The 72,089-nt window shown below is 36.6% G+C and overlaps 1 non-coding gene across 1 annotated transcript; it reads right to left on the reverse strand.

Annotated features, from left to right (window-relative positions):
- Positions 1-36,375: 36,375 nt before the first annotated feature.
- LOC121213324 (small nucleolar RNA R71) lies at positions 36,376-36,482 on the reverse strand. Its single transcript, XR_005908707.1, has one exon. It is a non-coding gene; the product is annotated as a small nucleolar RNA R71 (small nucleolar RNA).
- Between the last annotated feature and the right edge of the window lie 35,607 nt (positions 36,483-72,089).

The raw sequence follows: 72,089 nt of genomic DNA on the forward strand, positions 1-72,089 counted from the left end.
GACCAAATGCCCGTGTGTCTAGCTCGTGTACCCTTCGAAATGGCCACACACGCCCATGTGCCAAGGTTGTGTGCATCACAGTGCCAAGGCTGTATGCCTCACACGGTCACCAGGCACGCCCGTGTGTCTAGGCCGTGCTCGAGACTGACTTTAAATTGTAGGACTACCCTAGGGAACACACGATCGTGTAACATGACCGTGTGTCACACACGGCTGAGGCACACGCCCGTGTCTGTGCCTGTGTGGACAAAAATAGGCTACTTGAAAAGACAATTTTTGCCACCCTATATACATAAGCTTTTAAGACCACATTTCATACCCAATATGCAACCAAAACATTTCCAAAACAAGCATCCCTTGTACCTCAATATCATTAATCATTTCCATACATAATTCCAACTCAAACATACTAATTCCATGTAACTAATTCATACCTTGAACACATGATTCATATCATATTTATAACCATTTCACCCACAAAACTAACTTACCAAAAAGACCATTTCACTAGGCCATATATATACATCAAATTTACCATTTTTGCATCACATATCATATACCAAAATTAAACCATAGGTTCAACCATAATCAAGCCATATCTCATGGCATGATATACCCATCTCAAACCATACTACATTAATGCTAGCCTATACATGGCATACTTTGATATATATTTTTTCAAAAGGTACCAAAATAATATTTGATAGTGTGGTGATGATCCTCGACAATCCCCAAGCTTCCAGTAGCTTCGATATCTAAAACACAATGCAAACACACACAAAGTAAGCTTTCAAAAGCTTAGGAAGCCATATACAAATAAACTTATCATTTGAAGCATATAAGCATCATAAAATACATATACTCCATAGCCAAATACTATCACAAACCAAATAGTTCATATACATTTCACATATTCACAATTCATTTGCACATATAGCATATTTTCTCATACTTATATCACATATCATCACTTGCACATAAACTTGCTTCTCATTAACAAATGTTGAACACATCTCAACGTACCTGAATCGGTTATTCATTCATTCAATCATGTATTTCTCAGAATGCCTGTTGAACCGAACAAAATTAAATAGGATACGCGGATAGCTCGAAAAGCTCGTACAATGCCAACGTCCCAGATGTGGTCTTACATGTAATCAAATATCGATGCCACTGTCCCAGACAGGGCCTTACACAAAATCAAATACAATGTCGATATCCCAGACATGGTCTTACACGTAAATCTCAAATTGATGCCAACGTCCCAGACGTGGTCTTACACAAAATCACATATCGAAAATCCTATGTCATGACATATGTATCCTAACTATTCCTATGGTTCATACGGGGCTTTCGGACGTCGTCACATTATCAAAATTTTCTCAATTTCACATATTCAACTTCTATAACCATTCATCACAATTCAAAATCATATAAACATGAATAAATCAATTCAAACACATTTATTTGTATATAGACTTACCTAGTACAGAAATGAACGGAAACGAACGGCTATTCAACGACTTTCGACTTTCCCCAATCTAATTCTATTTTCTTTGTTTCTTGATCTATATAAATTCAAATTTAACTCTTTTATTCAACAAATCATTCAATTCAATCCATATACACATATTTAGGGCATTTTACAAATTAGCCCTCACATTTTCACATTTTAACACTTTAGTCCCTATTTAATAAAATCACAAAATATGCATAATTTTCTTTCACACATGCCTAGCCGAATTTTCCTTTAGCTCATATAAGTCTACATATTTCATTTATTTTACATTTTAACGCCTCAATTTCTCATTTTCACAATTTAGTCCAAAATACTCAAATTAATCAAAAATCCCAATACAAAACATAGTAATCTAACACATATCTTTCATTTTCTATCATCAAAATTCATAAAAGTCACATTATCAACAATGGCACATCTTAAAATCATAATCAAATTCAAAAATTGAGGCATGGGCTTGAAAGATTACTAAGCATCGATCACAAAAACGTAGAAATTATAAAAAATGGATCAAAAACCATACCTTAATCAAGTAATCAAAGTGCCAAACCCTAGCAAGCTTATTTTCTTTTTCTTTTCTTTTCTTATACGGAACTTTCACACATGCTTAACCATATACTAAAAACACATAAAACAATATTAAAATATTTTTCTAACTCGAATTTGTGGTCTTGAAACCACTATTCTCACTAAGGTCTAAACCGGGATGTTACACCATAACAGATTCTTTTGGGGTCACACGAAAGGTTTCCCATCTATGATATTAGACCAAAGTCCAAACCTTCTAGAAGAGAACCATCGGCGGTTCAAATCCCCTCTCTTGAATAAATGTTTTTCCCTGAAGTTCTAAAACATATTTATCAACATTTTGATTCGGGAAATTAGAGGATTTGGAATCGTTAATGGTTCTGATTCACTAGTTCTCCTAACTTTTCTTGGAGGCATATTCAATGGTATTTAAGGCTAATACTAATAAACCAACAAGTCAAATTATCAATGGAACAGTAAAAGGATTAGGTAGGAACCCTTAACATTGTATAATTTATTCAAAATTCCTTGAAAACTTGCTCATTTTTGTTCCTTTGACTATTTTCCTCTTGCACCTGCACTAAATCAGCCTAAAAGGAGAAGGAATTTGCAACAAAATGATTATGTATAGTGAAAAGGGGTTTAGGGTTTAGGAGGTTTTAAAAAAATTAAGAGGATTTGGGAGAGTTTAATTGTTAAAAGAGGTTTAGTCTTAGGTTAAAAATAGTTTTTAAGCTTTTAAAGTGGTGAGTGAAGGCTAAAAATCGGGTTAAAACATGGTTTATGTCGTCGGGTTACGTAAGTAGGTTGGGTCAACCCCGTAGAAAATTGCAATGATGTCATAACACAGGGGTTCCGTGTCGCGATATCCCTGGTAGCTTGCCGTTGTCGCAACATCGGGGTTCGATATCGCGACACGTTCTAAAATTTTGGAAATCTAAGTAGGCTGTCGACTGTGTTGCGACATTAAGATGATTTTCTCGATTCTTTGTGATTAGACACGATGTTGGGACATAGAAGTTCTGTGTTACGACACTGACTCTATTTTGAGCCAAATTTCTGCCCCTAAAATGTTTTCGGTTCCTATAAAACACAATGTTAGTAAAAATTAAAGTCTCAGCTTAGTAGTTAGTTAAAAATACACAAATGTACATAAAATTAGAGTTTAATTAAAATGCCAAGTTTTGCTGCCAGATTCATCTGTCAGCTTGATTAGTGTTCCCGATGATGTTTTCTTTATCTTATCTCTATCCACGTTTATCTGCATTTGTCATGCCATTCCACCTTATTATGCTAGTCCTGCTTTTTGAATTTATTTTTTCGGACTGTACTAATCGGAGAAAGTATTTCCTCTGGCTCAAGAAATTAGGGATTTTCAAAGATATTTCTTAACATTGTCTCTCTAATATCTTTTTGTCTACCTCATCTTGTTGGTGACAACCTTTAAAAATTTTAGTTTCCCATTGATCTTCATGGTTAATTCATTCTTTTCCAAATCAATGGTGGATTTTGACGTTGCTAAGAATGTTTTCCTAACAAGATTGGTATCGAACGGTCTTCCTCGAAATCGAGTATCACAAAATCTGCTGGGATGATAAAGCTACGCATTTTGACTAACACATCTTTCAATATTCCTTTTGGATGCATTGAAGATATGTCAACCAAATATAGTGTAATTTGAGTGTTCTTGAGGTCCTCTAGCCCTAGTTTTTTGTATATAGATAAAGGCATTAAATTTATGCTAGCTCTTAAATCACATAGGGCTTTGCTAAAATGAGTACTCTCTATCTCTATGGGGATTGTAAAACTTTTCGGGTCTTTAAGTTTTTGGGGAACCTATCTAATATGATCGCATTACATGAGGCGTTTAAGTTACCTTGCTCTCCTGTTTTAATTTTCCTACGCCTAGACATAATTTCTTTGAGGAATTTGGTGTACTTAGGGACTTTTTCAATTAAATCAATTAGAGGAAAATCAAAATTTAATGTTTTAAATAAGTTTAGAAAACTTAAAAAATCATTTTCATCTTGCCTTTGTTTTTCCTCCAACCGTGATAAGAATGGTACTTTTTCAAATAGAGGTTCTTTAACTGGTCCATCCCCGACTCAATTGCCGGCTTGGCTACCTCCTCTAGTTCCAGTTCTTCATCAACGTTTTGGAGATCTTCTCAAAGATGTTCAGCATTCTCTTTTGTTCCCTCGTGTGTCAGGGTCTTTGGCCACTTAGTACTTTGCTTGAACAGAGGCAATTGCTTTCACATGCTCATTCCTTTCCCTTTGACGATTATCTTCAGTATTATTAAGAATTCTCATGCCAATTTGTCTTTTAATGTCTCCCATCATACTCATCAATTAGCTCATCTGATTTTCTAGTTTATTCGATGTTTTTACAGAATTGGTGCACTAGGATTGCACCTGTTTCGCGTTTGTCCTCATTGACTGCATTTCCCCCTCAATTCGATCCAAGCATTGACCACATACAGTATGGTAATTTGGGTTGGCCCTTTCTTTAGGCTTCTGTAAGTAAGGAGGTTGGTAGTTAGCATTTTTAACTTGGTTAGGATTATTACCTCTACCTTGGTTTCTGCCTCATCTCAGGTTCAGGTGATCTTTCCATCCGAGATTATAAGTATTTGAATTGGGATTTACACCCCTATTCCAGATGTAATTCACATCCTCGGTAGGATTATTGATGTAATGGAAGAGTGGTTTGTCACCTTCATATACAGATGACGCACTAGATGAGGATTCTATACGGTTTAACTTGTTCACTATTTGTTGGTATCTATCATCCTCTTGAACTGCTTTGACTGTGAATAACTTTTGGCCATACGTGTAAGGTTCTATTGGCTACTTGCAGGAATTCATTGCCATACTATCTATTAGTTCATGTGCATCATCATATCTCCTGTTCATTAAGGCTCCTTTTGCGGCTCCATCCAGTCCTGATCGTGCGTGTGCATCCAACCCATTATAGAACATTTACATTATTAACCACTCGGGTAATCCATGGTATAAGCATATCTAAATTAATGTTTTAAAATACTCCCAAGCTTCGTGAAAACTTTCTGGTCTAATTGTTTAAACGTTACATCTCTCTCTTTAATTGGACCATTTTGATGATAAGGAAGAACTTTTATAAGAATTTTCTTGCGAGTTCATTCCATGTCGTAATAGATCCTGGTGCCTATGAATCTAACCAAAAGAAAGCATAATCTATTAAGGGGAAGGGGAAAAATTGGAGGCAAATAGCGTCATCGGTGACCCCGTTTTATTTAAAAGTATCACAAAGTTGAAGTAACCATTTTAAATGTTGGTTTGGGTCCTCTGTCATTATGCCTTTGAACTACAAATTGTTTTGGATCATCTGGATCATTGCTGGTTTGATATCAAGATTATTTGTCATGATGGTTGTCCTTATTATAGTTTATTAAACCATCTTCAGACTTGGTAGCGCATAGTCCCTTAGGGTTTTTTCATTGCGCGCCATATGTATATTTGCGGGTAGCTATGGTGGTGGTGGTAGATCTTCCAGGTTATTATTGTTAACTTTGTCCAACAGTGGATTGTCTTGTGCTGGTAAATTGCCTGTAGTAGGTGGTTGGTTCTGAATCTACTGTTGCTACTGTTGCTGTTGTTGTTGACAATTCCTACGAATTATTCTTTTTAGATATGTGGTTGGCTCTATAGGTTTTCCCTTACTATGAGTCATACATTAACCCAAAAAGAGAATACAAGATGTTAGCAAAAATAAGAAAAATAAAATCGTATCTATACTTCAATGAATTTCCTAATTTCTTTTCAACTGCAAAACTTAAAATCAATCTAGTGATGTTGCCTTCCCGGCAATGGGGCCAACAACTTGACCATTGATTGAGACAGTGGGCCTAATTTTAATAAAGATGAAATTTTATGGATTTATGTATTAAATTTTTCATAATTTAACTATCTTATGTTACATAGTAATTTTTGTGTTTTAATTGTTGCAGTGGGACCATTGATTTAATAAGTGTGGGAGCTTATTTAAATCATACATGGACATGAGTTATACTCTACCTCAATTGGACAAATTGAGTTAAGAGAAGTCAATTTGATCCAATTGAAGTTATCTTGTTGAGAAGAGCAAGTTTGATAGTTCTTTGGGTCACAAAATAGTCTAAGTAGGGGGGAAAGCAGTCCAATTCGGCTAAGACATCAAGAGTAGCCAAAATTAGATTTGGGAAAATTAATTTGGAGGTCCCTACACTTGTGAAAAGATAAGAAATTAGCCCCAACTAATACAGAAGAAATCGTCCAACCCCATGCATGATTCATGCATGAAATCAATTATGAATCAAGCAATCACCAACCTCTTCCTCCACATTTCATAGTCGGCCAAGCAAGGGATCATTTCAAAGGATCTCCATGCTAATTTTAGTTAACTCCCTAGCCATCCCTTTACTATAAATACCACCCCTCATTTCCCATTTTAGGTATCCCTAATTCATCTCTCAATTTACATTCCTCTTATCTTTCTCTCACTTTTTCTTCCCTTTTTTCCACGTATAAGCCATCCATTTCTCCACCTCCCTTAGCTAGCATTTCCCTTGAGGAAAATTACTCCTAGCCGATCACTTTGAGGAGCATTTTACGACGGAACAATCACGAGAATTGGAGGAAGCCACAATGACCGATCTTCAGAGGATCATCGAAATCATCAAGAGTTTCTTCTTTTCTATTCTTTAATTTTGTTCTTAGTTATTAAACATGTTTTCAAATTTTTGTGATGTTTTTCCACTGACAATGATAACTTAATTTTATTTAGCTAGAATAATTGCAATGTCTGGATAAAATTTATTTAATTCATGTGTTTATTGTTTTGTGCCTCAGTTGTTCATGCTTCCAATTAAAATCATTTTGTATTTCATGTAATAAAATATGTTTAAATGCATTAGAATTAGTTAGTCAATCCTAATCAAATGATAACTAATGGACACGATAATTGGAAGGTGCGTGCTTAATTATATCCTAATTAAAATAAACTAGGGGTTTGTAATAGACTAAGTGAACATATTACCTTGTATAACTTCAGGTTTATGTAATTAAATTGTTTCAAACCTAATCCATCCCTGTTGCTACACATAAATTCTAAGAGTCCTTAGTTAAATTTTGACATTGGTTTATGCATATTTTTCTAAGTATAAAATTCGTTTGAACTTATATGAGATTCCCAATTAATGAATGATCGAGTTGCTATGGAATATTTTTCAAACATTATTAAACATGATGAAAATGAATTGAGTCAAGTGTTGTAATTGTTCCAGTTGATTCATGTTATTGTTATTGAACTTGTGAAATTGTTGCTAAACCACCACCCTGGATTTTATTTCACTCATTTGTATTTAGGTTAATTTGCATCTAGTTAATTAATTTAATTTTAACATCATCACTTCAAAATTATTATGTTTTCTTTACCAACTTGTAAATTCATAGTTTTGCAATTATTTGATAAATAGATACAGTCTATATGGAGGTGATTACTCTTTACTTACTCATTACTTGATAACGACTATGTACACTTGCACAAACCTATGCGTTACAACGAGTCAGGTTGTAATATAGTTACAATGAAGTAGGTGAGTACCTTAAGGATCATACCCAGGGGTGGTGAGCACTAAATTTATCTTGACCTAAGCATAGATAGAGCTAATTAGTACTTGAAATAAATTATATTACAATTAAGCATAAAAAAATATTTTTGGTATTTCTATAACTAAAGAATAAAATAATATAAATGAAAAAACTTTAGGAAATTTGCTATGGAAACTAAATCAGATCTGAGCATGGGTGTCTAGCTTGCTTCGGTAATCATAACTAACTATTGCTTTAGGTTCCTTGCTCAATCAACTAGTTGCTACCTTAGCATGATCTCTCGATCTTTCACTAGAATAACGAGTCGAAAAGAACTGCTTATCTCTCGACCTCACAATCCAAACCAGTTTGGGGTTAAGGTATTCATGGATAGGCCATACCAATTTTGGGTTAATTCTCACCTAGATGACTTCCTAAGGTTGTCAAGCCTAGGGTTTAAGTTTTTCCTTTCCCAAACAGTTGACCCGCTGACCACCTCCGGACGTACTAACGTCCAAAGTGTGAATACTACTACAAAATATATGGAATTTGAGGTGGTGTCTGCAAGTATATAGGTCAAGTTGTAATATAGTTTGTTTACAATGAAACACTTCGTAAATATTCTGAGAATCATACACAAGGAAGGCTAGTATTATATTAATTCTAACCTAAACGCTAGTAGATCTAATTAGTACTTTAAATAAACTATATTACGAATAAACATAAATAAAGGTTTTCTAGTTTTTATAATTAAAGAACTAAAAGTAACATAAATAAAAAGAGTCTTTAGAAAACTAGATTATAAATTGGATCAAATGTAGACACAAGTGATTAGCTCGCTTTGGTAATCTTTATCAACTGTCATTTTTGGGTTCCTTGTCAATTAACTAGTCGCTATGCTAGCAAGATTTTTTGATCTTTCACTAAAATAACGAGTCGGTAAGGACTACTTACCTTCTGACCTTACAGTCCAGATCCGCCTGGAGTGAAGGTGTTCGTGGCTAGGCCATACTAGTTTTGGGTTTATTCTCACCTTGATGACTTCCTAGGTTTTTAGGTTCTGCCTCTCCCAAACAGCTGTTCCATTGATTAATCCTATAAAATAGATAATAGATCATACCTCCATTTGCTAGTCTCCCACAAGAGGATTAGATCCTCATGGAATCAATAAACATCATAAACTTGGTATTGAATATATGCAAAAAGAACAAAAGAAGAGTAGAGTTTAGATAATCTTGTTTGTATTTGATATATGAAGTGTAGAAATACTCAAACGTTTGATTGTGTCTACAAATCAAGTTCTTCGAAGAACACTAATGAAAAGAACTAAAAAGAAGTTTAAACCCTAAGAGAAAGAAAAATAAAATGAAAACTAAATTCTTCAAAGAAAACAAATAATATCCAAAGCTATCCATAACAAGTGTTAAATGAGTCTATTTATAGATTTAGGGTTTCTGTCGTCCTCAACCCTAGGTTAGCTAACGTTCTCGTATGTTGATTGTGCAGACCAAAACACCCTAGCTTGTAAGTGCTTATCGTATAAGACCGGTGTCACGACACCCTAGTGCTTGTGTCGTGACATAGATGGAAGTATGCTCATTTTCAAGGTATTTTTAGGGGTGTGTCACGACATCCTCAGGCCGTGTCACAACACCAAAGGTAGTCTTGGAACTGATCTATTATGCTCCTTATGTTAAGACATCAAACTCTCCGTGTTGCAACACAGTGACCAGTATCGAGTTAGCACGCCTTCTAATGGTAACTTGCACTCTCACAAAGTATATTAGCTCACCCTTAGGCCTCATTCGGCCCTTAAGGTAAATAACTCAAATTAAACTTTTTATTAAATGTAAATTAAATTATGAAAACTTGACTAAAATATAACAAAAATGCTTATATTCAAGCTCCTCAAATGCAAAAACTAGTTTAATCTACTACACCAAATTAGGACAAATCAAACTCCTCCACACTTAAGTCATTTCTTGTCCTCAAGAAATGTAAACATAAAATTAAAATAAACAAAAAATAAGGTAAGAAAACAAAAAGAAAAAATAGTTGTAAATAAAAGTAAACCAAATGAAAAAACGTAAATAAAAAATAAAATAAAAAAATGAACTTGGTTTCTTTCTTTGAACAAGCTAGAATTAGTGAAGATGGATGTAAATAAGAACCTCACACCTAGACTCCCCCACACTTAACTTTTTGCTTGTCCTCAAGCAAACCAAGTCTAGACACATAGAATGCAATAAGGAGATGTTCCTTGGATTTTATTACTATTAAGAACAAAATTGTCAATTATTAAAGGTATAATAGTTCTCATCGCACAAGTAACTTAATCTTGATAGTTCGATGCCTTAAAACTTTAAAGCAAATCAGGATTAGTTTACAAAGTTACATTACTAACAAATTAGAAGTAATTCCTATGACCAATTATTTAACAATATCACCATTAACATAAATTAAATAGATATGTAGTAGACACAATCATGTGAAAAAAAATTCATTGTGTATAATTATTAGCTATTCCATAATATTATGCATAGAGATCGCTTAAGTCAGATTGGTCTTCTGGGCTTGTAATGTTCTGAGGCTTAGGATGGTATGAGTTCAAAGAAAGATATGGCTCAAAACAGTTCAAACATTAAAAATAGTTAGGCATATGACATTGTTCCCTTTCTTCTCCCTTAATGTCCCATCCAAGCTTATTGCCTTTCATCTCTCTCTCTCTCTCACCTGTCTTATCTCTCAATGTCGGAATATACAATATAATACTAGCAACTATGGTTGGCTTAAAGAGTTTTAGTGCATTGATGATTGAGTTTTCACTTACTTTTGTGAATTTTTGTTTTGTCACTTAACTTTTTACTCTTTTCTTAGACACAATGTTTTTGTTTCTATTCTATACTTTTTCCACTCGTTTTTACTTTTGACTTTTTTCACACATTTTTGCCCGACCTATAATCATTATATTGCATTGTTTCTTCCTTTTTTGCTCTTTTTTTTAAACCACCATAATGTATCCTAACATCTATTTTTTAATGTATTAAAGGACCAAGGATAGGGAAGAGTTCAAGTTTTATGCGTGGTCATTGGGTTTCAATTTTGTTGGTTCATAAAAAAAGGAGTTATTAGGCTCAAATAAGGAGACTAGGGATTTATAGCATTAAGGTATGGTCATTTGAGAACTGACTATTCAAACAATACCTTAGTTCATCCCACAGCATCCCACCATACACGATTTCTTTCATGCTTCAAATTAAACCGAATGAATATCAATACAAGCATTCATGTCTCTACGCTATAAAACGTATATCTCATATGGCATCATCAAACATTCTTACTTAGGTACTTCTAATCTATTATGCAATTTTACTAGGTAACCTAATCAATTTCCCTTAAAATAATCAAATTGTCTCATATTAATAAAAAATTTCATGCTTGAAAAAAATAATTACATGCTTTATTATTTTCAACCACTATTCCCAGTGTTAATATAATCCAAGCACCATGCAACAAAACAATAATATTTAAAAAAAACTAAAACAAAGTAAACACATAAACAAAAACACACAAACTAATCCTATGCAGTTCCCCCATACTTTAGAACATACATTTCCCTTAATGAAAAATAGTGCAAACAAGAAAACTTCCTTGAGTAGGTTGGATCCTTGTTGTCATGATAATCTTAGGATTTGTTTGCTCCAAGCAGATGAAAAGGTATCTAAAAAAAATACTTCGACAAGAAATATGAAATAAAAATAAAAAGAAGAACAAAAAGAAGAAGTGTCGATAATGGATGACAGAATGTCTAACAATATTTGGATTATTTTAGTCAATAACCGTAGAGAAGAAAAGGTTTTCTAGTAGTCCTTATTGTGGTATTGATAGTTGATTCATTTAGGTAAGTTCATATTAGATTGTTATGCTTATTGATGTTTTGAATTCTAATCATATATGTGTTTATGTACGTGTGTATAATGAGTACGGTTAATTGAGGTAAGTTTGAAAGTGGAAACAAAGGCTTGAATTGTAAAGCATGGCTATGGTACTTGTTTAAAATGAATCATGTTATTTTATGGAATGTTTGTGATGAAGTTGATCATGGTATGAGGTTATAAACATGAAAAGATTAAGGTATACAAGTTAAGGCACGTGTGAACTTAGTGAATAGCTAGGATACAAATGACATGTTATTAGGGTATTCTAGTCACTAGGTGCTGGTGATTATAGTTTTCAGGTACTATGTATCGATGTTACAGTTTCCATGCATTCTGTACGGATGATATATTTCCAGATAATATGTACCAGTGGTGGATACCATACCAATTGTTGGAATCTAACACTTGATAAACCTTAAATTATACATATTTTGACCCTATGTTTAATGCATTTTATGGATGATTTCTCATTAGAATTGGTGAATTCGATGCTCCTAATGCTTTAATTTCATGTTTTATACTTAGGAGAGCATAGGAGAGCGAAAGGAACGAGAAACAGGCCAAAAACAGAGAAAATGGACCAAAGTATGAGATCAACACGACCAGGACCTCCTCACACGGGCAGACCACACGGCTGTGTCAATCTGGAAAAATTGGAGCACGACTCACACGGGTATAGCACACGCCCGTGCCATTCTAACAGGCTCGAACATGGCATGAAGTAATCGCATACGGGCGTGTCACATGAGCGTGTCCCTACCGAGCCCAAGTTGAGTCCAATTCAAAAAAGGCTAATTTTGAGGGCTTCAAGGCATTCCAAAGCCTATAAATTCACCCTAGAGGAGGAAGAAAAAGGAGGCAGAGAAGAGGGAGTAAGGAATTACTCCAAGGAAGCCGATTGATCCATCTCAGAAGCCGGATTCATCATCAAGACTGAAGATCTCTCCCCTTCAGGAGTTTTGGGTTTTCTTTATGTTTTGTATTCTTTATTCTTCTGAGATGTTTTCTTATTTAGTTATGAACTAAAACCCCTAAATACCTAAGGGGAATGAAACCTAAGACGAATCTTGTTATTATTTTCTAAATTGTATGATAAACATTTAACTTGTTCTTAATTATGTGTTCTTAATTCTTGTTTTGATATCCCAGGATATTGATTCAAGACATGCTCTTATTCAGAGGAGGAATAGAACCTGTCTAAGATTACTTTTGTCATAATTAAGTGGAGTTGATTGCACGCCTAGAAATAGGGTGACAAGATTTTGCCGGATTCGGGTGAAACCTAATAAGGGGATCCATAGATCGAGTTAATGCAACCCGAGAGTGTTAATTAGAGAAAGTTTCGGTTATTCAATCTAGGGATTAGACGTTATTAGTCTTGAATAGGGATAATAACATAATGTAGGGATCTCTACGGAACAAGTTGAATGAATAAATCGTCTGATTCGGAGCCAGAATAACAAGTAAAGTCTAGGTGGATTTTTCCTTAGGTATTGTCTTCATTTAATCGATTTTCCCAAAAGCAATTCCCCAATTCTTTTCTCTGTGAGTTCTTAGTTTAGGTAATTAGTTAATTAAAACAAAACCTCTTTATTCTTAGGCTAGATAATAAAAAGACAGTCATTACTAGTACTTTTAGTTCCTTTGGGTTCGACAATCCGGTCTTGCTAAAACTATACTACTGTTTGATAGGTACACTTGCCTACATCACGATAATAGTTAGTCCAAGAACGAGTAATTATAAATATTAAAAACCTATCACGAAACCTCGCGATCAAGTTTTTGGCGCCGTTGCCGGGGAACTGAAATATTAGGAACACTCAATTTTTATTACTTTAGCCATTTATTTTTCTTGCAATTTAATTTAATTTAATTATTATTTATTAACTTCTTTTTTCCTTCTATTGGCAGAGTTTATGACTAGAAGAAACCCATCGTGTAACACCCCGAACCCGAGACCGATACCGGAGTCGGACACGAGATGTTAACAAACTTTGAAAAATTTCCTTCCAGACACTGCCCAGTCTGAGTACTAGTCGCTTCAAAAATCATATCTTGAGTTTCACAACTCAAAAATCAGTTTGGTGATTTTTCCCTGAAACTAGACTCATGTCCCCACCTATGTATTTTTTTCTAGAATTTTTGGTCGGGCCAATTAGTACAGTTTATTAGTCAAAGTCTCCCATGTTACAGGGGTCGACTACACTGACCTTTTCCCATTACGACTTGGATATCTCTCTGCACAGAGCTTCAATACTGATTCCGTTTGTTTCTATGGAAACTAGACTCAGAGAGGAATCCATACATATATGGTATGACCCCTAATTATCTCTGGTCAATTTATAGTGAATTTCCAAAGGCGGAACAGGGAATCCAGAAACTGTTCTGGCCCTGTTCCACAAGAACCCCAATATCTCTTACTGTACTGTCCATATGATTGTTTTGTTACTTTCCTATGAAAGTAGATTCTTCAAGGTTTGTTTACATAATTTATTCACTATTTAATTCCCTTCCTACTATTTTTAGTGATTTTCCAAATCTACGTCACTGCTGCTGTCAGCATCTACCTTTAAGGTAGGCTTTACCTATTTCATGGTTCAACTAGCCCTTTTTGCATACATAGCACAATTTATGGAAGTGATTAACCATCCCCGTGGCCAATCCTTGTCAAGCTTATCCACACTAAATGATTATAACATTATACTTAAACACATATAAGCCATTTTCACATGGCTATCCAAAACTTATACATCACATAAGGTACTCGAAAAACAACAATGGGTCGTCCTATACATGCCATATCAAAATTCAACCAAAAGAGTACCCATAAGAGCCTTTGATAGTGTGGGCGACTTCGACGTCAAGATCCCGAGTCCGATAGCTGGAGAACCAAAAAATCTATAAAACAGAGGAGCAATGGAACGAAGTAAGCAATTTATGCTTAGTAAGTTTTGAGCAAGAAATTCCAGCATAAACAAAGAATAACACACATTTAGCTAAATGGAATATTTCATAATACGCAATTTACCGATATCAAACTTGCTTCACAACATTCACAACCCTTATGTACATACACAATAGACTAACTTAGCTGAAGGCCGGTAGCTCGTTTATCAACTGAGCGAACATTTATTTGTAAGGGCTCGATTAAATTCCACACATACGTAACATATCCCCATATTGGGATGTTTTTCGAGTATTCGCTGGAATTTTACAGCAAGCTCATTCATTACCAAATCACGTACCTTCGGGATTTAACCGGATATAGCTCCTCGTTCAAATGCCTTCGGGACATAGCCCGGTTTTAGTAACTCACACAATGCCTTCGGGACATAACCCGGATTTAACAACTCGCACGAATGCCTTCGGGACTTAACCCGGATTTAATAACTCGCATGAATGCCTTCGGGACTTAACCCGGATTTAGTATCTCGCACAAAGGCCTTCGGATCTTAGTCCGGATATATTCACTTAGCACAAAGCCTTCGGGACTTAGCCCGGACAGCATTCAATTAATCATGCACATTCATATTTCATTTTCATTTGCGAAACTCAAACACAAGGCACATATCGTCCTTGCACATTCGGCTCAATAGCCACACATAGAGCATGATTTAATCACATTGTAAATTTAAGCTCTCTTACTCAAGAACTTACCTCGGGTGTTGTCGAACGATTCCGCTAGCTATTCAACCACTTTTTCCTTCCCTTTATCGGATTTATTTCCCCTTTGCTCTTGAGCTTAATCAAACAAATAAATTGATTTCATCATTTAGGCATCAAAAAGATGAACACAAGGCACTTAGCCCATATTTATACATTAGACATTAAAGTCTCATACATGCAAAAATCATGCATCAACACAACATATTAGCTAATTTCTTTCCCCTTGGCCGAATATGCATGTCTATTTTTGGGGTCGATCTCAACACTTAATACACACATATACACACACTAGTAAAGCATCCTCCCCCTTTTCATCGATTTAACACATGCATTGCTCATCAACATGCAAAGTTACATTCGGCCTTAGCACACATCTTGCTAGCCGATTCTTCTCCATTTAGCAACCAATGCACATATGTGCTCACACAAAAATGCTAAAAAGGAGGTTCAAGAATCATCAAGCCATCATCACATGCATCATTAACAAGCCTCAAATTTTGCATGCAATGGCATTAACACAACCTCCACCTAGGTCGAATCTTAACTCATCCTCATGCCTCATCACCACAACATCAAACACCAACCAAGAATGATGCATCCATGGTCAAGTGCCAATTCCATCACATAGCAAGATTTAGACCATGGGCCAAGTAGAACTCAAGCTAACAACTAAAACATGCATGCATCTCATGGAACATCATCAAACATACCTTAGCCTAGCTACATGCATGGCCGAATCTCTTCACCTTTCTTCTTCTTTCCTCCTTAAAATTTTTGGCCAAGGATGAACCAAAGGATGAGAAAATTTTTCTTTGTTTTTTCTTTCTAGTTTCGGCAAGCATGAAGATGAGAAAAGGATGAACAAAATTCTCTCCTTTCTCTTCTTTAGCTCACAGCAATGGGGGGGGACAAACAACTACACACACATTTTTTTTTTGTATTCTCCATACTCCTCTTTATTATTTTATTTGTTTTATCCCAACATTTTATGACACAAATTAACATATCTTATTTGTGCCATACTCATGCCATAATTTCCATAAAATAAATTGCACACTTGTGCATCATGCCCATCATGGCCGGCCACTACTAGTAGGGGGGAAATTTGACATGCAAGTCCCCCCCTTTGTCCACATGCACTAATAGGTCCTCACACATTGACCTATCACATTTTAGAATTTTCTCACATAAGTCCTATTAACTAAATTCACATGAAATCAACCAAATTGAAGCTTGAAATTTTCACACATTCATAATTACATATTCTAGACAATAAGTATCACATTCAAACATTTTGGTGACTCGGTTTAGCAGTCCCGAAACCACTTCCCGACTAGGGTCAACTTTGGGCTGTCACAACTCTCCCCCACTTAAGAAATTTTCGTCCCCGAAAATCTTACCGGTAAATAGGTTTGGGTATCGTTCTTTCATCGAGCTCTCGGTCTCCCAAGTAGCTTCCTCGATCCCGTGTTTGAGCCATAACACCTTTACTAGCGGAACTCTTTTGTTTCGCAACTCCTTCACTTCACGAGCTAGGATACGCATCGGTTCTTCTTCATAGCTCATGTCGACTTGAATTTCAACCTCTGATGGGCTAATTATGTGCGATGGATCAGATCGATAGCGTCGAAGCATCGAAACATGAAAGACGTCATGAATCTTTTCAAGCTCCGGGGCAAAATCAATCTATACGCAACCGGACCAACTCGTTCGGAGATTTCGTACGGCCCAATGAATCTTGGGCTCAACTTGCCCTTACGGCCGAACCTGAGTATCTTTTTCCAAGGTGAAACCTTAAGGAACACTTTGTCTCCCACCTGATACTCGATGTCTTTTCGTTTCAAATCTGCGTACGACTTCTGACGATCCGTGGCTACCTTTAGACTTTCACGGATTACCTTTACTTTCTGTTCAGCATCTTTAATCAAATCAACTCCGAAAATTTTACTTTCACCGAGCTCGGTCCAAAACAATGGTGTACGGCATTTACGACCGTACAAAGCCTCGTAAGGTGCCATCTTAATACTTGATTGAAAACTATTGTTGTAAGCGAATTCAATCAAAGGTAAATACCGTTCCCATGAACTACTGAACTCGAGGATGCAACATCTCAACATATCCTCAAGTATCTGAATTATCCGCTCGGATTGACCATCGGTTTGGGGGTGAAAAGCAGTGCTAAAATGCAGCTTGGTACCCAGAGCTTCTTGCAATTTCTTCCAAAATTGTGAGGTGAATCTCGGATCTCTATCCGACACGATAGAAACAGGTACCCCGTGTAATCTCACAATTTGATAAACGTACAATTCAGCTAGTTTATCCAATGAAAAATCCGTACGTACGGGGATGAAATGAGCCGACTTAGTCAGTCTATCAACAACAACCCATATCGCATCCTTCTTACTTGCTGACAAGGGCAGTCCGGACACAAAGTCCATTGTGACTCGATCCCATTTCCACTCGGGTATCATGATCGGCTGGAGTAATCCTGAAGGCACTTGATGTTTCGCTTTCACTTGTTGACATATCAAACATCTCGAAACAAAGTCGGAGATGTCCCGTTTCATACCATGCCACCAAAATTGACATTTCAAATCGTTGTACATTTTCGTACCCTCCGGGTGAATTGACATTCGGCTACAATGGGCTTCGTTCAGAATCATCGAAATGAGTTCCGAATTCCTTGGAACATACAAACGATTTCTGAACCTCAAACAATCATCATCATCAATTTGAAACTCCGACTCCTCGTTCGGAAAACACTTAGCCCGTTTTGCAATCAATTCATCATCGACTTTCTGAGCTTCACGAATTTGGTGAGTCAATAATGGTTTAGCTTTTAATTCAGCTACTAACACACTGTCTGGTAGAACAGACAAATGCACGTTCATCGCTCGTAAAGCAAACAATGACTTCCGGCTTAAGGCGTCCGCAACCACGTTAGCCTTTCCCGGGTGGTAATCAATGACAAGCTCGTAATCTTTCAACAACTCCAGCCAACGTCTTTGTCGCAGATTCAAGTCTCGTTGAGTCATCAAATATTTGAGACTTTTGTGATCCGAAAATACATGGCACTTCTCACCAAATAGATAATGTCGCCATATTTTTAAAGCAAACACGATGGCAGCTAGTTCGAGATCATGGGTCGGATAATTCCTCTCGTGTGACTTCAATTGTCTCGACGCATAGGCCACGACTCAACCTTCTTGCATCAATACGCAACCCAACCCAAGTAGGGATGCGTCACTATAAATGACAAACTCTTTTCCTGATTCGGGTTGCACCAAAATTGGAGCTTCAGTCAAATGAGTTTTCAGTTGGTCGAAACTTTTCTGACATTTCTCCGTCCACTCGAACTTAACATCCTTTTGAAGTAGCTTCGTCATTGGTGTGGCTATCATCTAGAAACCTTTGACAAATCGTCGGTAATAACCGGCGAGCCCCAAAAAGCTCCGAACTTCAGTAACATTTCTCGGAGGTTTCCAGTCAAGTATGGCTGAAATTTTGTTCGGGTCAACTCGAATACCCGACGCGGATACCACATGACCCAAGAAGCTAACCTCTCTTAACCAGAACTCACACTTACTGAACTTAGCATATAACTGCTTATCCCGCAAAATTTACAGCACTAGCCTCAGATGCTCAGCATGTTCGGTCTCGTCTCTTGAATAGACCAAAATGTCATCAATGAACACCACTACGAACCGATCCAAATACGGTCTGAAGATCCGATTCATCAAATCCATAAATACTGCAGGGGCATTAGTGAGCCCAAACGGCATCACTAAGAATTCGTAGTGACCATATCTCGTTCTGAAGGCAGTTTTGGGAATATCTGAATCTCAGATTCGCAACTGATAATAGCCCGATCTCAAATCTATTTTGAGAACACTGAGGCTCCCTTCAGTTGGTCGAACAAATCATCGATGCGCGGCAACGGATATTTGTTCTTTATCGTCACTTTATTCAGCTGACGATAGTCAATGCACAACCTCATGGTTCCGTCCTTCTTTTTCACGAACAATACTGGTGCACCCCAAGGTGAGAAACTTGGTCGAGCGAAACCTCTATCCGTCAGTTCTTGCAACTGAGCTTTCAACTCTTTTAACTCGGTTGGTGCCATACGATACGGAGCTATCGAAATCGGCGTAGTCCCAGGTACAAGCTCAATACCAAACTCTACCTCCCGAACAGGTGGTAAACCCAGTAATTCTTCCGAAAAAACATCCGGGTATTCACAAACCACCGGCACAGATTCGGGTTTCTTTTCTAATTCTTTGTCACCAAGTACATATGCAAGGTATGCTTCGCACCCTTTTCTTACATATTTCTGTGCCAACATTGCTGATATTACAGCTGGCATCCCCTCCAAGTCCGCAGACTCAATTCGGACTACTTCGTTATTTGCGCACCTCAAATCAATAGTCTTGCTCTTGCAATTCACAATCGCATCATGCGCGGTCAACCAATCCAAACCAAGGATAACATCAAATTCATCAAACGGCAAAAGCATCAAGTCCGCCAGAAAACAGGAACCTCGAATTTCCAGGGGACATTTCTTACACACTTTGTCGACAAGCACGTAACGACCCAAGGGATTTGACACCCGAATTACGAACTCAGTAGACTCAATAGGTAAAGTCTTACTGGATGCTAAGGTTTCACATATGTAAGAATGAGTAGAACCGGGGTCAATCAAAGCAATTACATTAGTATCAAAGAGAGTGAATGTACCGGTAATAACATCAGGCGAAGAAGCATCCTAGCGGGCACGTATAGCATAAGCTCTAGCAGGCGCACGGGCTTCGGATCTGGTTATATCATCTCTAGATCCTCTCTGACCACCACTAGCATTGCCCATATTTCCAGATGGTCTACCTCGAGCAGTGGTAGCACCCGGTCTCCCACTCTGATTTGCATTCTGTCCCGACAACCTCGGGCAATCTTTAATGAAGTGGTCAACTGATCCGCATTTGTAACAGGAGCGGTCAAGAAATCTACAACTCCCCGAATGCCATTTACCGCAATATCGACATTTCGTCCTGTCTCGACGTTCATTCCCAACACTGGGGACCGAAGTGCCTCGTGTACCCACAGGGGGTCGATCACGATCTCGTCCAAAAAGGCCCGAAGTGCCTCTAAACTGGCCCGCATCATCTCGAAATCTCTTCGATGTCTGTTGAAGAGACCTTCCCGAGGATCTTTTACGAAACTCTCCAGTTCCCTCATCAACTCTTTGCTTTTCTTTTCTAAGCTCTTCGGCTTTACAAGCTCGTTCAACAAGTACCACGAACTCTCGTATTTCAAGAGCGCCAACGAACATTTTTATATCTTCATTCAGCCCATCCTCGAAGCGTTTACACATAATAGCTTCGGACGAAACACATTCCCGAGCGTATTTGCTAAGTCTAACAAATTTTCGCTCGTAATCAGTAACCGACATGGAGCCTTGCTTAAGCTCAAGAAATTCCTTCCGTTTTTGATCAACAAATCTCTGACTGATATACTTTTTCCGAAACTCAGTTTGGAAAAACTCCCAAGTTACTTGCTCTCGGGGCACAATAGAAGTCAGAGTACTCCACCAATAGTAGGCAGAATCACGTAGCAAGGAGATAGCACACTTTAGGCATTCATCGGGTGTACAAGATAGCTCATCGAGTACCCGGATAGTGTTGTCCAGCCAAAATTCAGCTTGCTCGGCATCATCGCTATCCATAGCCTTAAATTCAGTAGCCCCATGTTTTCGGATTCTGTCAACTGGGGGCTTATTTGACCTTATTTGGTCCGTTACCGGTGGTATTGTAGGTGCGGGGGTAGTATTTGTCGGGAATGGAGGTTGTGGAACAGCCATATTAGCTCGAATGTATTGGTTAAACCAATCATTCATCACGCTATAGAATGCTTGTCTAGCTTCATCATTCGGATTACTAGCATTAGGTTGAGAGTCTGCCGGCACTGTCCCTTGTGCGGGAGCAGGCGCTACACTCTCAAGATCATCAGCTACCTCTCGGTCACGATCGGGATCCATTACTATAAATAAACACATTTACAATTGTCAGAAATCACCACACTATCAAGTAATCACATAAAATGGCATGTATAGCTAGACCCAAAACATTACGGTAGTCCTAGAATCGACTAAACCGTAGCTCTGATACCAATAAAACGTAACACCCCGAACCCGAGACCGATACCGGAGTCGGACACGAGATGTTAACAAACTTTGAAAAATTTCCTTCCAGACACTGCCCAGTCTGAGTACTAGTCGCTTCAAAAATCATATCTTGAGTTTCACAACTCAAAAATCAGTTTGGTGATTTTTCCCTGAAACTAGACTCATGTCCCCACCTATGTATTTTTTTCTAGAATTTTTGGTCGGGCCAATTAGTACAGTTTATTAGTCAAAGTCTCCCATGTTACAGGGGTCGACTACACTGACCTTTTCCCATTACGACTTGGATATCTCTCTGCACAGAGCTTCAATACTGATTCCGTTTGTTTCTATGGAAACTAGACTCAGAGAGGAATCCATACATATATGGTATGACCCCTAATTATCTCTGGTCAATTTATAGTGAATTTCCAAAGGCGGAACAGGGAATCCAGAAACTGTTCTGGCCCTGTTCCACAAGAACCCCAATATCTCTTACTGTACTGTCCATATGATTGTTTTGTTACTTTCCTATGAAAGTAGATTCTTCAAGGTTTGTTTACATAATTTATTCACTATTTAATTCCCTTCCTACTATTTTTAGTGATTTTCCAAATCTACGTCACTGCTGCTGTCAGCATCTACCTTTAAGGTAGGCTTTACCTATTTCATGGTTCAACTAGCCCTTTTTGCATACATAGCACAATTTATGGAAGTGATTAACCATCCCCGTGGCCAATCCTTGTCAAGCTTATCCACACTAAATGATTATAACATTATACTTAAACACATATAAGCCATTTTCACATGGCTATCCAAAACTTATACATCACATAAGGTACTCGAAAAACAACAATGGGTCGTCCTATACATGCCATATCAAAATTCAACCAAAAGAGTACCCATAAGAGCCTTTGATAGTGTGGGCGACTTCGACGTCAAGATCCCGAGTCCGATAGCTGGAGAACCAAAAAATCTATAAAACAGAGGAACAATGGAACGAAGTAAGCAATTTATGCTTAGTAAGTTTTGAGCAAGAAATTCCAGCATAAACAAAGAATAACACACATTTAGCTAAATGGAATATTTCATAATACGCAATTTACCGATATCAAACTTGCTTCACAACATTCACAACCCTTATGTACATACACAATAGACTAACTTAGCCGAAGGCCGGTAGCTCGTTTATCAACTGAGCGAACATTTATTTGTAAGGGCTCGATTAAATTCCACACATACGTAACATATCCCCATATTGGGATGTTTTTCGAGTATTCGCTGGAATTTTACAGCAAGCTCATTCATTACCAAATCACGTACCTTCGGTATTTAACCGAATATAGCTCCTCGTTCAAATGCCTTCGGGACATAGCCCGGTTTTAGTAACTCACACAATGCCTTCGGGACATAACCCGGATTTAACAACTCGCACGAATGCCTTCGGGACTTAACCCGGATTTAATAACTCGCACGAATGCCTTCGGGACTTAACCCGGATTTAGTATCTCGCACAAAGGCCTTCGGATCTTAGTCCGGATATATTCACTTAGCACAAAGCCTTCGGGACTTAGCCCGGACAGCATTCAATTAATCATGCACATTCATATTTCATTTTCATTTGCGAAACTCAAACACAAGGCACATATCGTCCTTGCACATTCGGCTCAATAGCCACACATAGAGCATGATTTAATCACATTGTAAATTTAAGCTCTCTTACTCAAGAACTTACCTCGGGTGTTGTCGAACGATTCCGCTAGCTATTCAACCACTTTTTCCTTCCCTTTATCGGATTTATTTCCCCTTTGCTCTTGAGCTTAATCAAACAAATAAATTGATTTCATCATTTAGGCATCAAAAAGATGAACACAAGGCACTTAGCCCATATTTATACATTAGACATTAAAGTCTCATACATGCAAAAATCATGCATCAACACAACATATTAGCTAATTTCTTTCCCCTTGGCCGAATATGCATGTCTATTTTTGGGGTCGATCTCAACACTTAATACACACATATACACACACTAGTAAAGCATCCTCCCCCTTTTCATCGATTTAACACATGCATTGCTCATCAACATGCAAAGTTACATTCGGCCTTAGCACACATCTTGCTAGCCGATTCTTCTCCATTTAGCAACCAATGCACATATGTGCTCACACAAAAATGCTAAAAAGGAGGTTCAAGAATCATCAAGCCATCATCACATGCATCATTAACAAGCCTCAAATTTTGCATGCAATGGCATTAACACAACCTCCACCTAGGTCGAATCTTAACTCATCCTCATGCCTCATCACCACAACATCAAACACCAACCAAGAATGATGCATCCATGGTCAAGTGCCAATTCCATCACATAGCAAGATTTAGACCATGGGCCAAGTAGAACTCAAGCTAACAACTAAAACATGCATGCATCTCATGGAACATCATCAAACATACCTTAGCCTAGCTACATGCATGGCCGAATCTCTTCACCTTTCTTCTTCTTTCCTCCTTAAAATTTTTGGCCAAGGATGAACCAAAGGATGAGAAAATTTTTCTTTGTTTTTTTCTTTCTAGTTTCGGCAAGCATGAAGATGAGAAAAGGATGAACAAAATTCTCTCCTTTCTCTTCTTTAGCTCACGGCAATGGGGGGGGACAAACAACTACACACACATTTTTTTTGTATTCTCCATACTCCTCTTTATTATTTTATTTGTTTTATCCCAACATATGACACAAATTAACATATCTTATTTGTGCCATACTCATGCCATAATTTCCATAAAATAAATTGCACACTTGTGCATCATGCCCATCATGGCCGGCCACTACTAGTAGGGGGGAAATTTGACATGCAAGTCCCCCCCTTTGTCCACATGCACTAATAGGTCCTCACACATTGACCTATCACATTTTAGAATTTTCTCACATAAGCCCTATTAACTAAATTCACATGAAATCAACCAACTTGAAGCTTGAAATTTTCACACATTCATAATTACATATTCTAGACAATAAGTATCACATTCAAACATTTTGGTGACTCGGTTTAGCGGTCCCGAAACCACTTCCCGACTAGGGTCAACTTTGGGCTGTCACACATCGGGAACATTACTGTTTGACGAAGAAATCAATTGCACAGTTTGTAGAAACCAAAGAGAAATAAGGCGAAGCTTAAGATACACGGAGAAAGCAAGAAGACGATACTCAACCCCTGTGACAGCCCTAAAGTGACCCTAGTCAGAAAGTGGTTTCGGGACCGCTAAACCGAGTCACCAAATTATTTGAATACGATAATTATTGTCTAAAATATGTGAATATGAATGTGTGAAAGTTTTAAGCTTCGATTTAGTTAATTGCATGTGAATTTAGTTAATAGGACTTATGTGCGACACTTTTGAAATGTGATAGGTTAATCTATAAGGATCTCTTAGTGCATGTAATCAAAAGGGTGGACTTGCATGTCAATTTCCCCACTTAATTAGTAGTGGCCGGCCATGACAATGAGGGTGGACAAAATGTGATGGGTAAAACATGTCATAAACATGTTGTGTTAATGCTTTATGTTAGAAATGATAAAATAAGGAGCATGGTAATAAAATAATCAAAAGGAAAATGATGAAGAAAAAAAAAAGAAAAAAGTTCTCATGTTGTTGAACTTGGCCGAATAGAAGAAAGAAAAGAAGGGAAAGAGCTTGGAGAAAATCGGCTATGGTGGTTCACTAGACTAAGGTATGTTGATGTTGTTCCATGAGATTCATGCATATTTTTAGTTGTTAGCTTGAGTTTTACCTAGCCCATGGTTTAAATCTTTGCTATGAGATGGAGATGATATTCGGCCATGGATGTTGCCTTCTTGGTTGGTGTTTGATGTTGTGGTGATGATGCATGAAGATGAGCTAAGTTTCGGCTAAGGTGGACTTGTGTTGATGTCATTTGCATCTAAGTGTGAAGCTTTGTAATGATACATGTGATGGTGATTGATGACTCTTGGATTTTCTTTTTAGCATTTTTGAGTTAGACATTAAGTTCTTTGTTTAACCCATGACCAAAATTGAAATGGTATGGTGTCTTGATGCATTCGGCCATGGTAGGAAGTAGATGAGAATTGGTAGTAAGGTGAAGTGCAAATGTTAGTATTTGATTACTAGTGTATATATGTGTATTAGCCGAGTTTTGAACTTGAAACAAAATGGTATGTAGTCAATACAAGTAACCATATTTGTAGGAAGTATTAAGCATATAATCGGCCTCAACATAGACATGCATATTCGGCCACATGAGGTAGATTGGTGTTGCATGTATTCGGTTAGAGGCAAGCATATTGATGCTTTTATCTTGGCTTAGATAATAGGCTAAAAGAGAGTGTGGGCTAATATGTTGAGTTGATTCTTGATTTCATATATGTGTGACTCTAATGTCTAATGTATATAAGGGTTAAGTACCTTGAGTTTCTCTTTTTGATGTTCAAATGATTAAATCAATTTATTTGTTAAATTAAGCTCAAGAGCAAAGGGGAACTAAATCCGATAAAGGGAAGGAAAAAGTGATCGAATAGCCGTCGAAATCGTTCGACAACATCCGAGGTAAGTTTTCGAGTAATGAAACTTAGTTTACGATTTGATTAAGTTATGACGTATAATCATAACAAATATACGGTGATATAATGATTCTACTTGAATTATATGTTGAGTTAATTAGTCTATACGTATGATGGGTAGCCGTATGTGCATAGAGATCATGTCACAAAGCAAACCAAATCATGCTGTTTGTATGTGGCTATTGAGCCGAAAAAGGGAATGCTTAATAATTGACTTGTGTTTGAATTCTAGTTATGAAAATGAAATAAAGATGTGTCATTATTTACTGATATGTGCATGAATATTCGGATGATAACGGGGCTAAGTCCCGAAGGCATTTGTGCTAGTGACTAATTCCGGGCTAAGTCCCGAAGGCATTTGTGCGAGTTACTAATTCCGGGCTAAGTTCCGAAGGCATTTGTGCGAGTTACTATATCCGGGCTAAGTCCCGAAGGCATTTGTGCGAACTACTATATCCGGGCTAAGTCCCGAAGGCATTTGAGCGAGTAGCTATATCCGGTTAAAGCCCGAAGGTACTTGGTTTGGGAATGAGCGATCTTGCTGTAATAATTTCAATTAATATGCTCGTAAAATCCCAATGATGAGGTATGTTTCGTACATGCATTGGATTAGTTGATTCCTTTTAAATAGTATTCGCTCAGTCGATTAATGAGCTTCCGACTTTTGGTTAAGTTGATCTCTTATGTATGAGTATAAGGGTTGGTAATGTGAAGTAGGTATGATTTTGAGAATGTGTGTATATGAAATTATCCGTTTAGTCATATGGATGCTATACTTCAATTGTGCCTAATTTCATTGCTCAAAACTTACTAAGCATTAAATGCTTATTCCGTTTGTTTGATTCTCTGTTTTATAGATTTTGGTTCGTCAACTATCAGACTTGGGATTGTCGAAGTCGAAGTCGTCCACACTATCAAAGCCCTTTTGGTACACTTTTGGTTGAACTCTTAAAATGGCATGTATAGGACTACCCTTTTTGTTGTTGGTCATGTACCCTTTGGTTTTGTATAAATTTGGATAGCCATGCGAAAATGGCTTATATATACTTTGAGCATAGCATTATAATCGTTTTGTATGTTGTTCATTGAGAGGTATGGAAATGTTTGGTAACGATTAGCCATTGGAATGGTTAATCATGATCATTTTGGTGCTTTGTATGACAAATTCTAGTCGATTCATGGAAAACCATGAAATAGGTAAAGTTTACCTTAAAAACAAATCCTGACAGCAGCAGTGGTGTGGATTTGAAAAATCACTAAAAATAGTAGGAATGGAATTAAATAGTGAATAAATTATGTAATCTAACCTTGATGAATCTACTTTCATATGGAAGAAACGAAACGATCATATGAGTCGTAGTTTAGGAGATATTTAAGTTTTCGTGGAACAGAGCCAGAGCAATTTCTTGATCCGCTGATCTAACTTTGGAAATTCACTATAAATTAACCAGAGATAATTAGAAGTCATGCAATATATGTATATATTCCTTTTTGAGTCTAGTTTCATTAGAAACAAACTGCATAAGTAATGAAGCCCTGTACAGGAAGATATATAAGTCGTAATGCATGAAGGTCAGAGTAGTCGAACCCTGAAACAGGGGAGACTTTAACTAATAAACTGTACTAATTTGCTCAACCAAAAATTATAGAAAAAAATTTGTAGATGGATATATGAGTCTAGTTTCAGGTAAAATTTACAAAACTGGTTTTCAAGTTTTGGAACTAAATATATGATTTTTAAGGTAACAGTGACGCAGTTAGCCAGCTTGTCTGGAAATTTTTAAAATGGACTGTGAAAATAAATGAAATAAGTCCGTAAATACCTTGTGTTCGACTCCGGCAACGGTCTCGGGTACGGGGTGTTACAATTTTATTGTTATCAGAGCTACGGTTTAGTCGATTCTAGGACTATCGTAATACGTTAGGGTCTAGCTATACATGCCATTATGCGATTATTTGATAGTGTGGTGATTTCTGACAATTGAAAATGTGTTTATTTATAGTAATGGATCCCGATCCCAACCGAGCGGTAGTTGATGATCTTGAGAGTGTAGCGCCTGCTCCCGCGCAAGGGACAGCATCGGCGGACTCTCAACCTATTACTAGTAATTCGAACGATGAAGCTAGACAAGCTTTTTATAGCGTGATGAATGATTGGTTCAACCAATACATTCGAACTAATACGGCTGTTCCACAACCTCCATTCCCGACTAATACCACCCCCGCACCTACAATACCTCCGGCAACTGACCAAATAAGGTCAAATAAGCCCCCAGTTGACAGAATCTGAAAACACGGGGCTACTGAATTTAAAGTTACGGACAGTGATGATGCCGAGCAAGCTGAATTTTGGTTGGACAAAACTATTCGGGTACTCGATGAGCTATCTTGCACACCCGATGAATACCTAAAATGTACTATCTCCTTGCTACGTGATTCTGCCTACTATTGGTGGAATACGTTGACTTCTGTTGTGCCCAGAGAGCAAATAACTTGGGAGTTTTTCCAAACCGAGTTTCGAAAAAAGTATATCAGTCAGAGATTCATGGATCAAAAACGGAAGGAATTTCTTGAACTTAAACAAGGTTCCATGTCGGTTACCGACTATGAACGAAAGTTTGTAAGGCTTAGCCGGTACGCTCAAGAATGTATTTCTTCAGAAGCCGTGATGTGTAAACGTTTCGAGGATGGACTGAATGATGATATAAAGCTGTATGTTGGCATTTTGGAAATCCGAGAATTTGTGGTACTTGTCGAGCGAGCTTGCAAAGCCGAGGAGCTCAGTATGGAGAAAAGAAAAGCTGAGGTGGGAGCAAAGGAGTTTCATAAGAGGTCTTCGGGGAAGCCCTTCCAACAGTCATCGAAGAAATTTAGAGATGACTTAGGCCGGTCTAGAGACACTTCGGGTTTTTCTAGACGAGATCGCGATCGACCCCCTATGAGTGCACGAGTCACTTCGGTCGCCAGTGTTAGAAATGATCGTCGAGACAGAACGGAGTGTCAGTATTGTGGTAAATGGCATTCGGGGAGTTGTAGATTCCATGACCGCTCCTGTTACAAGTGCGGATCAGCTGACCACTTTATTAAAGATTGCCCGAGATTGTCTGAACAGAACGTAAATCAGAGTGGGAAACCTGGTGCTACTACTGCTTGGGGTAGACCATCTAGAAATACGGGCAATGCTAGTGGTGGTCAGAGAGGATCTAGAGATGCTACAACTAGATCTGAGGCTCGTGCTCCTGCTAGAGCTTACGCTATACGCGCACGCGAGGATGCTTCCTCGCCAGATGTTATTACCGGTACTTTTACTCTCTTTGATACTAATGTGATTGCTTTGATTGACCCTGGTTCTACTCATTCTTATATATGTGAAACCTTAGCATCCAGTAAGACTCTACCTGTTGAGTCTACTGAGTTTGTAATTCAGGTGTCAAATCCTTTGGGTCGTTACGTGCTTGTCGACAAAGTGTGCAAATGTCCCCTAGTAATCCGAGGTTCCTGTTTTCCGGCCGATTTGATGCTTTTACCGTTTGACGAATTTGATGTTATCCTCGGTATGGATTGGTTGACCGTACATGATGCAATTGTAAATTGTAAAAAAAACCATCGATTTAAGGTGTGTAAATAACGAGGTAATCCGAGTTGAGTCTACTGACTTGAATAGGTTGCCAACTGTAATATCATCGATGTTGGCTCAGAAATATGTAAGAAAGGGGTGTGAAGCATACCTTGCGTATGTACTTGATGACAAAGAGTTAGAAAAGAAGCCTGAATCTGTGCCAGTGGTTTGTGAATACCCGGATGTTTTTCTCGAAGAATTACCGGGTTTACCACCTGTTCAGGAGGTAGAGTTTGGTATTGAGCTTGTACCTGGGACTACACCGGTTTCGATAGCTCCGTATCGTATGGCACCAGCAGAATTAAAGGAATTGAAAGCTCAGTTGCAAGAGTTGACGGATAGAGGTTTCGCTCGACCAAGTTTCTCACCTTGGGGTGCACCAGTATTGTTTGTGAAAAAGAAGGATGGAACCATGAGGTTGTGCATCGACTATCGTCAGCTGAATAAGGTGACAATAAAGAATAAATATCCGATACTACGCATTGACGATTTGTTTGATCAACTAAAGGGAGCCTCAGTGTTTTCAAAGATAGATTTGAGATCGGGTTATTATCAGTTGCGAATTCGAGATTCGGATATACCCAAAACAGCTTTCAAAATGAGATACGATCACTACGAGTTCTTAGTGATGCCGTTTGGGCTCACTAATGCCCCTGCGGTATTTATGGATCTGATGAATCGGGTCTTCAGACAGTATCTGGACCGGTTTGTAGTTGTGTTTATTGATGACATCTTGGTCTACTCAAGAGATGAAACCAAGCATGCTGAGCACCTGAGATTAGTGTTGCAGATTTTACGAGATAAGCAATTATATGCTAAGTTCAGTAAGTGTGAGTTCTGGTTAAGAGAGGTGAGCTTCTTGGGTCATGTGGTATCTGCATCGGGTATTCGAGTTGATCCGAGCAAAATTTCAGCAATACTTAACTGGAAGCCTCCGAGAAATATTACTGAGGTTCGGAGCTTTTTGGGACTTGCCGGTTACTACCGACGGTTTGTAAAAGGTTTCTTGATGATAGCCATACCAATGACGAAACTACTTCAGAAAGATGTTAAGTTTGAATGGACAGAAAAGTGTCAGAAAAGTTTCGATCAATTGAAAACTCATTTGACGGAAGCTCCAGTACTAGTGCAGCCCGAATCAGGCAAGGAGTTCGTCATTTATAGTGATGCATCCTTACTTGGGTTGGGTTGTGTATTGATGCAAGAAGGTCGAGTTGTAGCTTATGCGTCGAGGCAACTGAAGCCACATGAGAAAAATTATCCAACCCATGATCTCAAACTGGCTGCCATCGTATTCGCTTTGAAAATATGGCGACATTACTTATTTGGTGAGAAGTGCCATGTATATTCGGATCACAAAAGTCTCAAATATTTGATGACTCAAAGAGACTTGAATCTGCGACAAAGACGTTGGCTTGAGTTGTTAAAAGATTATGAGCTTGTCGTTGACTATCACCCGGGAAAGGCTAATGTGGTTGCGGATGCTTTGAGTCGTAAATCACTGTTTGCTTTACGAGCGATGAATGTACACTTGTCTGTTCTATCCGACAATGTGTTAGTAGCAGAATTAAAGGCTAGACCATTGTTGATTCATCAAATTTGTGAAGCTCAAAAAGTCGATGATGAATTGGTTGCAAAACGGGCTGAATGTGTTTCGGATAGGGAGTCAAAGTTTCAAATTGATGAAGATGATTGTTTGAGGTTCAGAAGTCGTTTGTGTGTTCCAAGAAATTCAGAACTTATTTCGATGATTCTGAATGAAGCTCATAGTAGCCGAATGTCAATTCACCCGGGGAGCACGAAAATGTACAACGATCTGAGACGTCAGTTTTGGTGGCATGGTATGAGACGAGACATTTCCGACTTTGTTTCGAAATGTTTAATATGTCAACAAGTGAAAGCGGAACATCAAGTACCTAGGGGTTTACTCCAACCGATCATGATACCTGAATGGAAATGGGATCGAGTCACGAAGAATTTTGTGTCTGGGTTGTCATTGTCGACAAGTAAGAAAGATGCGATTTGGGTTGTTGTTGATAGACTGACTAAGTCGGCTCATTTTATTCCCGTACGTACGGATTATTCACTGGACAAACTAGCTGAATTGTATGTTTCTCAGATTGTGAGATTACACGGGGTACCCATTTCTATTGTGTCGGATAGAGATCCGAGATTCACCTCGCGATTTTGGAAGAAATTGCAAGAAGCTTTGGGTACCAAGTTGCATTTTAGCACTGCTTTTCATCCCCAAACCGATGGTCAATCCGAGCGGATAATTCAGATACTCAAGGATATGTTGAGATGCTGCATCCTTGAGTTTAGTGGTTCATGGGAACGGTATCTACCTTTGATTGAGTTCGCTTACAATAATAGTTTTCAGTCAAGCATTAAGATGGCGCCTTACGAGGCTTTGTACGGTCAAAAATGCCGTACACCATTGTTTTGGACCGAGCTCCGTGAAAGTAAAATTTTCGGAGTTGATTTGATTAAAGATGCTGAGCAGAAAGTAAAAATAATTCGTGAAAGTCTGAAGGTAGCATCAGATCGTCAGAAGTCGTACGCGGATTTGAAACGAAAAGACATTAAGTATCAGGTGGGAGACAAAGTGTTTCTTAAAGTTTCACCTTGGAAAAAGATACTCAGATTTGGCCGTAAGGGCAAATTGAGTCCGAGATTCATTGGGCTGTATGAAATCTCCGAACGAGTTGGTCCAGTTGCATATAGGTTGCTTTTACCCCCTGAACTTGAAAGGATCCACAACGTTTTTCACGTTTCGATGCTTCGATGTTACAGATCTGATCCTTCACACATAATAAGTCCCTCCGAGGTTGAAATTCAAGCCGATATGAGTTATGAAGAAGAACCAATTCGTATCCTAGCTCGTGAAGTGAAAGAGTTGCGAAACAAAAAGGTTCCTTTAGTAAATGTGTTATGGCTCAAACACGGGATGGAAGAAGCAACTTGGGAACCCGAGAACTCTATGAAAGAATGATACCCAAACTTATTTACCGGTAAGATTTTCGGGGATGAAAATTTCTTAAGTGGGGGAGAGTTGTGACAGCCCTAAAGTGACCCTAGTCGGAAAGCGGTTTCGGGACCGCTAAACCGAGTCACCAAATTATTTGAATACGATAATTATTGTCTAAAATATGTGAATATGAATGTGTGAAAGTTTTAAGCTTCGATTTAGTTAATTGCATGTGAATTTAGTTAATAGGACTTATGTGTGACACTTTTGAAATGTGATAGGTTAATCTATAAGGATCTATTAGTGCATATAATCAAAAGGGTGGACTTGCATGTCAATTTCCCCACTTAATTAGTAGTGGCCGGCCATGACAATGAGGGTGGACAAAATGTGATGGGTAAAACATGTCATAAACATGTTGTGTTAATGCTTTATGTTAGAAATGATAAAATAAGGAGCATGGTAATAAAATAATGAAAAGGAAAATGATGAAGAAAAAAAAGAAAAGTTCTCATGTTGTTGAACTTGGCCGAATAGAAGAAAGAAAAAGAAGGGAAAGAGCTTGGAAAAAATCGGCTATGGTGGTTCACTAGACTAAGGTATGTTGATATTGTTCCATGATATTCATGCATATTTTTAGTTGTTAGCTTGAGTTCTACCTAGCCCATGGTTTAAATCTTTGCTATGAGATGGAGATGATATTCGGGCATGGGTGTTGCCTTCTTGGTTGGTGTTTGATGTTGTGGTGATGAGGCATGAAGATGAGCTAAGTTTCGGCTAAGGTGGACTTGTGTTGATGTCATTTGCATCTAAGTGTGAAGCTTTGTAATGATACATGTGATGGTGATTGATGACTCTTGGATTTTCTTTTTAGCATTTTTGAGTTAGACATTAAGTTCTTTGTTTAACCCATGACCAAAATTGAAATGGTATGGTGTCTTGAAGCATTCGGCCATGGTAGGAAGTAGATGAGAATTGGTAGTAAGGTGAAGTGCAAATGTTAGTATTTGATTACTAGTGTATATATGTGTATTAGCCGAGTTTTGAACTTGAAACAAAATGGTATGTAGTCAATACAAGTAACCATATTTGTAGGAAGTATTAAGCATATAATCGGCCTCAACATAGACATGCATATTCGGCCACATGAGGTAGATTGGTGTTGCATGTATTCGGTTAGAGGCAAGCATATTGATGCTTTTATCTTGGCTTAGATAATCGGCTAAAAGAGAGTGTGGGATAATATGTTGAGTTGATTCATGATTTCATATATATGTGACTCTAATGTCTAATGTATATATGGGTTAAGTACCTTGAGTTTCTCTTTTTGATGTTCAAATGATTAAATCAATTTATTTGTTAAATTAAGCTCAAGAGCAAAGGGGAACTAAATCCGATAAAGGGAAGGAAAAAGTGATCGAATAGCCGTCGAAATCGTTCGACAACATCCGAGGTAAGTTTTCGAGTAATGAAACTTAGTTTACGATTTGATTAAGTCATGATGTATAATCATAACAAATATACGGTGATATAATGATTCTACTTGAATTATATGTTGAGTTAATTAGTCTATACGTATGATGGGTAGCCGTATGTGCATAGAGATCATGTCACAAAGCAAACCAAATCATGCTGTTTGTATGTGGCTATTGAGCCGAAAATGGGAATGCTTAATAATTGACTTGTGTTTGAATTCTAGTTATGAAAATGAAATAAAGATGTGTCATGATTTACTGATATGTGCATGAATATTCGGATGATAACGGGGCTAAGTCCCGAAGGCATTTGTGCTAGTGACTAATTTCGGGCTAAGTCTCGAAGGCATTTGTGCGAGTTACTATATCCGGGCTAAGTCCTGAAGGCATTTGTGTGAGTTACTATATCCGGGCTAAGTCCCGAAGGCATTTGTGCGAACTACTATATCCGGGCTAAGTCCCGAAGGCATTTGAGCGAGTAGCTATATCCGGTTAAAGCCCGAAGGTACTTGGTTTGGGAATGAGCGATCTTGCTGTAATAATTTCAATTAATATGCTCGTAAAATCCCAATGATGAGGTATGTTTCGAACATGCATTGGATTAGTTGATTCCTTTTAAATAGTATTCGCTCAGTCGATTAATGAGCTTCCGGCTTTTGGTTAAGTTGATCTCTTATGTATGAGTATAAGGGTTGGTAATGTGAAGTAGGTATGATTTTGAGAATGTGTGTATATGAAATTATCCGTTTAGTCATATGGATGCTATACTTCAATTGTGCCTAATTTCATTGCTCAAAACTTACTAAGCATTAAATGCTTATTCTGTTTGTTTGATTCTCTGTTTTATAGATTTTGGTTCGTCAGCTATCGGACTTGGGATTGTCGAAGTCGAAGTCGTCCACACTATCAAAGACCTTTTGGTACACTTTTGGTTGAACTTTGAAAATGGCATGTATAGGACTACCCTTTTTGTTGTTGGTCATGTACCCTTTGGTTTTGTATAAATTTGGATAGCCATGCGAAAATGGCTTATATATACTTTGAGCATAGCATTATAATCGTTTTGTATGCTGTTCATTGAGAGGTATGGAAATGTTTGGTAACGATTAGCCATTGGAATGGTTAATCATGATCATTTTGGTGCTTTGTATGACAAATTCTAGTCGATTCATGGAAAACCATGAAATAGGTAAAGTTTACCTTAAAAATAGATGCTGACAGTAGTAGTGGTGTGGATTTGAAAAATCACTAAAAATAGTAGGAATTTAATTAAACAGTGAATAAATTATGTGATCGAACCTTGATGAATCTACTTTCATATGGAAGAAACGAAACTATCATATGAGTTGTAGTTTAGGAGATATTTAAGTTTTCATGAAATAGGGCCAGAGCAATTTCTGGATCCCCTGATCTGACTTTAGAAATTCACTATAAATTAACCAGAGATAATTAGAAGTCATGAAATATATGTATAGATTCCTTTTTGAGTCTATTTTCGTTAGAAATAAATGGCATAAGTAATGAAGCCCTGTACAGGAAGATATATAAGTTGTAATGCATGAAGGTCAGAGTAGTCGAACCCTGAAACAGGGGAGACTTTAACTAATAAACTGTACTAATTTGCTTGACCAAAAATTCTAGAAAAAATTTTTTAGATGGATATATGAGTCTAGTTTCAGGTAAAATTTACGAAACTGGTTTTTGAGTTTTGGAACTCAAGGTATGATTTTTAAGGTAACAATGATGCAGTTAGCCAGCTTGTCTGGAAATTTTTAAAATGGACTGTGAAAATAAATGAAATAAGTCCGTAAATACCTCGTGTTCGACTCCGGCAACGGTATATGGTACAGGGTGTTACAACCCCCAACAGAAGAGATGGCTGAAAACCAAGGCAATCAGCTAGCTCCTGCAATTGCGGCTAATCAAAATCCTACTCCACGTACTATGTATGACTATGCTAAACCTTCTTTAACAGGAATTGAGTCAAGTATAGTTAGACCTGCTATTGCTATGAATAATTTCGAACTGAAACCTAACACAATTCAGATGATACAGCAGTTTGTTCAGTTTGATGGTTTGCAGGATGAGGATCCCAACACTCACTTGGCGAATTTTTTGGAGTTTTGCGGCACTTTCAAAATTAATGGAATTTCTGATGATGCCATTCGCCTTCGATTATTCCCTTTTTCACTGAGAAACAAAGCTAAATAGTGGTTAAACTTGTTACCACGAGGGTCTATCACTACTTGGGAACAAATGACCGAAAAATTTCTACTAAAATATTTTTCGCTGGCTAAAATAGCTAAGTTACGTAATGATATCTCTTGTTTTGTGCAGATGGACATAGAAACACTTTACGATGCATGGGAGAGATACAAGGATCTGTTGCGAAGGTGCCCTCACCATGGGTTACCTCTATGGCTGCAAGTTCAAATGTTTTACAATGGTGTGAATCCCTCGACAAGACAGATGATTGACGCAGTTGCTGGATGAACCATCAACAACAAAACACCTGAAGAGGCTTATGAATTCATTGAAGAAATGTCACTGAATAATTATCAGTGGCAAGTCATGAGGACTAAGTCAACAAAAACAGTCGGCGTTTATAACGTCGACTCAGTTACTATGCTGTCAAATCAGGTAGAACTTCTCAATAAAAAGATTGATGGTTTACTCGGTTCTACGTAGGTACATCCAGTAATGAGGTGTGACTCAAGTGGAGGAGGTGTGCATACAGAATATCAATCCTTCAATCCTACAACCGAAGAGGAACAAGTCAACTATATGAGTAACAATAACTTTAGATTTCAAAATAACCTATACAATAATACTTATAATGCAGGTTGGAGGAACCACCCAAATTTCTCCTGGGGTGGTCAAGGGAATCAAAAGTCACAAAATCCTCAGGGTTTTCAATAGTCACCTTATCAACAAGAGAAGAAACTGAACCTTGAAGAGATGCTCTCTAAATTCATCTCGGTATCAGAAACCCGTTTCCAAAATATCAAGACAGCACTTAAGAATCAACAAGCATCGATCCAAGGGCTCAAAACTCAGATAGGCCAGCTATCCAAACTAATATCCGAATGACCACAAGGTAGCTTACCAAGTAATACTGAACCTAATCCAAGGGAACACCTCAACATAATTAGTACTCAAGATAAGGACGGATTCATTATGCCAGAGCCAGAATTGATGCAAGAAACTGTGGTGAGCAAAGGTAAAAGTGAGGTAAGTCAGAACAAAATGGTGAATGAAGAATATAGACCTCGTGTCCCATACCCTAACTTGACAAGGAAAGACCGCTCAGACAAACAATTCAGTAAATTCCTCGAACTTTTGAAAAAATTACATATTAACTTACTGTTTATTGAAGCTCTGTTGCAGATGCCAAATGCAATAAAATTTTTAAAAGAGCTTTTAGTAAATAAGTGGAAGTTGGACGAAGCGTCACATTTAGAGCTAAACGCATTCTGCTCAGCTATCCTACAGAATAAGCTACCCCACAAATTGAAAGATCTAGGGAGTGTTACAATTCCTTGCTTAATTGGTAGTTTAGATATAAGTCATGCATTACCTGATTTAGGGGCTAGTATTAATGTCATGCCTTAGAAAATGTTTAAGCAACTAGGTCTTGGGAAACCTAAACAAACTAGGATGAGCATTCAATTGGCAGATTAAACTATAAGATTTCCTAGGGGTATTATTGAAGATGTACTAGTGAAAGTAGATAAGTTCATATTTTCCGTTGATTTCGTTGTTCTAGACATAGAGGAGGATAATAACACCCTTTTGATTCTAGGGAGGCCCTTTTTAGCAACTGCTAAAACAATTATTGATGTTGGCAAGGTGAGCTTACACTTCATGTGGGAGATGAAACGATCACCCTTCAAGCTCGTAATTTTGGCATCACATCGAACATTAAAGGTAATGGTCTACATCAATCTACTAAAACTGACAATATGACTTTGCAGAAATTGAGCTTCAAAGAAGTTCACGAGCCATGTTCCAGAAATGATAGAGGACACATTCATGAAGAACGAAGGCTACGGATAGAGGAGCTAGACGAATGGCAAGCACATAAACCGAACACACGGTAAACCAAAATTATGCCAGAATGAGTTCGATACCTCCCCAAATTTACTTAAGGTTGGTGATAAGGTCTTATTAGATACCGCAGATCCCCACATTGTCACTACCACACCGAATGAGGAAATCCCTCTTACGGTACTTAGTATTTTTCCATTCGGTACGGTGGAGGTGAGTCATCCCAAGTTTGGCACTTTTAAGGTAAACAACACCCGATTAAAACCTTATTTTGATGAGATTGATAGCAGGTATGAGGAGTATAAACTCCTCAAACCACCATGACCATTCATTGAAGAGGTAAGTCGAGCTTAGACTATAAATAAACACTTCTCGAAAGGTAACTCGAGCACTAACATTACTAATTTCTTTAAATTTTGGTATTTAACTCCTAACCTACTAATAGAGATGTTGAATACAGGTGTTTCCACAGAGACACGGCCAAGCACACGAGCGTGCTTAAGGCCGTGTGAAAATAGGGCAAAAGATTTCCCTAACACGGGCTACGGTAAAATGCCACGGTCATGTGACATGGCCGTGGTTAAGCCTGGCAAAACAACACAGGCATGCGACACGCCCGTGTGGAAGACCGTGGTTGAAACTGAGAAACTAGCACAGGCGTGCGACGCGCCCGTGTCTAACACCCGTGGTCGAACCTGTTAAAATAACACGGGCGTGGGGATTGAACAAATGGGCGTGGGAGAAGCGAACGAAGCTAGACATGGTCATGTGACACGGCCGTGTGAACCCGCATACCCAAGGAACACGGACGTGTACTAAATATCAGACGCGCCCAAATTTGAAATTCGCGAATCGCATGGGCTGAAATTGGGGAACACGGGCGTGTGCCATGATCGTGTGCCCCAAAATCTATAATACCTTGCACTATTCACTTTCTTTTCCATTCAAAAACCCTAACCCTAGCCACTACGACTCCACACGACCCCCCTCCATGCTCGTGCGCTGCCTCCAACTTCTTTTTTAAAGCTCAATCTCTCTCCCTTAGCGTTTGTTTACTCCTTTCACTTCTATTTTACTCATTATTAATGCTTATTATTACAATAATCTCCATTACTTTTGAACTAGTTTTCATTTTTGTTCATTACTTTATCATTTAGTTTGCATTTTTAGGTTCTTTATTATACATTTCGAATTAAATCAAGTTGTTAGACACACCTCATATCCATGACATTACTATGCTTATTTTCATGCTATTATCATGCCAATGTCTATCATTTAAATTGTATTCCTAGGTTAGTTACCGTACAATTTATGTTAAATTGAGACTAGGAAAACCTTATACCCATTACATTTCTATTCTCATTCTCATTATTATTGTGGTTGAGTTTGCTTTATATTAGTAGTCTTGGCTGAAATAGTTTACTTCCCCTTCGAATATGTTTACCTATTATTATTCTTTATATTACAGGCCTTCAATGTCATCTTCAAGAGGAAAGAAAACTGTTGTACCAGCCTAGAAGAAGGGGAAGGGAGCGTCATCCTCCGCGGGTCTAATCGCGAAAATTCGTCTCCCTCTCTTACAGTTTCCACGAGGGCCTCAAGAAGAGCTCTTCCAAATACTTCGGGCCTGACCTTTAGCAGCGGGCCGCTGCATCGACTAGGCTACCGTAGAACAAGTCCAGATGGCTGATGCGATTCGGGATCTCTTAACCACCGACCTGTGGGAGCTGTTCTTCTGGATTATCGAGCCAACATACCTCGAGCTCATGATGGAACTCTGCTCAACGTTCCATTTCTAGACCGTAATGACAACGTACGATGATCCCGGCAGGGTTCAGTTTCGCCTAGGCGGATTAATTTGCCAGCTAAGCGTTGTAGAGTTTGGTGCTGCACTAGGCCCATATACGGAGGAGTTCAGGGAAGAGAATGAACTACATGGTCTCAGTTGCCACATACATTTCTCTCTCTCGAAGTGCTGGCACACTTTGGCCCATAGCACGGCCTCGTACAATCCTAGCCACTCCAAGGCATCAGTTCTCCCACCATCCCTGAGGTACTTACATGCTATTTTAGCTCACACGATTACAGGGAGGCCAGAGAGCACTGGCGTCGTCAACACCCACAATGTCTACTTCTTATGGTGCATGTCACAAGGGCTCGTCATTGACCTTGCCTATTTCATCGCCCTTGCGATTCAGCACTAGACGGAGTGGCATCGGAAGGGGGTCATCTCCATTGGCCCCCTACGTGACTAGGCTGGCGCGACACTTCGGGCTCCTCAACACCGCAGCCCAAGAATCATCCCTCACCCTCATCAGCCAGATGTCTCCACAAGGCATCTCGAGCATGCTTAGCATGAGGATGGTCGAGAGGCACCGAGGAACCTATCCTCCCCAGTATCGTCTCACCCAATCTACCGAGGAGGAGGCCTACGAGGACATTCCTGATGATGTCCCCCACAGCACGAGGACCCACCGACTCAGCCACCACCACCCTCTCGTCCAGTTCATGCTGCAGCTTCATATGCTGACATCTCTGAGTGCCTCACCTGATTCGAGCATTAGTGTTTTCAACGATTTGACAACATTGATGCTACCCTACAGCAGATTTGTCAGGACCTCCACATCTCATCGCCAATCCCACCTCGCGAACCATCTAGCGATGAAGATGTTTAGAAATATTTATTTATTATTTTATATTTTTAATTTTTATTGAAACTACTTTTTATTTTTGTTAGATTTTAGAATTTTATTTTTTTAATTATTAAGTTTGGTTATTTCTTTCGAGTACTTATTCTTCCTAATATTCCTTAAAAAGTTCCTGATTTTATCACAGTTATATAGAGCTCTTAAGCTCATCATCACATAGGAACTAAAACTCCACCGAGAAAGGTTCTCCATGACTGCCATGTCCTGCTCGATCACGACCATAGCTACCACTAGATATAATATTCTTTTGGCACAGGACTTATGGTCTAATGAACCTCTACCACCACCAGAGTATCCTCCTCCACTCTCAAACCGATCACTTTCCAAAACTCTAGTTCGAGGAATTCATCATACAGGAAGTTTCACTTCTCTCCCTATCTTATTTTTATACTCTAATATCTATCTTTGTACATTGAGGGCAATGCACATCTTAAGTGTGGGGGGTATTTATTTTATTATCAGAAAAATCCCTGAATAATCATCTTGTTCTCTTGAAAAGCTCTCATATCATATTTAGGATAAATTTTAATTAATTTATGATTTTGATTGCTATATCTTGAATTAAAACATAGGGATTTATGCATTGATTGTTTAAACTTTAAGACATTAGAGAATCAAGCATGATAAGTTGATTTTTAAGAATTTAAAATTATATTTTGTTTCCCCAAGTCTAGGTAATACTTTGAATTGGAATTCACGAGTCTAAACATCAAAAAGCTATAATTTTTGTGAGATTTTTGAGCCTTTTGATAATCTATTAATCCTTTCATGCTCACTTTTATTATTGCTTTGAGTGCGTCAGTATTGAACTTTTATTCTAGAACTTGCTTGATTATGCATGTCGAGACCACACCATTTGATTTGATATATCAAAATGATTAAGGCACTTAGGATTAACCCATTCATGCCATGAAAAGCCTACCTCCACGATGAACCCCTAGTAAACCCCCTTGAGCCTAACAAGCCATTTCTTGTATTACCCTCAATATTAACCTTTAACCCATTATTGTTGAAATCCCTTAAATTAATCCCTATTTTTTTTGTTGAGATTTGAGTTGAATGGATTGCCTAGCTATGTTTTGTTCTTGATAGTTAGTCTATATTATTTTAACTTGTTCTTTAAAAAAAACAAAATTATGTATACATATCTGTAATTTATTTTCTGAGAAGAAGCTCTGTTGTACGCAAGTAAAGATTAACTCATTTTCTAATTAGGAAATTTTTCAATTCAATCTCGATTCTAACCCTTTCTTTCAGCTTGTGACCACACCCCCTAACCAAGCCTCACTACAACCCTCTAAAGACCTTTTGATTGATGTATCATCTTAAATTATAGTGGTGGAGATTTGATTTTCATGCAAGCCTATGGTAATGACTTTTCATTATTGACTATTGAGTGCTTCATTTATTGTCCTTAAACACTGTGAGTGAAACTCTATGATATTTTGAATCAAAGGTAATTACTTAGATGCGAAGAGACACCTATGTTTGCATGATTAAATACTCAACTTGGAATGTTTGAAACTTTTATGTTCTTTTAGTTGAATTATCAATGTATGATTACCTATGGATTATTCTGAGATATAATTGATAGGAATTGTAAGTTGAGGAGAATTTATTTTGATTATGAGTTGAGAATTTTGCTTGAGGACAAGCAAATGCTTAAATGTGGGGGTATTTGATAAACCGTAAATTATACATTTTTGACCCCATGTTTAATGCATTTTATGGATGATTTCTCATTAGAATTGGTGAATTCAGTGCTTCTAATGCTTTAATTTCATGTTTTATACTTAGGAGAGCATAGGAGAGCGAAAGGAACGAGAAACGAGCCAAAAACGGAAAAAATGGGCCAAAGTACGAGATCAACACGGCCTGGACCTCCTCACACGGGTAGACCACACAGCCGTGTCAATCTGGCAGAATTGGAGCACGACTCACACGGGTATAGCACACGCCCGTGCCATTCTAACAGGCTCGAACATGGCCTAAAGTAATCGTACACGGGCGTGTCACATGAGCGTGTCCCTGCCGAGCCCAAGTTGAGTCCAAGTCAAAAAAGGCTAATTTTGACGGCTTCTAGGCATTCCAAAGCCTATAAATACACCATAGAAGAGGAAGAAAAAGGAGGCAAAGAAGAGGGAGTAAGGAATTACTCCAAGGAAGCCGATTGATCCATCTCAGAAGTTGGATTCATCATCAAGACTGAAGATCTCTCCCCTTCAGGAGTTTTGGGTTTTCTTTATGTTTTGTATTCTTTATTCTTCTGAGATGTTTTCTTATTTAGTTATGAACTAAAACCCCTAAATACCTAAGGGGAATGAAAGCTAAGACGAATCTTGTTATTATTTTCTAAATCGTATCATAAATATTTAACTTGCTCTTAATTATGTGTTCTTAATTCTTGTTTTGATATCCCAGGATACTGATTCAAGACATGCTCTTATTCAGAGGAGGAATAGACCCTGTCTAAGAGTACTTTTCTCATAATTAAGCGGAGTTGATTGCACGCCTAGAAATAATGTGACAAGATTTTGCCGGATTAGGGTGAAACCTAATAAGGGGTCTATAGATTGAGTTAATGCAACCCTAGAGTGTTAATTAGAGAAAAGTATCAGTTATTCAATCTAGGGATTAGATGTTATTAGTCTTGAATAGGGATAATAACATAACTTAGGGATCTTTACGGAACAAGTTGAATGAATAAATCGTCCGATTCGGAGCCAGAATAACAAGTAAAGTCTAGGTGGATTTTTCCTTAGGTATTGTCTTCATTCAATCGATTTTCCCAAAAGCAATTCCCCAATTCTTTTCTCTGTGAGTTCTTAGTTTAGATAATTAGTTAATTAAAACAAAACCTATTTATTCTTAGGCTAGATAATAAAAAGACAGTCATTACTAGTACTTTTAGTTCCTTTGGGTTCGACAATCCGGTCTTGCTAAAACTATACTACTGTTTGGTAGGTACACGCCTACATCGCGATAATAGTTAGTCCAAGAACGAGTAATTATAAATATTTAAAACCTATCACGAAACCTCGCGATCAACACTTGTGGTAGATTTTCATCAGCTTGTGTGAGTAGCATCGTGTAATGGTTAAGGTCCTAATGATCAGCTTGTGTGAGCACTATTTCCCCGTGTATCCCAAGTTAATTTACTATAGTTCTTTGGGCAAAATTGTTAATGAAATGTTTAGAAATAGAATTCATGGCATGAATGGTTATATACTTATTGGTTGTCAATTAGCAAGTGAATTATGTATTTTGAGATCTTACTAAACTTATATGTACATGTCTAACAAATTGGTATGATAGGAAATGTGAAACAAGGCATGAAATTCTAGTTTTATGTTAAATTCAAATTGTATGATGAAAATGACAGGTATATGGTGTTACTTTCTACGAACTTACTAAGCTTTAAGTAAGCTTACCTTGTTTCATTTTCTTACTGGTAGATTGTCGAATTCAAGCTTTCGATTGGATCATTTTTGGATATCACATTATTCTTTGACTATGTTGGTAGCTATTTACTTATTTGGTCTATTATAAGTGGTATGTAGATAGGATTTTGGCAATGTATCTTTATAAGTATTTTAGTATTTCTTGTGCCATTTTATAGAAGAAATAAGTGTATAAGTTTATAAGTTACAATGATTGTTTTGATGGCTTGTTGTTGTATAAACTTATTTGGTATCTATCATGTTAACTTGGATATGAAATGTTTTTAAAGTTTTGGTTAGTTGGTGAACTTGATTAAGGAATGTAGCCATGATGAAATGATGTTGGTTTAATGATTGAATAGGTATGGAATATTAAGTTCTATATGCTTGAATGATAGATGGGTATGTTTGAATTGTGGTGCTAAATTTGGCATATTGGTTAGGCACTTAGGTTGGATGATAATTGTTATGTTTTGGTAGGTTTTGATACAATTTGTGTAGGATTGATGGCTGGTAATCGCATTTTTGTAGCATAAGTGAACATAGTGTAATTTTTTGGTATAGAAGGTATGTTTAGGTGCTCTCGACCGTACACGATTTTAGGGCAAATTCATGTGGTCTATTGAATTTAGCCACAGGTTAATCTACATGACTGAATGCAAGTGCGAGTTTGTACAACTCTATAAGTATGCTCATGAAATTGGGTCAATTGAGGAAGAAATGTGTGTATGCTTTGAAGAACAGACTGAATGACAAGATTAAAATGCTTGTAGGTGTAATGGAATTGCGCGAGTTCATAGTTTTATCTTATCGGGCTCAGAAAATGGAAGAAATTTGCAATTACAAGAAACAGAGGGAGATGAAAGCTCATGACTTCAACAAGCTTAATATATCTAGAGCATTTTATACTCCCCCGCTGAAGAAAATAAAGGAATCTAGTGGCTATTTTTCAGTACCATCAGGGTTTTCTGGCAAAGATAGAACGAAACAAAGTAATGTGAGACCACCGGTGACTTCAGTAGCCAGTGCTGGTAGTGTTTGGAATGTGAATAGACTTGAATGTGATCATTGTGATTGGAATCATTCTGGGATATGTAGATTGAAAGATAAGTTATATTTTATTCGTGGATCTTTTGATCATTATAAGAAAGACTACCTGAATCAAGCTGATTTGAACTGAGATCATAATGAAAAACTTGTTGTTACACCTACGAGAGGTAGAAGACCAGGAAATAATGGCATAATCGATATCAGTAGAACCTAAACAAAAGATACAACAGTTTAACTTAAAGCTTGAGCTCTTACCAGAGCTTATGTAATTGTGCACAAGAGAAGGCCTCAGCTCCAGATGTCACAAGAGAAGGCCTCAGCTCCAGATGTCATTCCTGGTACCTTTTCTATCTTTGATGTTACTGTGTATGCATTAATTGACCCTAGGTTGACACATTCATATATATACACTATATTAGTAATGAAAAAGAATTTACCGATTGAGTTAGTTGATTATGTTGTTAAAGTAACAACCCTTTAAGTCAAAGCATCATAGTTGATCTAGTTTGCAAACAGTGCCCACTGAAAATTCAGGGCTACGACTTTCCTACTAATTTGATGTTATTTTGGGAATGGGTTGGTAGACAGTACACAATGCTGTAGTAAATTGCAAACAGAAATTAATTGAGTTGAGATGTTAGAACGGTAAATTGATTTTTGTTGAATATGATAAACCTAATTGTTTTTCGAATATGATTTCAGCAATATTCGCACATAAATTGATCTTAAAAGGTTGTGATACATTTTTAGCTTATATTCTGGATTCCAAAGTATCAGAGATGAAAGTTGTTTAGGTATCGATGGTTTGCGAGTTCACTCATGTATTTCTTAAAGAGTTGTCGAGATTGCCTGCTAGAACAAGAAGTTGAATTTGCTAAAGAGTTAGTGCCAGAGACTACTGTGATCTCAATTCCACCATAAAGAATGGATCCGATAGAATTAAAAGAATTAAAAGTACAGTTATAAGAATTAATTGATAGAAGTTTTGTTTGACTAAGCGTGTCACCTTAGAGCGCATCTTTGTTGTTTTTGAAAAAGAAAGATAAGTTGATGAGGTTGTGTATAGGTTACCTATAATTGAATAATGTCATTAAAAATAATAAGTATTCATTGCCTCGTATTGTTAACTTATTTGATTAGTTGAAAAATGCTATAGTGTTTTCGAAGATAGATATCCGATTTGGCTATTATTAGTTGCAAGTTAAAGACGTTGATATGCCAAAAATCTTATTTAGAACCTGATAAGGACACTATGAGTTTTTAGTGATGTCGTTTAGGATGACTAATGCCACTATAGCATTTATGGATTTGATGAATCGCATTTTTCAGCCACATCTTAATAATTTCGTTGTTATTTTTATTGATGATATTCTGAATTATTCCAAAAACAAATTCGAGCATGCACGACACTTGAGAACTATATTATAGACCTTGCATGAAAATTGCATGCAAAGTTTAACAAATGTGAGTTTTGGCTTAGAGAAGTTAGATTTCCTAGTTATATAATTTCAGCGAAAGGCATATGAGTTGATTCGAGCAAATTTTTTTTTGAATTAGAAGCCTCAAAGAAATATTTTTGACGTATGCAATTTTCTGGGTTTAGCTGGATATTATAGATGTTTTGTCAAGAATTTTTTAGTAATAGCTTCATCGATAATGAACATGTTACGAAAATATGTTAGTTTTATGTGATCTGATAATTGCCAACAAAGTTTTGATCAATTGAAAAGTGTGTTGACAAAGGCACCAATGTTAACCCAACCTAAATCTAGGAAAGAATTTATTGTTTCAGCAATGCTTCTTTGAGTGTTTGGGATGTGTATTAATGCAGGATGACAAAGTTATCGCGTATGCTTCCCAACAGCTTAAAGTGCATGAAAAGAATTACCCGACATACGACCTTGAGTTGGCAATAGTTGTATTTGCATTAAAGATTTGGCAGCATTACCTTTATGGTGAGAAATGTCACATTTATATTGACCACAAAAGCCTGAAGTATTTAATGAATCAAAAAGAATTGAATTTGTGGCAAAACATGTGGCTAGAATTGTTGAAAGACTATAATCATCTAGGTAAAGCAAACGATGTTGTTGATGCATTGAGTAGGAAATCTCTTTTTCCTTTGAGATTGATGAATGCTCAATTGAATTTGGAGCGTAACGGATCTATTTTATTCGAGTTGAGGGCCAAGCCTTTGTTTTTATAGAAAATTTGGGAGTTGCATTTTGATGATTCAAATTTGTTGACTAAATAAAAGCTGGTAGAAGATGGACAGACAACTGATTTTAGTGTTGGCTTGGATCATAACTTATATTAATGTAATAGATTGTGCGTACATGATGATTCACAGCTAAAATAGAATATTTTAAATGAAGCTCATAGTAGTGTTTATTCGTTATACCCAGGCAATACTAAAACGTATTGTGATATGAATCAGATGCATTGGTGGTTAGGAATGAAATGTAAGATTTTTGAATTTGTATTAAAATGCCTAGTATGTCTGCAAGTAAAATCCAAGCATAAGGTTCCATCTGGGTTGTTACATCCTATCGCGATTCTTGAGTGGAAATGAGAGCGAGTCACTATGGATTTCGTAGTAGGGTTATCGTTATCACTGAGAAAGAAAGATGTTGTCTGGGTTATAGTTGATTGGTTAACCAAGTCTACATATTTCATCCCTGGACGTACAGATTACTCCTCCAAAAGTTGGAGGAATTGTATGTCTCTAAGATTTTTAGGTTGCACGGTATACCGTTGTCAATCCTTTTTGATCGCGACCTAAGATTTACTTCTAGGTTTTGGGGTAAACTACACGAAGCTCTAGGCAGCAAGTTAAATTTCAGTTTGACTTTTCACCCTTAGACCGATGGTTAGTTAGAGCGAGTGATTTAGGTACTCGAGGATATGATCCAATGTTGTATTTTGGAATTTAAGGGTAGCAGGGGGAAAGTTTATTTCGTTAGCTGAATTTACTTGTAACAACAATAACCAATCGAGTAGTAAAATGACACCGTAAGAACCTTTATATAGTCAAAAGTGTAGAACCCTATTGTACTGGACTGAATTTAGTGATAGAAAGATTTCTGGTACAAACTTGATCCGCGAGATCGAGGATAAAGTCAGAGTTATTTAGGATTGTCTAAAAGCTGCTTCATACCATCATAAATCTTACGCTAATCTGAAAAGAAAAGAAATTGAATTTTAGTTTGGTAATAAAGTATTCCTGAAAATATCTCCCTAGAAGAAAGTTCTTTGTTTTAGCCGAAAAGGAAAACTCACCTGAGGATTATTGGTCCATATGAGATTATCGAAAGGATAGGTCTAGTAGCATACTGTTTGGCTTTACTGTTAGAACTCAAAGAGATTCATAATGTATTTTGTGTGTCGATGTTGAGACAATACAGATCAGATCCTTCCCATGTGATTTCGCTAGTTGAAATAGAGTTAAAGCCTGAAATGACATACAATAAGGAATCGGTTAAGATTCTAGCTCGAGAAGCTAAAGAATTGAGAAATAAACAGATAACATTAGTGAAAGTTCTCTGGCAACGTCATCGTGTTGAGGAATCCACCTAAGAACTAGAAGAAGTTATGAAACTAAAATATCCAAACCTGTTCTCTAGTAGGATTTTCAAGGACGAAAATTCCTTTAGGGGGAGAGTTGTAATAACCCATTTTCAATGGTATCGAAAATAGTGGTTTTGGGACCACAATTTTGACTAATGATTCAGTAAAATTTATTTGTTTAATATTTACAAGGTTATTAGAGCGTCGTATTAAAATTTGATTTGGTAGATTTATTGTTTGGTTAATTAATTAAAGAAAAAGGAATAAATAGTAAAAGTTGCAAAAGTTAATCACTTGTGAGTTAAATGTGTTAATTGAGCACAATATCAAGATTAGAGGGTTTTAATAGGAAAATAGGCTTTATATATATTTTAAGAGGATGACTTAGTATGGTATTTTAAAGAAATTTTTATTAATCTAAAGGTTAAAAAGGTAAATAAGTAATAAATAAACAAAAATAAAACATGAAAGCTGTCATCTTCTTCTTTATTTTTCTTTCTATAACCGAAACTCCATGGTTGTATAAACTTTGAGAATTAGCCAAGCTCAACACCTTGCATGTGTGTGATTTCTTTACCCGTTTTTAGTGGTTTTTATGTTTTTGAGATTGTTGTAGCTTAATCTAGCTAATCCAGGGACTATTTTGTAAAATTGTTAAATGTTTTAAAACTTAACATTGATGATTTTTGGATTTTCTTGAAGTTAAATGGTTAAGTTTGAAACTTCGTTGTTAAATATGACTATTTGTTAAATGGTTTTGGATAACTTTAAGTTTAGGGGCTAAATTATAAAATAATAAATTGAGCATGAAATTATTGTATAATTTCAGTAATAATGGGCTGTATATGTAGAAGGGTAAATTAGGCACAAGAGTACTTGGTTTAATTGTAAGAATGTCTAATTTCGATTTTAGGTACTAAATTGAATAAGAGATAAAAGTTAGGGTAATAATGTAAAATGTCATTAAAGGGTCGAATGCATGAATTTAGATATTTTAAAATATTTTAATTGGTTAATATAGATCAAGAAACGGATCAACCGGTCGATAACCGCAGAAATGGAAAAGTTGTCGAGTAGTGCTCATTGTAGTGTTGGTAATTGTTTTGTTTACGTAAGTTCGTATTAGATTCGTTATGCTTATTGATGTTTTGAATTCTATTAATATATGTGCATATGTATGTATGTCTAATGAGCATGTTTAATTGAGGTTGACATCGATCACAACTCTTCACATAAGCATACGCATCTTTGAATAGAGTTGAAGCTATATGTACGTGATCCTCCGAAGTGTCCTTCACTTGGAGCTATATAAAAATGATATAAAATTTTATGTACCTCATTTTCTGCTATACATCTCCTAATCATTTTATCTTTGCATTGTTTGAACAAGTATGACTCTTCTTAGAAATAGTACTTCACATCGTGGAGAAACTTTTTCCTTTGCTGATACGTCTTTTCAAACAACATCAAACCATAAGGTAAATAGTTAGCAAAATCAACAAAAAAATGGGTGTTATAGATTTGATTTACCTTAAGTATATGCTTGTCCAGAAATGTCTCCTAAATGGGTATAAGAGGATACGTTTCTTCTTATGGATCTAATTTAGATAAGTGATCTGCTATTTGATTTTCCACCCCTTTTTTATCTTGAATTTCTAGATTGAGCTCTTGAAGTCGAAGTACCCATCAGACCAATCTCAGCTTAGAATCTTTCTTGGCAAGTAAGTGTTTGATTGTCGAATGATCTATATAAGCAGTCACTTTGGTACCTACAAGATAAGATCAAAAATTGTCAAAAGCAAATACAATAGCGAGTAACTATTTTTCCGTTACTGTATAATTTAGTTAAGCTATCGTCAGAGTCTAACTTGCATAATAGATGGGATGAAAAACCTTGTTCCTTCGTTGGGTTATCACAACTCCCACCACGAAGTCACTTGAGTTACACATTGATTCAAATGGCAATTCCTAATCTGGTGTGACGATAATTGGTGATGAGACCAATTAATTCTTCAGATCATTGAAAGCTTTCAAACATTCTTCATCAAAGTTGAATGATGTATCCTTCCCCAATAATTTGCATAAGGGTTTAGCAATTTTGGAAAAGTCTTTGATGAATCTTTGATAGAATTTGGCATGTCCCAAAATGCTCTTAACACCTTTTACAGATGTTGGAGGTGAGAGTTTCTCAATGATATCTACCTTTGCTTTATCTACATTGATCCCTCATCTCATTATTTGGTGCCCCAAAATAATACCTTATCGTACCATGAAATGGTACTTTTCCCAACTAAGTACAAGGTTTGTTTCTTAGCACCACCTTAGTACTTTGGCTAGATTGGCTAGGCAATCATTGTACGTGTCTCAAAACACTACAAAATTTCCATTGTACATGTTTGGAACGTAGTAGGAGCATTACATAAACCAAAAGGCATACGTCTAAAGGAAAACATACTATACGAAGATGTAAATGTTGTTTTGTGCTGATCCTATGGTGCTATCGTGATTTGGTTGTACCCTGAGTATCTATTGAGAAAACAGTAATAGTCTCGCCCCGCAAGTCTATCTAACATTTGATCCCAGAACAACAAAGGAAAGTGATCTTTTCGAGTTGCCTTGTTCAATTTCTGATAATATATACATACTCTCCATCCAGTAACTGTTTTGGTCAGTATTAATTCATTATTTTCGTTCTTCACGACTATAATGCCTCCTTTTTTTGGCACACATTTGACTGAACTTACCCATAAACTATTTGAGATGGGGAAATTATACATGCATCTAACCATTTAATGATTTCTTTCTTTACCACATCCTTCATAATGGGGTTTAGTCTCTATTGTCCATCAACCAACCCTTTCTCACCATTTTCTAGGATGATTTTGTACATGCACACGAATGGACTAATACTTAGATATCAACTATGGTCCATCCGATAGCCTTTTTAAATTGTTTCAGCACTAGAATAAATTTCTCTTCCTCCTCTTTAGTTAGTTGAGTTGAAATAATCAGAGGCAAAGTAGAGGTGTCACCTAAATAAACATATTTCAAATGTGAAGGAAATAAGTTATAATTTAGGTGACTATTTTATCGACGATTTTAGTTGGAAATAATCTCTACTCTTTAATTCCAAAGATTTAAAACAAGATTGTAGACTAATTCCCCTTTAGTTAGCTTTTAGCAAAGGTAGATTTTCCTTCCCCTCCTAATCACTTGGAGGGTTCGACATTAAGATTTGTTCCAATGGATCCTCAATAGAATTTAGTTTCCATTCTATAGCTAACTCCTCTAACTCAAATACTATAGAACACTCATCAATTGTGTTAGGAAATTTCATAGATTTGAAAATATTGAACGTTACCTGGTCATCCTAAATACACATGGTAAGCTTACCTTTCTGCTCATCAATAGGGTCCTTCTAGTTGCTAGGAAAGGCCTTCCTAGGATGATTGGTACCTCTTTATTTGCTTCAAATTCTAAAACAACAAAGTCAACAGGAAAAATAAATTTGTCTACATGTACTAACACATCTTCAATTTTTCCTTCTAGATGTGCTAAGGATCGATCTGCTAACTAAAGAGTAACCGTAGTTGGTCTAACTTCACCTATCCCTAATTTTTTTAATATGGACATGGGAATCAAGTTGATGTTTGCACCCAAATCACACAATGCCTTACCAAAATAAGTTACTCCAATGTGGTAAGGTAAGGTAAAACATCTAAGGTCCTTCATCTTTGGGGGTAGTTTATCTTGTAGATATATGCTGCATTCTTTCGTCAGAGCTACCATCTCAAATTCTCCAAGTCTCCATTTCTTGGACAGGATATCTTTCATGAATTTAACGTAGTTGTGCATCTACTCAAGAGCTTCTACCAACGAGATGTTGATATGAAGTCGGTTGAGTACATCTAGGAACTCCTTGAACTAAACTTTCTATTTTTACTTCTGAAAGCCTTTAAGGATAGGGTGGTGGAGGATTCTTTACTTGCACTGGACAACTTGTCTTCTATGGAACTTTTGTATCTAACAAAGGTGATAGTTTATTAGAATTGACTGGGTTAGAAGCTACCTTATCAGATTTTGCAGATTCTGGTTTCGGGTGAAGCTAAATTTTCAACACTTGTTGAACTTTCACTTTATCTCGAGCATTAGCTAGCTCTTCTTCAACTTTGATAGTGTTGGGCTCTAACATCTTTCCTCTTGTTAGTGTCAATGTTTTACAATGCTCCTTCCTCAGATTTTTTTGATTCTCCTTACCACTAGGCAAAGCACCTTATGGTCGGTTCCCAAGTTCAGTAGCAAATTGACCCATTTAATTCTCCAAATTCCTTAAAACGGCATCGTTCTTTGCCCATTGGTTACTCCGAGTGGTGGTTTATGAACCTGTTAGGTAAATCTAGGTGGTTGGGTCAGTGGTTGTGTGTAAGATAGTTGTCAAGGCAATAACTCGAAAATAATAAGATAAAGTATGCTATGGATAAACTGGGGTCCCCAACATGAATCTTCAGCAGTATACTAGGTACTCACAAGGTATAAAAAATAGGTGATTGTCGACACAATAAAATTTAATATATATCTTACCAAATGCCACTCTTTTGTTTAATTTGGGACTTAACCATGCATATTAACCTCACCATCCGGTGATAACAATATGGCACTATTAAGAACAAGTGGACTAAATTCCTTTAGTCCTTACTCAACTTCTGCTGAAATGCTTATTAACTCAAACTGTTACTGCACCTTCTAGCGTTAGTGACTGCAATAACACTTTCATTTTTAGAACATTCAAACCCTCAAGATTAAACAATAAAAATAAGATTTGATAAGATAACATTTAACAAAGCTTTCATTGTACTTCCATACAGTAGAAAATATAGAGTGATCACCAGTATTTTCAAAGAAATGAGAAAGAATCGAATAGAGAATACTATTCTTAGGCTACTCGATTGGATCTCTCTATTTCCCTTTGTATTTGCACTTAGAGCTCCTTGTCAGGAATGGATCTGCATCAGTCTTTATGTTGGCTCACCCAAAGGAGGCTCAAGCTGCCATGGCCGCAAGCTTCAAAATAGGGTAAGAGAATGGTGGTCCAGCCTAAATTTCTTTTTCATTCTTCTCACGTTATCCTTTTATGTTTTCTTCAACAGTACAGGTGTCCTTCCCTCAGGATTCGTCTGTCCTTGTTCATACAGGGTAGTTGCACCGAACTGGACAGCTCATGCATAGTTGGCTTTTATTAGACAGCTGTCAACTGCAGTGACAATTCTGGACTTAATCTAGAATTAACTCATGCAGCGACATTAATGCAATAAGATAGTAAAATTATGACTAAAATAGGCTAGGACTCACTAGGTTATAAAATGCAATTTACTAACCTAAACATGCTAAAATGTATGCTAAGGGAAACTAAATGGGAACAAATTAATCAATAAGTTGGGAGAAAACATATGTTCTTTCTAGTACAATCACACCCTCAAACTTAAGTTTTTACTTGTCCTCATGTAAAACAGAAACTAGCAAGGCTACAAATTTTTTTTAAGGAAAATGATCATTCTAGCAAGTTGAACCCTCTAAATTCCCAATGAATGAATCAAATTTAGATGAAAAAATGTTTCATCAACATTACATAAGCATGAATGAGTAAAATTGCACTTTCATTAAGGCCAGCATTATGCTTCAAACCTTAAATTCTATCTACCAATACAAATTTTTTTCGGAATAAGGGATATCGTTGCATACTGTAACCTTATTCCTGAGAAGTAAAGATAGGGTGCAACAAACCCCCAGGGAGTACGTAATTGCGTCGACACACACTCATGCAACAACGACCTTTGGCCAGATTCATTTTTCTAACGCTTGTATTGGAGTGTTCCCTTTTTAACATTCCCCAATACACCCACTTTGGAGTGTCTCTTATTTATAACTATCTTTATATATATAAGCAGCTGAAAAAGGCAGTTTCATTCAAGATTCAAGGAATGCTACTAGTCATTTATTACTAATGCAACCTAAATTATTCATCAAAGTATTGAAGATACAACATTCAGTCAAATTTATCCAACTTATTCATTCAAAATTCACATGATCCAAGAATTAAGCATCAAATGTAACAAAATTTTTTTGAACAATTGTGTATAAACCTTGCATGCTTCAAAATGTTTTGAAATGTGGGTGTATTTCCAAATTCCATATAAATTACCCCAATGGACAATGCACTGACATGAGAATGGAATGACAATGAAAATGCAATGGCAATGTATACTTATCAAAATAAAACCTATAGCTATATGCAATGCATGAATACTATAACTAAAAAACAGACTAACTCAGTTATCCGCAACCGTCGATATGGCTGCATGATGTTTTTTTCTCCTCCTTCTTTCATTTTCTTATCCTTGGAGCGCTTCCTTTTCTTTTATTTTGGCTTTGCGCAGTATTTGAATTGCTCCTCAGTTCCTGGCTCAACCCCGGCATCATTGGCTATTGTTTGTGTAGGAGAGGCCACTTGGAATAGTCCAGTGTAGACCACTATTTCCCATGAATTGCAGTGATCCTCACCGATGACCTCAGCAACATCCGCTGGTCTCACTCCATTTTGCTCCAAATTATCAATATTTGCACCTACAAATCCGGGTGCAGTGAAAACTTTCTCAAAATTTTTTTTTCTATTTCTTTCTCATTTTCAGCAACTTTTTCTTCTTCAGCAACAACTTTCACTTCGGCAACAACTTTTTCTTTTTTAGCATCAATTTTCTTCTCAATAATAGTGTTCTCTTGATCAACAAAAATACCATCCTCGAACAAGCTATCAATCTTGCGCAGACATTCCTCAATGTCCCTGGATTCTTCATCTTTGTCATTATTAGAGACTTGCATGATGGGAGGAGATGCCACTTATCGGTCTCAGTCTTTGAAGTCGTCATTCACAGATGAATGCTCATAGTTTTGAATGATTGGTGGAAACACTGGAAAGTCTAGTATTGGGGATGAGTTCAATTGGCTTAATGTGGCTACAATGGAATTGTTCCAGGCTTTAGTATAAGCATAAAACAAATTCTGAGAGTTTCCCATGTCCTCAGTTGTAACTTCAAGTTTGATTTGCCTATTGCTGATGGAAGTAACCATTTTCTGAACATCATTTATCTTTCGCCATAAGGATGCCTCTATATGCAGGTTGTTCCTTTATTGTCGATTTTGGCTTTGTCCTTCTTTGTCTTACTGGTTCCTGCCTCTTTCAGTATTGGTGTTTCTGTGCCATGAGTCATCCTCTTGACAGAGGCTTCATTAATTGGACCTTTATTATCCATAATTTCTTCATCTTCCTGGGGCATAATACCTTTCTACCAACATAATGGCATTACCAATGAAGGGAAACCAAAATGTCGATTTGCCTGGTAGCGCATTCAACAATTTCTTGGTGGAGAATTGCGCCTACAAAAATTTTTCTACCCTTGATAATGGAATGTATCAGACACATTCTGTCAAGGTTGATGGTGGTGCTGTGGTTAGATAGCACTAACCTGTAGTTAACAAAGTGAAACTATATTTTGTTGTGCAGCATTAAGAAATGAAGGTATATTGTAAAATTCTTCAGATGCAACCCTATCCACTGTGCTCCTTCAATATATAAATCCTATACGAGTAGGTCCCTTTTCTTGTCTATCACTTCTGCAAAGAAATCAGAGTGTTCGTTGACTTCAACCATAAGCTTATACAACTCATTAATTATGTTGGCATCCCATGAGAGTAGACTTTCATGAACAAAAATAAACTCTAAATATTGGTCATAGAGGTTGGCATAGAATTCATGTACCAAAGAAGCTATTTTCAAAGCCATTTTGCCACCCTATTTTTACATACCTGCACAAGCATAAATTGCAACATTTTATAACTCAATAGGCAGTCAATCCATAACATTTCATACACATATTATACCAAATTGAACCAAAATACATAGTTTTATCTTATACCACAACATGTACCAAAATCACTAGTTCAAGTAACCATAACTATCATCTTTATAACTAGCCTATACATGCCATATTTACTTATATCCATGAGTTCAAAAGTACCAATCAGTAACTAGATAGTGTGATGCATATCTCTAACTTTATCTGAATCGAGCGAGCTATCGAACTCTATAAAACATGGAAAAGAAACAGAGTAAGTTTTATAGCTAGTAATCTCGTATAATTCAGAATTTAGCTTACCATTTATACATAATCAAACAATTAAACAAAGTATATCAAATTCACTTGCCAAATACCTATACACAAGCATTCATCAATATGTTAGTCTCATAAGTACATATAATCAACCTTTATCTCAATTTCATACATCAATATATTATATCATACCAACTTCATGTAACATGTATAACATATGTAACAATTCATCCTCCTTCATATAATCGACAATCCATTTATATAACCAGTAATTCATTTGTATAACCATTAGCAGAATTATGCTTGTTGAACCTAGTAGAATATCGATAGATACACGGGTGATACACACTACGTGTATTAATCGGTAATTAGTCAATTCATCATCATATTCACTCTTTTGAGCTATGATCGGCAAACTCCTCCTGAGCTGATGAATAGTAAGCTCTATCGAGCTAGAAATAGTAAGCTCTGACGAGCTGAGAACAGTAAGCTCTTATGAGTTGATATATCGGTACGCTTATATGAGCTGCGGTGAGTCCACAACACATGCAGTATCTTGACCTAAACAGTAACCCCAGTAACATGTCACTCATATTCTACGAATTCCTACGGTTCAAACAGGACTCGGTATTTAATAATTCTCATCAATTAGGCATTTGAAGTCAGTAATTTCATTTACTCAATTATACTTTCATTTCAAATAATTTACAAGTGTTTAAACATTTGATTCTAATTATACGAACTTACCTCGAGTTACTTGGATGGAAATTATCGACTATTCGTTCACTTGTCCTTTTCCCCGATTTAATCCCGATCTCGGCTTATCTTGATATATAACTTATCAGATTTAGCACATTCAACATTCAGCCTATTCAATTTAGCCTATAATTCATTTTTGGCAAATTTACACTTTGCCCCTAATGTTTCACACTTTTACAATTTAGTCTCTATCACATAAAATTGCAAATTCATGCAATTAATCACAAACCCATGCTTAGCCAAATTTTAATGGAGTCCCTAGCAGCCCATATCTTTTATTTATTCACACTGTTACCCACATAATTTTACATTTTCACAAATTAATCCCTTTTTGACATTTTTGTCAAAAATCACTTTACAAAACTAGAAAATCTATCAATAAACCTTCATAATCTATCATCAATATAATTTACTCTAACATTCAACAATGGAAACATGTTAAATCTTTAACAGTTTCAAAATTTAAAGTGTAACAACCTCGTTTAGACCCTAGTCAAAATAGTGGTTTTGGGACCACAAATCTAAGTTAGAAAAATATTTTAATATTATTTTCTATGCTTATAATATGTGAATTGATATCTGTGAAAATTTTGTGTGAAAATTTTATTGTTTGTGTGCCCGATTTGATAAAAAGACTTAATCACGTAAAATGTAAAAGTGGCTAGCTATTTGTTAAAAGTACTTAAGTGCTATGTCTTATTAAAGGAGAGGTCCTTAAGATGCAATTAGACCATTGATAAGGTTAATGGACATTAATGACCATCCATTAAGTGATTTTCTAATGGATTAATAAAGGTTAATGTGGTAATTTAGTAAGTATGTTAATATAATTAAAACAAAACACTATTTTGTTCATATTTTCTCATATTTTCCTAAAATACAAAGAAAGAAGAAGCCATATTCTTGTTTTAGGGTTTCGACACATTGAGCTTGAATTTAGGTATGTGTTTTGATCCGTTTTCGATAAATTTTACGTTTTTGAGATTGTTGCTTAGTAATCTATCAAGCCCATGTCTAAATTTCAAAATTTTATGATGATTTTGAGTTGTACCATTGTTGATAATGTGATTTTTATGAAGTTAGATGATAGAAAATGAAATATATGTGTTAGATTACTATGTTTTGTATTGGGATTTTTGATGAATTTGAGTATTTTGACTAAATTGTGAAAATGAGAAATTGAGGGGCTAAAATGTGAAATAAATGAAATATATGGACTTATTTGGGCTAGAGGAAAATTCAGCTAGGCATGTATGAAAAGAAATTTTGCACATTTTGTGATTTTATGAAATAGGGACTAAAATGTTAAAATGTAAAAATGTGAGGGCTAATTTGTAAAACACCCAAAATATGTGTTTATGGATTTATTTGAATGAATGTGAGATCGAGTAAGTCAAATTTGAATAAGTTTAGATGAAGAACCAAAGAAAACGAAATTAGATCGGGGAAAGTCGAAAGTCATTGAATAGCAGTTTGTTTCCGTTCATTTTAGTACGAGGTAAGTCGATATACAAATAAACTTATTTGAATTCATTTTTTTCATGTTTATATGATATTGAATTGTGATGAATGATTATAGAAGCTAGATATGTGAAATGGAGAAAGTTTCGATAATGTAACGACGTCTGAAAGCCCCGTGTGAACCATAAGAATAATTACGATACATATGTCATGACATAGGATTCCAATATGTTATTTCGTGTAAGACCACGTCTGGGATGTTGGCATCGATTTGAGATGTACATGTAAGACCATGTTTGGGACATTGGTATCGTATTTGATTTCGTGTAAGACCCTATTTGGGACAGTGGCATCAATATTTGATTACATGTAAGACCACGTCTGGGACTTGGCATTGTACGAGCTTTTCGAGCTATCCTAGTATCCTTAATGATTCCGAACGGTTCAACGGGCACTTCGAGAAATGAATAACTATGTGAATGTATATCTGATTCGGGTACATTTGAAATGTATAACATGATTGAGAATGAAAGGTAAGTATTTGTACAATTGTGTACGTATGATATATATGTAAGAGAATTATGATTAAATGAGCTATATGAGACTTATGGATATGTGAATATATTTTTCCATAAGTTATATAAATGAATTGGTTCTAGAAATATGTTATGTGATAAGTTATTTGTATATGGCTTACTAAGCTTTTGAAAGCTTACTTTGTGTCTTTTTCATCTGTTTTTTAGATATCGAAGCTACCGAGAGCTCGGGGATCGTCAAGGATCATCAACACACTATCAAACTTATCTTTGGTACCTTTTGAAAGTGTAAATATTTAAGTATGGCATGTATAGTCTAGATAAATTGAGATATGTTTTTGAGTTATGAATATTTAGCCATCTAATATGGCTTGGTTTTGGTTGTGATTATGAATGACTTATGAGTATAAATTATGTGATGTAATATTGTCAATATGATGTGTTCATGGATGGTCTAATAGAATTGGTAAATTTGGTAAGATTTTGGTATGTACTTATTTGAGGAATTGATAAGATTATGGCATGAGACTGAATGTAGTAAATTGAGGTTATGAAACATATGTTTTGGCATGTTTTGGTATGGATTATAAGCATGAAATAGGTTGTTAATAATATGCCATGAATGATGAATGTTTTGAGATTGAAATTGGTTGAAATTATGGTGCATTTGATGCTTATTTGGTGCTTGTAGGGAGGACCCAAAGTGGGTGGCATATTGGCCTTGTAAATGGCCTATTTTTTCCACATAGGCAGGGATACGGGCGTATGTCTCTGCCGTGTTGCTCGAGGGCCATTTTGAAATAAGCCTGAGTAGATCACATGGTCACACACACAGGTGTGTGCCAAACCATGTGGCCAAGTCAGTTTCGAGCATGGGCTAAACACATGGGCATGTGACTGGCCATGCGACCCAAGTCAGTAGCCTCCCTAATTTTCACACAGCCTAACACACGGGAGTGTCATGTGGCCATGTGGACAAGTCAGTATGTATACTCTATTTCGCCACGGCCTAGACACACAGGCTGTCTAATGCCGTGTGAGGCACACGGCCTGTTCACACGGGCATGTGACTTTTGTAACTTAGAAAATTTTTTTAGTTTCGAAAAATTTTGTATGTGTTTGGTTTAGTCCCGACCTCTTCCTAATGCATGTTTAAGGCCTCATTGACCTAAGAAAGGGACTTTATGTTGATATTTGACTATGATATGACGATGTATGACTTTTAACTATGAAATGACTGCGAAATGTTCTGATATGTCCGATGACGCCTCTTAACCCTAGTCCGATGACGGATAAGGGTTAGGGGTGTTACAATTGGTTGGTATCAGAGCTACGGTTTAGTCGATTCTAGGACTAACGTAGCTTATGTGAGTCTAACTATATATGCCATATTTGTAAACTGCGATAGTGTGATGATTATTGGCAATGAAAATGTGTTTTTATATAGTAAATGGATCCCAGACGAGCCGTAGCTAACGATGTTAAGCAAGCCTTTTACCAAATGATGAATGATTGGTTCATTCAGTATATTAAAACCAATCCGGCTGTGCCACTACCTTCACACCTGCCCAATCCTTCACAAGTCCCAGTTGTGCCACAAGCTGTAGATCTAATTTTTCTAAATAAGCCTCTAGTTGATAAGATTAGAAAATATGGGGCTGAAGAGTTTCGAGCTACTACCGATGATGATGCTGAGAGAGCTAAGTTTTGGCTCGAGAATACAATACGGGTGTTTGATGAAATGTCATGTACTCTTGAAGAATGTCTTAAATGTGCCGTTTCACTTCTAAGAGATATGGCATATCATTGGTGGAAGACATTGATATCAATGGTTTCGAGAGAATGAGTCACCTGGGATTTCTTTCAAGCTGAATTCTGAAAGAAATACATCAGTCAGAGATTCATCGATCAGAAATGCAAAGAGTTTCTTGAGTTAAAACAGGGTCGTATGTCTATTACAAAATACGAGCGAGAATTTGTGAGATTGAGCCAATATGCACGAGAATGTGTCTCGATCGAAGCAGTAATGTGTAAAAGGTTTGAAGATGGATTGAATGAAGACATCAAGTTGTTAGTCGGGATTCTGGAGATAAAATAGTTTGTTGTGCTTGTCGAACGAGCATGTAAAGCTGAAGAACTCGGGAAAAAGAAAAGAAAAGTTGATTCAGAAGCTAGAGATACAAGAAAGAGATTCACAAGTAAATCATTTCAGTCCATGTTAAAGAAATTCCAAGATGATTATAACCGTTCAAAGGCTAATGGAGACATTCGGGTGGAGATCGTAATAGATCGCATTCGAGTTTCAGAGCTCTAGCTACTTCTGTTGCAAGTGTTGGAAATGTTTGATCCGATCACCTCAAGTGTAGACATTGTGGTAAAAGACACTCGAGAAGTTGTATATTGAATGACCGAGCTTGCTTTAGATATGGATCCTTAGATCATTTTATCTATGATTGTCTTGAGCTTGTATAGCAAGAGATCGTGCAAAATCTGAGGTTTAGTGGCAATACAGCTCGAGAAAGACCGCCCAGAAATACAAGTAATGTGAGTGACAGCCAGAAGGGAACTAAAAGATACAACTGTTAGATCTGAGGCTCGTGCACCTGCCAGAGCCTACGCCATCCGAGCTCGTGAAAAAGCTTCATCTCCAGATGTGATTACGGGAACATTTACTCTTTACGATACTTTTGTGATTGCATTGATAGATCCTGGATCAACACATTCTTATATATGTATGAACTTAGTGAGCTTTGCCTGTAGAGTCTACTGAATTTCTAATTAGAGTATTGAACCCTTTAGGTTGGTGTGTTTTGGTTGACAAAATGTGTAAGAATTGTCCGTTGATGATTTGAGATTCATGTTTTTTGGCTGATTTGATGTTATTACCATTTGATGAATTTGATATAATTCTGGATATGGATTGGTTAACTTTGCACGATGCTATTGTAAACTGCAAACGGAAGACTATTGATTTGTGATGTCAGAATGATGAGATTATTTAGATTGAGTCTAATGATTTAAATGGTTTACTGACAGTGATTTCTTCGATATTAGCTCAAAAATATGTAAGAAATGGTTGTGAAGCCTACTTTGCTTATGTGATTGATTCAAAAGTGACAGAAAAGAAAATTGAATCAATTTTTGTTGTCTGTGAATTCCTTGATGTGTTTCCTGAAGAACTTCTGGTATTACCTCCGATTCGAGAAGTTAAGTTTGGTATTGAATTAGTGCCAGGAACTACTCTGATTTCGATAGCTCCACATAGAATGGCTCTGGCCGAGTCAAAAGAATTAAGGTCTCGGTTGCAAGAGTTGACTGATAGAAGATTTGCATGACCAAGTTTTTCTCCCTGGGGTGCTCCTGTTTTGTTTGTGAAAAAAACAGATGGTACAATGAGAATGTGCATTGATTATCGTCAGTTGAACAAAGTGACTATCAAGAATAAATATCCTCTGTCCAAAATTGACGATTTGTTTGATCAGCTGAAAGGAGCTACCGTGTTTTCAAAAATAGAACTCAGATCAGGTTATTATTAGTTGAGAGTAAAAGATTTAGATATTCCGAAAATTGCATTCAGGACAAGTACGGACACTATGAGTTTTTAGTTATGCCTTTTGGATTAATGAATGCACCTGCTGTTTTTATGGATTTGATGAACAAAATTTTCAGACCGTATTTTGATCGATTTGTTGTCGCAATAACTGATGACAATTTTATATATTCTTGTAATGAAACCGAACATGCTGAGCATTTGAGAATAGTGTTACATACTTCGCGTAATAAGCAGTTATTTACGAAGTTTAGTAAATGTGAATTCTGGTTAAGAGAAGTCGGTTTTCTAGGACATATTGTGTCAGCATCAGGTATCCGAGTTGTTTCGAGCAAAATTTTAGCTATCTTAGATTGGAAGCCTCTAAGAAATGTTTCTGAAGTCCGCAGTTTTCTAGGACTTGCCAGTTATTATAGACGACTTAAGGCTTTTCTATGATTGCTACTCCATTGACAAAATTGCTTCAGAAAGATGTGAAATTTTAATGGTCCAAAAAGTGTCAGAAAAGCTTTGATCAGTTGAAAGCCCTATTGACAGAAGCTCCAGTGTTAGTACAACCAGAAATAGGTAAACAATTTTTAATATATAGTGATGCATCGTTGAATGGTCTGGGCTGCGTTTTGATGCAGGAAGGTAAAGTTATAGCTTATGCCTCAAGATAGTTAAATCCGTACGAAAAGAATTATCTAACACATGATCTAGAATTGGCGACTATTATGTTTGCTTTGAAAATTTGGCACCACTATCCGTTTGGTGAGAAATGCCATGTTTATTCTGATCATAAAAGTTTGAAATATCAGATGACTCAGAAAGATTTGAACCTACGATAGAGAAGATAGTTAGACCTACTAAAAGATTATGAGCTTGCTACCAATTATCATCTAATAAAAGCAAATGTTGTTGCTGATGCTTTGAGTTGGAAATCATTGTTTGCATTGTGTGCAATGAATACTCATTTAGTTCTGTTTGATGATGGTTCAATTTTAGCTGAATTGAAAGCAAGACCGTTGCTTTTACAACAGATTATTGATGCTCAGAAGGTTGATAATGAGATGATAGCAAAACGAGCTCAGTGTGATTTGAATTTTGATTCTAAATTTCAAGTTAATACAGATGATTGTTTGAGATTCCAAGGTCAGATTTGTGTTCTGAGAAATCCAGAGCTAATTCAGATGATTTTGAATGAAGCTTACAATAGTCGTTTATCTATTCATACGGGTAGTACGAAAATGTATAATGATTTGAAACGGCTTTACTAGTGGCTTGGAATGAAAAGAGATGTTTCTGACTTTGTTTCAAAATGTTTGATCTGTCTGCAAGTTAAAGCTAAACATCAAGTACCATCTAGTTTGTTACAATCGACTATGATTCCAAACTGGAAATCGGATAGAATAACGATGGATTTTGTTTAGGGTTGCCTCTATCTCCAAGAAAGAAAGATGCAATTTTGGTTGTAGTTGACCTATTGACGAAATTAGCTCATTTTATTTCGGTACGATCTGATTACATGCTTGATAAATTAGATGGGTTATACATTTCCGATATTGTAAGATTGCATGGGGTACAATTATCTATTGTGTCAGATAGAGATCTGAGATTCACTTTGTGGTTTTAGAGGAAACTACAAGAGGCTTTAGGCACGAAATTACACTTGAGTACTTCTTTTCACCCACAGACGGATGATCCATCTGAGTGGATTATTTAGATTCTCGAGGATATGTTGAGATGTTGCGTTCTTGAGTTTGAAGGTACGTGGGAACAGTATTTTCCATTGATTGAATTTACTTATTATAATAGTTTTCAATCGAGCATTAAAATGGCACCATACGAAGCCTTATATGGTAGAAAATGTCGTACACCTTTGCTTTGGACTAAGCTAAGTGAGAATAAGATACACGGGGTCGACTTGATAAAAGAGACTGATCAGAAAGTGAAAGTGATCCGAGAAAGTTTGAAAGCAGCTTCTGATCGCCAGAAATCATACGCAGATTTAAAATGAAAAGATATTGAATTTGAGATCGGTGATAAAGTGTTTCTGAAAATATCTCTGTGGAAGAAAGTACTTCGGCTCGACCGTAAAGGCAATTTGAGTCTGAGGTTCATTGGGCCGTATGAGATTATAGAGCATATCGGACTGGTTACATATAGATTGTTATTGCCACCTGAGTTAGAAATGATTCATAATATGTTTCACGTATCGATCCTTTGACTATACAGGTCAGATCCCTCGCATGTGATTTCCCCATCTGAGATAGAAATTTAGTTCGATATGACTTATGAAGAAGAACTAATCCGTATCTTGGCTCGCGAGCTTAAAGAATTGAGAAATAAGAAAACTCTGTCAGTAAAAGTATTGTGGCATCGACACGGTGTTGAAGAGACTATGTGGGAGCCTGAAGATGCTATGAGATAGCAATATTTGAATCTATTCAAAGGTAAGATTGTCGAGGACGAAAATCCCTAAGGGGGAGAGTTGTAACAGCCCAGTTTAGACCCTAGTCAGAATAGTAGTTTCGGGACCACAAATCTGAGTTAGAAAAATATTTTAATATTCTTTTCCGTGCTTATAATATATGAATTGATATCTGTGAAAATTTTGTGTGAAAATTTTATTGTTTGTGTGGCCAATTTGATAAAAGGACTTGATCGTGTAAAATGTAAAAGTGGCAAGCTATTTGTTAAAAGTACTTAAGTTCTATGTCTTATTAAAGGAGGTCCTTATGATGCAATTAGACCATTAATAAGGTTAATGGACATTAATAACCATCCATTAAGTGATTTCATAATGGATTAATAAAGGTTAATGTTGTAATTTAGAAAGTATGTTAATATAATTAAAACAAAATACCATTTTGTTCATATTTTCTCATATTTGCCGAAAATACAAAGAAAGAACAAGCCTTGAATTTAGGTATGTGTTTTCATCTGTTTTCGATAATTTTTACGTTTTTGAGATTGTTGCTTAGTAATCTATCAAGCTCTTGTCTAAATTTCAGAATTTGATGACGATTTTGAGTTGTGCCATTGTTGATAATGTAAGTTTTATGAAGCTAAATGATAGAAAAAGAAAGATATGTGTTAGATTACTATGTTTTGTATTGGGATTGTAACACCCTAAACCCAGCCTAGACGTTATGCCCAAATCTGGCGTTGCCACATTGAAGTGTTTTTCGCAAAACGTGATATCGAAAGAAAACTATTTTCCATATTTACCTTTGTTATGTTTTCTTAATGATGATTTTAAAACATATCATTTATCGAAGGTTAGTCTTGTTAAAAAACGTCTTTAATTTTGAAAACTTTGTCCCTTGCCGAAGCTCTTAAACAATTACGTATTCTTGGTATTTTGGGAAACATTTATCTTTTGGAAAAAAACTGCATCTTATCCTACTGCTAGTAGTTATAAATCAAAATAATTAAAACCCAAATTAAAGATTAAAAATCTATAGAGGCCTTATTACACAAAAAGATACCCAGATTAATATACTTATAATTTAAAATCTAATAAGAAAATCCATGTAATTGTGTGGCCACCTTTGAGTCCCTCGCAGCACCAACCCGCTTAAGACTGGGGATTACCTGAACAGATAAATAGAAGGGCGAGTTTACGAAAACTCAGTGTGTAATCCCTTAATTAACATACAGTCAATCATGCAGTAGGCAAATATAGTCTGGGTCTAAGCCCGTATTAGTAACAGTTCTGTTTCAGTTAAGGCCTTAGCCCATTACGGTATCAGTATTAGTGTGGGCCTTAGCCCAATTCAATGCCAGTAGCAGTACAGATATGCAATCATAAATCTTACCCAACCAGCCTCTACACTCCACTCCGTCCAGCCCTACACTCCATATGGGGATAAAATCAACCCACCCATCCCTACACTCCAAATATAGCACCAGTTGCGACACTAAAAAGTAATTGCAACAGCTCCAATCATAATAAGCCCATCTCCATGCAACATATCATAATATCATACAGGTATGCAATATATATAAAATGGCATGCGTGAATACAGTCATACATCTCATAAGGGCATAATAGTCACTCTACCTCATAGGGGCATAACAGTCATTTATCAATTTGGGGACTAGGTATACTTACCGACCCAACAGTAGGTTCACATTCGTCTCAGGCAACCGGTGCAACCTTAACATCAAAACAGTGAAAATGGGCCCAAGGCCCACAATACGGCCCATGTAGGCCCACACGCTCGTGTGGCCCACAAGCCTAGAAATGGCATTGGCCGTATGGATTACACAACCTGGCCCAACATTCTTCACACGTCTATGTAGTTTACCCGTGTGGGGCCCACATGCCTATAGGGCCTACATAGCCCATTTCGACCCACCATGGGCCAAAACAGCCTCAGCCCATGAAATTGCTCATGGATGGCCTCAACGTTCATATGCCCATGTTTAGGCATTTAGACTACCACATGAGCAAGCGCACACCCGTGCAGCGTCAACAGTCACTTATTTCAGCTTTTTTCGATCTACGATTAGGGGTAGTGTTTACACACTTGTTTGCGAAAAAGTGCAACTAGCCCACGAGTGCTCCAACCTATTTCAAATAGAAGCTTCGGTTAATAGGCTAACAATCGAGTCGAAGCGAACTCTAATCAAAACACTTATTCATAAGATTACCTATCACTTGTCTAGATCAAACACACACTAAAATCGTTGCAAGAGATCATTTGGAACCCTTAAAGACTACCTGCATCCCAATCGCAATTTGCTAACTAAACCATACCCGTAAGCCATTGAACCAAAAGTATAGTAACTTACCGAAAGCTCCAAGTTAGAAAAGGAGAAGAAACAAATCGGCCCACACCCCCAACAAAAGCCGAAAGCACCCGATTTGACAAAAGCAAGGGCTAACACAACCACACTCCTAGTAGAATCTGCAGCATAGAAGGGGTTTAGGTAAATAGACTTTACAGCAGAAAGTGGAAGAAAACAATAAATGTGCACTCGAAGCTGATATGGAATATTCGACTAACATAAAAAGTAGAGAACCGACAGAAAGAAATAAGGGGGAGAGTATTCAATTTTAACCATGCAATGAGGGACACTCAAAAAGAGTCGAAGGAATAGAGAGAAAGGAAAAAGGGGTATCGGCTACCACTGAAAGAAAGGGAAAATTTGAGAGAGGACGAAATAGGAGATAATCAGCCAAAGTTTTAGAGAGGGAGAGACAAAGAGTATTCGATTTTAACAAATAAAAGGGAGAATAAAGTTGCAAAAATAGAAAGGAGATGCCTAAATGGTCTTTGCTATGCTTGGCCCCAAGAAGAGAGGGAATAACCACAAAAATAATAGAATACCAAAATGGAATATCGGCCTCAAGAGAGAAAAGAACCGAAAAGAATGACAAAACCCACAGTGATTTGCACAAAATCGAAAATACAAAGAAGCAACGTTCCCATTCGGCACACTCTCTTCCACTCCCTTCAAAATCTCCTAATTTCTCTCCCCATAACACTCCTAAGATCACTTAACTATATCCCACCTATCCACTTCCCAACCAGCCGAAATTCCCTCCAACAAGCTCCTAAAATTCGACCACAACTCCTCACACTACTCAAACACTCAATTTCAGTCAAACTACAACACTTCCACGGTGTCAGCATCAAAATAAAATACTCTTTTTGCATCGCCAAGCCTTGAACCTCAGACCCAAGGTAACAGTAACACGCCACTCATCCCCTAGACCAGCCCTTTCTGACATGTTTTGTAATACCTCATACTCGTACCTGAGACCGGGATAGGATACAAGGCATTACCAAGATTTTCAGAATAATTTCAATTAATTTATATTATTTAGTATTCATTTTCATGTTTCATATAACATCCTTTTCATATATTCAATTCAAAATATCATATAAAATACGATATAATACTTAAATTGTAAGATTTACATGCTCATTCAGGATATATGAACCTACCTGACTAAATTGCAGAAATACCAAGATTTAGGGGCATATTGGTAATTTACCATTTTCCCAAATTTCACCCAATCTTAAATTGATAATTTCATTCAATTTATTAATTTAGATAATAAAACAATTCATTCCCTTCAATTTAGTCATTTTTAACATTTTGACAAAATTTGCCCCCTAAAGTTTTACTTTTATTCAATTTAGTCCATGAGCTTAAAACATGCAAATTAGCCATGCTAACTGAATATTCATATATATTTTCCTCCTCCTCCTCTCCATTCCACATCCTTAATGTATATAACACACTTGTAAGTAACATTATCTATAATTTTTATTATTTACTTTTATGGATATTCAAGCTGTCCATCTGTGTCATAGTCACTAAATTATTTATATCTGGAGCTATAAAACTCAAAATTAAGATCCGCTAATTTTCCCTGAAACTAGACTCATATATATTTTTACCATAAAATTTTAATAATTTTTTATTTATCCAATAAGTACAGTTTATTCTTTAAAGTTATCCCTGTTCTGCTGTCTCACAATTTCGACCCTTCTTAACTAAAAATTAATTATCTCACAGTACAAAACTCGGATAATATTCCTGTTGATTTCTCCTGAAAATATACTCATTATGGATTCTACACATATAAATTTAAGTCTCTAATTATTTTTGTCCAATTTTTGGTGATTTTCCAAAGTCAGAACAGGGGAACCCGAATTCATTCTGATCTTGTCTCACAAAATTCATTATATCTCATAATTTACAATTCAATTGTTCATACCGTTTCTTCTATAAGAAACTAGACTCAATAATCTTTAATTATATATTTTATTCATACTCTAATTCAATTTCTACAATGTTTGGTGAATTTTCAAACTTAGGCTACTGCTTCTGTCCATAATAGTCTTAGTGCAAAATGTTGATTTTCTACTTTTAATTTCAATTTAATCCTAACTAAATTCACTTACTTTTTTTTATCTTAATTTATACTTTATTTCTACTCAACTTTTAACCAAACTTAGACATAATTATCTATTTTTCATCATAAAACCATAATTTCAAAATTCTTTCAATTTAGTCCTTAAAGCATAAAACTTATGAATTACTTTACAATTCAATCCTTATTTCATTTCTAACTTGAATTTCTATCAATTTAGCCCTTAATTCATCATTTTACTCAACATGAATATTATCTAGAAATCTAATAACTTTCAAAGTATCATCTTAATTTCATCAAAATCTTGTTCCAAAGCTTCTAAAACATCAAAATTAAGTAAAAAGAACTAAATTGACTTACCTATTAAACTTCCAAGCTTCAAACCTTTAATTTTCTCTTTTCTTCTTTCTTTTCTCTTTTTCTTTCTTCCTTCCCCTGTTTCGTTCCACATTCTGTTTCTTTTCATTCTAATTCTTTCTTTTTATTTCCTGTTTTATTTACTTTTTTTAATTATAATATATAATATACTTATATAATAAGCAAACATATATGTGTATTACAAGTGTATGTATACTATTGGTACACATATAAATTATTTTTACCATACACTTGTCTTATATTTAATTTATTTATCAAATAATATCAATTAAATAATAATAAATACATTAATTATTTACTTAAATAATAAGTGAATACATACATGTATTACAAATGTATGCATTATATTAATTACACATGTATTTTATTTTTGCCATACACCTAGCACTCCTTTTTGGCTTATTTGCCTTTTTAGTCCCTTTACTTTTCTTTATTCTATAATTAAACTTTCACTCTTCATTCAATTTAATCCTTTTATCTAATTATCCTTAATTAAGCTAAATTCACTTAATTAAACTCTAATTAATCACTCATTTTACTTCGTAAATATTTTTAAATAAATATTTACGAATCCACTTTTCATAAACAGAGATCCGAAATTATACTTTTTCAGTATCGGTAAAATTCGGGTCATTACATGTTTCACCCACAATAATTTAAAAGATACTGACTAGAGACAAAGGTTTATTCAAGTAAAAATAAAAATTTGCACATGCTAAGGCTTGAACTCAGGACTTCTCCAACACTCCTCAAGACACTTGACCACTGAAGCAAGCATGTACTTATGCAACATAACATACAAAAATAGTTCCTTATAATTTGGGGCATTACAACTCTACCCCCCTAAAAGAAAATTTTAGCCTCAAAATTTACCTGGTCAAAACAGATGTGGGTATTGTTGTTGCATCGCCTGCTCGGGTTCCCACATGGACTCCTCTGAGCTGTGATTATGCCATAGTACCTTAACCAGTGGGATAGACTTCTTCATAAAAACTTTCATATCACGATCTAAAATCTAAACTGGCTCTTTCTTAAAAGTTAGATCGGCCTAACCTCAACCTCCTCAGTCAAAATGACGTGCGTGGGATCAGAGTGGTAGCGCCTCAACATAGAGATATGGAACACATCATGAATCTGGTCTAACTCTGAAGGTAGCTCTATCTGATATGTAACTGGTCCCACATGTTTCAATATGCGGCAAGGCCCAATGAAACTAGGGCTTAGCTTGCCCTTCCGTCCAAATCGCAGTACCTTATTCCATAGCGAGACCTTAAGAAAAAAAAGCCCCCCATAGAATACTCAATCTCCTTACGATTTAGATCCATATACGACTTTTTTCTATCTGATGCCGCCTTCAGTCGATCCCAAATTAGTCTAACTTTATCCTCAGTATCAGAGACCAATTCAGGGCCTAGAACACGTCACTCGCCTAACTCAGTCCAACACGAATGAGTCTGACACCTACGACTATATAATGCCT

This window comes from Gossypium hirsutum, chromosome A13, assembly GCF_007990345.1.
Source record: "Gossypium hirsutum isolate 1008001.06 chromosome A13, Gossypium_hirsutum_v2.1, whole genome shotgun sequence".
NCBI classification, from domain to species: Eukaryota; Viridiplantae; Streptophyta; class Magnoliopsida; order Malvales; family Malvaceae; genus Gossypium; species Gossypium hirsutum.